This window comes from Amblyomma americanum, chromosome 1, assembly GCF_052857255.1.
Source record: "Amblyomma americanum isolate KBUSLIRL-KWMA chromosome 1, ASM5285725v1, whole genome shotgun sequence".
Lineage (NCBI taxonomy): Eukaryota > Metazoa > Arthropoda > Arachnida > Ixodida > Ixodidae > Amblyomma > Amblyomma americanum.
In genome coordinates this window covers 319,067,816-319,126,628 of record NC_135497.1, presented here as the reverse complement: position 1 = coordinate 319,126,628, position 58,813 = coordinate 319,067,816, and the positions used below count along the sequence as shown (strand labels likewise).

Sequence of the window (58,813 nt, the reverse complement as noted above, 5' to 3'; positions counted from 1 at the left end):
CAGTCGTCCAATCTTTTCTTCACAGTTAAACGATAGTCTGAATCAAAGAACTGGCAAATATCCCAACGGGCGCATTCTTCTTTTTGGTGATTTTAATTACCCATCAATCGACTGGTTGAAGCTAACATCAACAGGCAACACCGAAATGACGAACTTTGCTGACGCTTGTTTGAATTTCAATCTCCCCCAGTCAGTAACTGAACCCACACGCGTCACACATGAATCCTCCAACATCCTGAACCTTATTCTAACTAATCATCCAGAAAGTTTATCATCGCTTACTTACCTCCGTGAAATTAGTGACCACAAGGTTTTACACGCTACTTTCACTGTCATCCCGTAATCGCGCCAAACATTCCATGAAACAATTCGTCTTTATGACAGAGGGAATTACGAATTAATAATCATTTGATGGCGTTCTTTTCCAACTTTGATACGGGTTTCGATGATCGATCACTTGAGAAAAACTGGCTTACTTTCGAAACTAAAATTGCCGAACTCACCACGAAGTTCATTCCCACCATCACACTTCGTGCCAGTCAAAACAAACCATGCTTTTCAAAGCTCTTGAAAACACTCGAAAACAAAAAGAAGAGACTTTTCCGTGCAGCAAAACACAACCCGAGCGCATGCGCCTGGAACAAACATTAAGCAGCCGAATCCACATACCTGCAACCTGTCCGTAATGCCAAACGCGATTTTTTTAAAAATTGACCTGCCCAAGATTCTAACAAATAATCCGAGGAAGTTCTGGAAAGTTCTAAATCCTCAACAGGCTCCGGTCATCACATTAGCTAACCCACGTGGCGAGATGACCAGTGGCATGGAATGTGCAAAAAGTTTTAACACCGCTTTCTCATCCGTCTTCACAGAGGAAACTGATATGCCACTTTCTACCGCAACTGCCAACGCGAGTTTGCATATGCCTTCACTCATGTTTTCTGTGCATGGCATTATATGTATTACTGAAAATATCAAGATGTCATCTTCTGTGGGTGCTGACGAAATCACCCCCAAGTTCCTCAAAAATACTCGCCATGCTTCCGCAGCGTATCTATCCAAACTTTTTGCACAATCACTTTCCACAGGTAGCATACCCAGCGATTAGAAGGTGGGGAAGGTTGTTCCGGTCTTCAAATCAGGTAACAAAGAATCGCCCCTTAACTACCGCCCCATCTCTTTAACAAGTGTGCCATGTAAAATCATGGAACATGTCATTTATTCCCACATAATGAATTTTCTTGACTCTATTAATTTTTTTCATCCTGCCCAACATGGCTTCCGTAAGAACATATCCTGCGATACACAATCGGCTATTTTCATCCATGACTTGCACGTGAACCTTGACTGTAACCTACAAACTGAAGCAATATTCCTGGACTTCGCGAAAGCTTTTGACAAAGTACCTCACAAACGTTTGCTACTAAAATTTTCATGGTTAAACCTTCATCCTAACATATTACAGTGGATAAGCGAATTCCTGGCTAACCGCACCCAGTATGTTTACGTTAATTACCAAGCCTCTATTCACTTCCCGTAACATCAGGTGTCCCGCAAGGATCAGTCCTTGGCCCGCTATTATTTTTAATATACATTAATGACCTACCAACGCATGTCTCTTGTAACGTCCGTATTTTTGCCGATGACTGTGTCATCTATCGCACAATCAATAACGATTCTGATTTGTTCGCCCTCCAGAATGACTTAATCAGCATACAGGACTGGTGTAACCGATGGCTCATGGAACTAAACCCCAATAAATGTAAACTCGTGTCATTTAACCGAAAACGTAATCCTCTCCTCTTCTCGTATAAAATCTCGCATGTCACGGTAGAATTAACTCAGACTTGTATATACCTCGGCGTGACATGGTCCAATGATCTAACCTGGAATGCGCATGTGACAAAAGTCTTATCATCCGCTAACAGAAGTCTTGGATTCTTAAAACGACATCTACGCCGTGCGCCACAAAACGTAAAATTGCCTACAAATCACTTGTCCGTTCTGAATTAGAATACTCCTCTGGTATTTGGAGCCCTAACCAAAATTATCTGACAAATTCCCTAGAATCAGTACAGAGTCAAGCCACAAGATTCAGATCTTCGTTCTATTCATGTAATGTTAGTATATCGTCATTAAAAGCAGAGGCAGGCTTAACATCTGTAGCTTGTAGACGTCGTATCACAAGTATGTGCTTGCTTCATAAATTTTATTACAGCTCACTTCGTCATCCGCCCTACATCAATCCGCCGGCATTAATTTCCCCCCGCATTGTTCATCCCCTTCAAGTAGCTCGGCCTAGTACGCGCGCTGCTACATTTGCATCGTCATTCTTTCCACGTTCAGCCACGGACTGGAACAGCCTTCCACACGACATCGCCGCAATCACCTGTCCATCAACATTTATGAATTGTTTAGAGACTTTTTTTAACAGCGAATAATTTATGTACCTTACGTGTTTTCTTTGTTTATTAAATCTGTTTTATACATGTAACCCACCCATTATGTAACACCCCCCCATCCCGGGGGCCTTTAAGGTAATAAAGTGAAGTGAAGTGAAGTGAAGACACTCTGCCCCATCGAAGTACTCGCTTAACTTCCAAGTGACACCAATCAGACAACATTGCTTCTTCGGCATTAGGCCATTCGCAATACAAGGCCCTATCTATCTGGCATCTGGCGTCAGTGTAAAGGAGAAAATGGAAACTGGTTTGCAAATATATAATTGGAAAACATCAGCTGTGCAGGGAAATTTCTAAACTTCCCTTAAAGGGGCTGTGAAGGGGTCTCCAATAAAGTTGCGGCATGCCTGGGATATTGAAGCACGCCACTTCACGAATAGTGTCCAGCAAGGATTTTTTAAATGCGCTTTGTAGAAGCTGAGTTATCTGTAGTTAAAATTTGAATCTCAGTGTCTTCGTGCCTTCCCTCTCCTCTCGTAACTTTTTGCTCGCTGGAAGGTAGGCGCTCCTTCGCCGACCCCCCACAGGGAGCGGAGCTTCCCGACCCGTCGGAGATAAACGGCTTTTTGGCCGCGGCCATGGTAGCTGTCTGACGCCTGAAAGAATTTAACCAATGACCACCTCTTCACACAGATGCGGGGGATGGAGGAGGATGCGAGCATGAAAAAGTCGCCAGGAAGGGTTCGCTAACTTTGACGCTTGATTGTGGGTCGTCTGCTGCGTGCAGAAGAGTATTATTTGGCTCTAGGTTTCATGGCAACACAGTGCACTGATTAAGTGACTTAATGTACTCTCCTCGGAAGGCGTTTCAGAGCCCCTTTAATTCTGGACTGCTCGGCTTCATTCGAACTCTAGCGGAGCAAGCGCTCCTCTTCACAATGAGATAGTGTTGGCCTCAATTAAAGACGGTATTCTCCTATATATATATATATATATATATATATATTATATATATATATATATATATATATATATATATATATATATATATATATATATATATATATACCAAAAGTGATTTCTGGCAGCTGATTTGGTCAATATAATATAAAATCACCAAAAATGGAAGAAACATAACAAGATTTAATTCACGACGTTTCGGCTGGAGGACCAGCCTTTTTCGAGTCGAAACGTCGTGAATTAAATCCTGTTATGTTTCTTCAATTTTTGGTGATTTTTTATATATATATATACATATATATATATATATATATATATATATATATATATATATATATATATATATATATATATATATATATATATATATATATATATATATATCCCATACATTATCAGGAAATCGATATAGCGCCCAGCCAGTTCCGCTAAGCCTAGCGGCCTAAACCTTCTGTTCTGCAGCCACTCGCTCATTCTCTTTCTTTCTTACGTCGCGGACGACTTCAACGCGCGTTTTTCAACGTTCAGAACTATGCTCCACCAGGTGGCAGGCAAGAGAACTAGATAAGTAGGTCCCGAATTTAAGGTACTGGTTTTGAAGAAAGTTGTTTGGCTTTATCACTGCCCACCTAAACCGTTCATAACCTAAAAAGCTTGGCTCAGACGCAGCTTTCAGTATTCTGTCAGCCAAGGAGAGAAGGCATTACTGCTGTCGTTATTATAGATGGTTGTTTGGAGGAGGAGGAGGAAACAACTTTATTTAGTCGCCTGCAGAATGACACCATGACTAAACGGCGCGGCGACGAACGGCCCTGACGTCTTCTCAGCGGGTGGTCTCTACTCAACTCCAGCGCATGTTACTCCCGCGGTCGGTCGCCCCGAGGGAGAAACGTTCCATCGGTTTCGCTCGGCCTTTGTCTTTTAAGAGCAACCGAGACCTGAAAAACATTCGGTGGCTGCAAAAAGAAAATGTTGCTCGTATACCCGCGTGATGATGCGTGCAACAGCTGCAAGAATGAATTTTCACTAATTGCCAAGAAAAAGTTTTCTATTCCATCGAGCCTACATTTTCTCTCTCTCTCGGAACTTCACCCTATTCTGTGGCTCCTTCCTCTTTCGTCTTCCAAAAAATTGGGGAAATGCGTTTTTCTCAAAGATGGCGTTTCGCTTGATGTAAAAGGTAGTCGCCCTTCCGCCGCCGCCCCCCCCCCCCCCCCCAACCTCCCTATCCTTTTATCCACCCCTGCTTCTTCAATTACTGCTTCTTGATATAGTTCTTCCTATACTCCCAGGCGGTACTGAACAACATTAATAACCTAATCTTTTACGTACAGATCAATATGCAGCAGACACTTTTGTAGAATTTGATCGCGTTTATTTCTGTCGGAGTGAGCTTAGGTATGGATTGTTGTCTAGGTGAGCGCTGCGGATATGACGCAGAATTCTCTGTGCAAGTGCTGCCGCGAGGTGTCGGAACAAAATGCTGTCGTGAAATTTGACCTTAAAGGATTTAACGCGAAATGCAGTCATATTAAGCGGAAGATCTAGGGCTCAACCCATATATATCCTTTTCCCATAACGCAAGAAGTCTATTTACTTTATTGACTACTGTTCATAGAATGACGTGGTTTACTGAAAGACCTAAGCAAATCACTGCATGATGGATCACAATTAGCTGTATTTATTTCATGTCATGTGGATGCTAATTTGGAATCTGTAAAACGTAATAGAAGGCGTCTCTGTCAATACTGGACTGGTTATCCAACCGTTTGCCCATTTTCCACGCATTTGGTACGAAACTTGACACTGGACAGCAACACGCTGCAAACAAGACTTTTCTGGTCTTATGCAATGTGCTATAAAGAATGCTATAGAGGAAGTGCTCTTGAAGTTGATTTCGTGAGGGGGTTTGCAGCCTGTGCAAACAGTTTTTAGGGAACAGCGACACGTTGAACACATCTAGCATCACACGTGAATAGCACTTTCAATTGGGGAAGTAGTTCGTATGCGCGGTAAATTTTAATTTCCACCACCCTCACATCAAGACTGAATCTCTCCATCATCGAGCTTGCTTTCGAATAGAGGAAACAAGGCCGAGAGGGCTGACCGCATGAGGTTACAGGTCAGCAGCGCAATAGAAGCCACCTTTAATCGCTATTTAACATAGTTATACCTCTTGGTCCCCGAAAACTATCATATTCATTGTTGGTAGCCACCAAAAAAAAACGGCCTCAGACCAGCCGCTGAAGCACCATGGAATAGGCGTTTTACTTTGTCGTATGCCGCCCGAGACGGAAGCCACAAATTCATTTTCGATTTAGCGAACGCACACTCATGACAGCCACAACACCCTGACACAGTGAGTATGTAAGGAGAAAGCCAGCATCGGTCCAGTCCAACGTGTGGGTTCCTTTATTAATGAAGCGTGATGCGTTAAGAGCTGTTCCACCGTGTTTGTTTTGAAGCGAAAGCGCCGCTGCGCTAGGTAAAGCCGCTATTCGGCGTAGCTGAATTTCACCTCTTTTGACCTTGAACGGAGGAGAAACCACCTCACAGCTATTACGTCAGCCAGCCGACGCCAACGAAACAGAGCGCTCGCCTCATTTTCAATAGGCAGTCGGCGTTCATTGTTTTATGGTTTGTGGTTTATTGAGGTTCAACGTCCCAAAGCGACTCAGGCTATGAGGGACGCCGTAGTGAAGGGCTCTGGAAATTCTACCACCTGGGGTTCTTTAACGTTCACTGACATTGCACACTCCACGGGCCTCTGAAATTTCGCCTACAACGAAATTCGACCGCCGCGGCCGGGATCGAACCCGCGTTATTCGAGTCAGCAGCCGAGCACCATAACCACTGAGCCACCGCGGCGGCTCGGCGTTCATTGTGTTCATTGGCGTTGGCGTTTGTAAGGGCCAGTGCGGGTGGCGCCATCAGGGGACACACAGGGACGGCTGACAACACTGGAGGGAGAGGGAATGCGTGGTTGGCTATGGCGGGAATGTGCGTGAGTAGTGCGCGGGCAGCGCGGGAGTGATCCGAGTGGCGTGGTCGAAGTGGGCTCAAGTGTGAGCTCGGTGCGCGTTGCATACGGTGCGCGAACTGCGGATGACTATTGGGGACTCCGGCACGAGGGACACGGTGAACGTGTGTAATAAGTCATCCCTTGACAAGTGGGGGCTCGTCCGACGGAACCAACATGAAGACCAATGCCGGAACGTCCGCATCTGATGAACACTCCGTCACAGCCACGGTCCCGACGACCCTGGTGCAGCAACTCCTGGCCACTACGACGAAAGGTACGCTGCTCGAGCGCGAGCAACTGGCAGCGCAAGTGCGCGAGATTCTGCTCACGACATCGATCGACACCAGCAGTACGACAGCGGAGCAGGCCAATGAAGCTAGGCCTAGCGCGTCGCGGGCTTCGACGATGAGGGAGGCACCAGGGCCGTTACCGAAATTCATCGGATATGAAGACAGTCAACCCCCGCAAACATTCTTGGATCGATTCGTCGAGTACTGCGATTTGGGAGGCATCCCGAACGATCGTCGCCTTCAACTTATTCCTGCGGCGTTGGAAGGCTCTGCGAAACAGTGGTGGCGGTTCATCGGTGGCCACTCAGATTGGGCTTCCTTCGCCGAGGACTTCAAGGGCGAGTTCGCGGCCGACGACTACAGGGAGAAATTGAGGGCAGAGCAGGCCGAGCGCACTCAGCACTCTGCCGAGAATCTTAAACAGTTCATACACGTCATAGCAGAGTACTATGACCGTATTGGAGAGCCTGTCACCGACGCGGAAAAAGTTGATCGGGTGAGGCGGCAAATGCATCCGACCTTTCAGGACCTGACGAATAACATGGAATTCGCGAACCTGCGCGACATGGCAAAGGCAGCGGGCCTCATTATGCAGCGTGCGTGGCACCGCCTGCGTTACGTGCCACCGCCACTGCGAAGCACGCAGGCCGCGTCCGACCTCGCCTTTGTTGACGCCGGCGCTCCACATCGTCACTGCCCTGTCGCGGCGGCCTCAGCCGATGCTTCGTCACGACATGACTGGTCGCTTCGGCCTGCGGCGGTGCTCGCGTCCCGACACGAGGTCCGTCCTTCGGGCTCGACGCTGCGAGTTGAGGCCCCTTTGTGGGCGCTGCCGGATCCCCGTGCACAGTACCAATCGCCGGCTTCAACGAACGAAAGCGGCCGCTCCGCACCGGGCATCGCATGGCCCGTGCCTCCACCTGACGCTGTTGTCTGCCACCGGTGCGGTGGTAGAGGTCATCGAGCGCGCGCATGCCTCGAGCGCGCGTTAGCCCGACGAACGCGCGCGCCTTCGAGGCGGCGAAACGAAGTGTCGCCAGCACCAGAGAAGAAAGACGGACTCTCCGGCTTGCAGAGGGATGGTCGGGGACAAAACTCTCTGTACGTTGCCGCATCCGATGGCAGGGTAGCAGCCGGAAACAGCGCTTCCTCTTGTTGGAGAAGCTTTGCCACGACATAGTTCTGGGAGGAGACTTCCTTGCCACAGCGGGCTTTTCTGTACATATAGGCCTCGGTGGATGGATCCCCAGCCATTGGTGAGGTTCAGCAAGGCACCCTCTCGCCAGCACACAGCGGCTGCTGGCCTGCTCAAGACAGCTCCACACAAGTTGCACAGCAGCATCCTGTCATGGAAGACTGGGATGAGGACCTAGCTACCTCCTTGCAGCAGCTGTTTGCTCTGGAAGAGCATGGCCCACCTGAGGCCAACTGCAGCCAAGCGACGTCTGACAGCAGGGCCTCTCCAGACAGCGATCGACTGGAAGCCATCCTCAGTCAATATAAACATGTTTTCCAAAAATACCCCGGCTGCACATCTCTCATTACGCATAGAATAGATACAGGCGATCACTGTCCAGTCCGTTGCAAACTGCGCCCAGTAAACGCAAAAAAGCGGGAAGTAATGGACCAATGTATACAATAACTGCTGCAGCAAGACTTTATCGAACCATGCACCAGCTCATGGGCCAGTGCTCCAGTCCTGGTGCAGAAAAAGAATGGTGGGTACCGCCTAGCAGTTGACTACAGACCATTAAATGCCAGGACAAATGTACCAAGGTACCCAATGCCTCGTACCGACTGGGTCCTTGCACAGTTGGGTCGCGCCAAATTGTTCTCGAGTCTGGACCTTGCACAAGGTTTTTTCCAAGTGCCTGTAGCACCGGAGGACGTTCAAAAGACTGCGTTCATATGCCACAAGGGCATGTTTCAGTTTAAGAGGATGCCGTTTGGAGTGGCTGGAGGGCCAGCAACGTTTTAGTCTTTAATGGACAAACTGCTAGAGGGAATAAAACATACCTACTGCATGGCTTTCTTGGATGGTATCCTTATCTACTCCGACACGTTGGCAGAACATCTGGACCACATTGCAGAGGTGTTGCGTAGGATTGACAGGGCCGGCCTCTCAGTCAACCCGGCAAAGGTTTCCTTCTGCAAACAGACTCTCAAGTTCCTCGGGCACATAATTACTCCTGGCGAGTGCAGACCGGACCCAGACAAGGTGCAAGCTGTCTCCCAGTTTCCCCCACCCCGTACTGTCAAACAACTCCAAATGTTCTTGGGCCTATAGTCGGGTACAACTTTAGAAGACAGGAGAGGCCCCGCCCAGATGACCGAAGCGCAGCAGCCAATTGCCTCCGCGACTAAAGAAATAGTCCCTCTCAAAAAATTGTGACTGCTTCTAAAACGCGTATTTCTCTGTATAAATAAGATTTGTGTATCTTGATGAGTGGTTTAGTAAAACTATCATGATGCAAATGCTTCAGCACATGCCGGATCGCGAGAGAAAAATAACTCCGTGCCTTCTACAACGCTGTGCGTCGTCTGCTACGGAATGAGATCGACGGCACCGGGCGTGTAATTACAAAACAGTCTGGCTCAATAGCATAGGGTTCATATGTACTTTTTGTGTTTTTTCACAAGCTTATTTTTTAATGTGTGAGGGTTATTTTTCAATTGCTACTTGTTTCTTTTTTTTTGCGGTTGCAAACCTACAATCTCGTGAGTTCACGCACGTTCGCGCACGGCATTCCGTACCTCTTTTCCGCCATGGAGCCCAGCGAGGTGACATCGGAACGCGAGCCTTTGTTGCCGAACGAGCCTTGTGTCGCATCGATGATCACACCACCAAGGAGCCTTGGCAAGACCAAGAGCGGCCGCATCCTGAACAGCGATTCACGCAACATGATCTTCCACTGCTACACGTTTTGGCGTAACAGGGAGCCTGAACGCAGCGTAGAAGAGACGAGCAAGTTTGTCGCTGACATCCTCGGTGTCAGCGAAAGGACTGTGTTCAGGGTGAGGAAGGAAGTTAAAGCTTCGCATTTTTCGGGTGGCAAACTGACGACGCCGTCCCGAAAGCGCCCACGCAATGCGGAGAAGAGAAGACGCAGTGCGAAGTTTGACAGCTTCACGTTGTGCGCACTGAGGTCATGTGTGCACGATTTCTTTCGCCGCAACGAAATACCGACGGTCGAGAAGATCACTAACGAGTTCTCGGAACGAATGGAACTCCCATCACTAAGGCGGTGGACTGTGCGTCGCCTGCTTGCCGAGATCGGCTTCAAGCACGAAACGAGAAGCCGCAACTCGCTGCTTATCGACCGGGATGACATCACCGATTGGCGGAATCGCTACCTCCGTGACGTGGAGCGCTACCGAGCGGAAGGCCGAAAGATCTTCTACCTGGACGAGACATGGGTGACGGCGGGACAAACTCGGTCGATTGTGTGGACAGACACCGTGGTGCAGAAGCGCGGACGCCTGTTCGCTCGAGCAAATGGCCAACGACGGGTCTAAAACAACCTTCTGGGAAAGGTCAGCGCCTGATCGTCACGCACATCAGCAGGGAGGATGGCTTCGTCGACGGCTGCTTGGATGTATTCCGAGGCCAAAAGACAGGCGACTACCACGAGGAAATGGACGGCAATCGCTTTGAGGGGTGGTTTAATGGCGGTCTGCACATGTTGCCAGCTGGTAGCGTCATTGGTTTAGACAATGCACCTTACCATAGCCGGCGAGAAGAGAAATTGCCAACGACGGCCTGGAAGAAGGAGAAGATACAGGAGTGGCTCACAAGCAAGAAGATCACCTACGCTGAAAGGATGATAAAGAAGCAGCTGCTTGAGCAGGTGGCATCTGGAAAGTCACGCTTTCTGAGCTACATCGCAGACAATGCAGCTGTAAGCGCCGGTTGCATTGTACTGAGGCTCCCGCCGTACCACTGCGAATTTAATCCCATTGAGCTTGTTTGGGCCAAGGTCCAAAATGGCATCGCTGCAGACAACAGACTTCAAGCTGTCCGCGGTCGACGCCATCTTGAGGGAGAAAATCAAGCACGTAGCGGCGGAAGACTGGGCGAAGAGCATTCAGCACGTGATGGACTTGGAGGCAAAGTTCAGACTTGACACGTCTGGGAGTGAGCACATTCAACCCATCATCATCCAGCTGGGTGAAGATGACACTGAAGAAAGCGACTCCGACTGCGAGCTGTCTGGCATTGAGCCACTCGACGAAGCATAAGGCTTCATTTAACGAAAGAACATCCTTTATTAGGGCTACCAAAATTTTTCTCGTTGGTTCGCAACAGACGACCATCCATTCCGTGACCTCTGAAATAAATAAGCAGTTCCATTTATGGCGTATTCCTTATAATAGAAGCTCAATTCTGATAAGCAACGTCCAGCCCACATTGTGCTCGATTTAAGAAGTGGCATAGAAACATGTTTAAATGCTGGTATATCTGAATTGAAACACAACTGTTAACTCTGATTATCTTTGGCGGGCTCAAAATTCTCATTCAGGCAGCCACCATCTAGTTTGACGGGCCCCATGTTGAAATAACAGTATTCAAGGCACGCTTTATAGCTCTGTTAGCAGTCTGCACTGGAAATTCGCAGTCATGTCATAGCCAGTGCTGCTGCGATACCAGTAGTCAACACGAAACTGACAGCCACTGTTAGCAGCTTGCACGCCAAAGCACATTCATGTGGTTGCATTGTTTATTTTGGTTATCTGGCTCACACAAGTAATGAGAATAAGAGAATAAATATAAAGCATAATCAGCTTATTGAGGCCCAAAATGCTCATTCAGGCAGCCATCGTCAAGTTTGTCGGGCTCCATGTTGAAATAACAGTAGTCAGAGCACGCTTTATGGCTCTGTTAGCAGTATGCACTGAAAAGCGCAGCCTTGTCATAGCCAATTTTTAATTTATTTATCTGACTGTGGCATTAACGCGAATGCAAGCACAATTATTAACGTGAATAACTTTGCTAGCACTTTTTTGTCATATTTACGTACCGTAAAAATGCTCAGCAAGGTTGAACGTGTTTTAGTGAGTCACTTTGTTCATTACAAGCCGTAGGCAAAATGACGGTCAGATTCAGACAGTGATATTGGTGACGTAATAAATGGTGAAAGCTGAAAAAGCTCTCACAGCACTGCTTTGTTGCACTCCATTCACTAGAAAACTGCATTTGTAATGATGAAAGCGTCAAGACAGGAAATGATAATCCACTGCACAATATTATGTGTACCCCCCCATGTGACGGGCAGCGAAACCATCTATTTATTAAGACTGAATGCAACAACATCGCAAGATGCTGTTGCACAATATGGCACCCTTTCATGTGCACTCCTGGCGAGCTGCCGTATGCACTGATGCATAAACACATTAACAGGGGTAAGAGACGAAGTTATTGCGCAAGCCACGTGATGCTTTTAACATTTTGTATCGGTCAATGTTTCTGTCGTCGCAGCTGATAGAAGTTTCTTTAGTGCAAGTTGGTTAATCACGTTGCGACAACAGCACAAGAAGCAAGGTCAGAATAGTAGGAGAAAACACAGCAAGATGGCAGAATGAGGAGGCAAGGTAGACAAGAATGTAAGAATTTAATGACATCGAAGAGGCCAGCCCTGCTATTCACAGGACTTGGTGCTTTGAATGAGACGAGTTAATGAGATTGTAAAGGAAGAGGTGGATGCAGCATGCTTACAAGAACAAACACAAAAATAAAAGGACACAAATAGGAATAATAAACACATACACGCACAGAAGCACTCACATATTCACACACATGCACACAAACGCGAGCGCGAAAACTAAGATATAAAATGCAAAAAATGGGAAAATAACAAATATAAACAAACACGCAAGAAAACATGCACACACATTTAATGCAGACGCGAGTAGAGGTATTAGGAGTCAGTTCACAAGCAGATGTGCCTACTTTGTCGTACTTTTATTTGATGTACATAATGGCTCTGTTGCCTTCACTGTCTTGGAATTGTTTTAGTAGCAACATATCATAACAATCGAAAAGCAGCGCAAAGCTGTGTTGTGGGAAAAAAGTCGAGCGCTGGCAGCACAACTGATGTGCGAATGTGTCACAGCAGGCATTCTAGAGCTGGCGCGTGCAGTGAGTGAAGAATTCTAAGCCATACAGAGACGCGAATTCATGCCAAGCTCCCTTGTAAAGGCACCAGTGTATCGGTCATAATTTTATATTAGTACTGAGGCTGACATTAAGGAAACAAACACTGCTCCCACACGCCTGGCCGTTAATAATCCAATGACATTCGCTCAAGCAGCGCGTGTTAGTCACTGATTGTTAGCACTGGTGGAAAGTGACAATCGACGGTGCTACACAACACTCGAACGACGCCCTGCTAGACGCTCGGCTATCTTATCATACTGCTGCCAACGATCGATCGTTTGCGCGCTGAGCTGGCAGCAACAAATCTTTGCGTTGGAGGTTGCTTCCGCAAATCTTTTCGGTTGAGGAATTCGTAGGTTGGTTTCATCCGCGCACGCTTTTCTCATTTATCCTGAGAATGGTTTTGCTCCATCACTTCGCCACGTCCGACGTGAAACGCAGGGGCACAGTACACTAACACACCCGCCGCTCACAGTAGGTACCAGAATTTGGCAAATTCTCCTCGTCGTATCTTCGCTTAGGAGCAAAAAAAAAACACCATAGAACAAACACGCACGATGTTTGTTTGCAGCGGTGTGCCGCTGCGGGATCCTGTTTCCAGACGAAGCGCAGCGCAGCGCAGCGCAGTCACCGATGTTCGCTGTAACCTTTTTTCGTCGCCTCACGGCTCAGAACAAACGCACGCGGCACATGTTGTGCATCGTAAGCTTGCAATAATATTTCCGACATGACAGACGCCCACAAACAATTCGAATTCACTCTGACGAAGGGAGACGCACACAGCTGACGCGACTCGGCCCAGTTCGAAGCGAGGGCGGCCATGTTAGGCATGTTCTCTGTCGGCGGGGTCACCGGCCGTCCGGCTCATGACGTCACCTGAAGTGCGCGCCTATTGGCGGAGGCTCGAGTGCATCCGCCTTTGAGGGGCAAATGCCGCTGCCTTCTTAAGTTGTACGCGACTATAGTTGGCTACTACAGGAATTTTATACCCTCATTCTCCGACAAGGCAAAACCTCTAACACTGCTGTTGAAGAAAGGTACAGACTGGTTGTGGGGGGCTGAGCAGCGATTAGCATTTGAGCTGCTGAAGACTACACTGGCAGGCGAGGTGGCCGTCACCCTACCGGATCTGAACAGACCATTCGTCATTGAGACGGATGCTAGCGGCACAGGCATTGCGGCGGTTCTACTTCAGGAGGTGGATGGCTTGCTTCGGCCAGTCTCGTTTATTAGCAGAACCCTAACCGCAGCAGAGAAAAACTACACAGTGCAAGAATAGGAATGTTTGGCAGTCATGTGGGCGGTGGAAAAATTCAGGCCATACATTGAGCTACGTCTTTAGAGGTTCATTGTGATCACGCATCGCTGACATGGATGCTCAACACTGAACACACGTCGGGTCGGGTGCGACGTTGGGTTTTGCGGTTGCAAGGGCAGAGGTGCACGGTTAGGCATCGCCGAGGCCGAGCTAACATCCAAGCCGATGCTCTGAGCAGATTTCCAACTGGTCATCCAGAACCAATGCCTTCAAGCTTGGCAGAAGAATGGTTTTCGATAGAACTCGAGGAACCACAGCTCACCATTCGATTCGCTGATGTTGTCTCGGCTGACCTTGTTGGCACCTCACCCCTAACAGACTGTGCAAAACTGAAGCACGAGCAACAGAAAGACCCGTTGCTGCAGCAGCTGCTGCAATACCGTGAGGCGGCGATCCTACCAGACGACCCCAAGAGGGCAAAAATGGTCTCCGACTTGGCCAAGGACAGCCATATAGCACCTGATGGGGTTCTGCTTTGGACACGCGGAGGCAAAGCGGTGCCGTGGCTCCCTCTCCATCTACGGAAATTGGTGCTTAAACTGGAGCACGACCATCCACTCAGTGGACATGCCGGCTTCTTCAAAACCTTAAGGCGCGTCGAGAGCCGCTTCACTTGGTTGGGGGTGCGCTCTGACACGTCTCGCTATGTACGAGGGTGTCAGCAGTGCCAGGTCTTCAAGCCCCGTCGCCAGAAGCCAAAGGGACTTATGGACAGCACTTGGGCGTCCTCACCCCTGCAGCACCTCAGTGTGGATCTGATAGGTCCATTGCCCAGAACTCCACGGCAACACAAGTATATCCTTGTAGTTCTGGACACATTCACTAAGTTTATCGAGCTTTTTCCACTGCGGGTACCAACTTCAAAAGCCATCGTTGAAAGGATGATGGAAGTTTTCTGCCGGCACGGTGCACCTCTTTCCATCTCCAGCGATAACGGTAAACCATTCGTCAGCAAGATATGGAAGGGAGTGCTGCAACATTGGGGAATACAAGAGCGGCACACAGTCCCCTACAGACTTGCTGGACAGCCTGTAGAACGTCACAATGCTACATTCAAGCAGACCATTGTCAACTACTGCTCCTCCCACTGCAATTGGGACAAGCGACTCCCTGAGGTGGCCTTCGCAATGCGGAGATCAGAGAGTGTGGTCACAGGGTTTACGCCCGCATTCTTGTGCTATGGTCGGGAACGTCGTACACCTTGGGCAGATAGGCAGCAGATTAGTGCTGAAATTTCTGCATCGGCACCCCATGCACTCGCTGCAGAGCTAAACCTTTACCTGCAGGATGCATTGGCCATGGCCAGGGAACCTCAAGAATCAGCGAAGGCCGAACAGGCCAGGCATTACAACAAGCATCGTCAACCAACCACCTACAAAGTTGGCGACCTCGTGCTTCGCGACAAGCACACTCTAAGTAATGCAAGTACAGGCTTCACTGCTAAAACTGGCCCCTCGCCGCTCAGGGCCCTACCTAATCACTGCCCGTGTGGGTCAGAACAACTTTAAACTCAAAGACCCTGCCTCAAGAAAGTATATGGGTGTGGCCAACGCAGACCAGCTAATGCCATACCATCCACCGTGGAGGCCTGCTTGCACGAATTAAGGGGGGGGAGGATGTAAGGGCCAGTGCGGGTGGCGCCATCAGGGGACACACAGGGACGGCTGACAACACTGGAGGGAGAGGGGATGCGTTGTTGGCTATGGCGGGAATGTGCGCGAGTAGTGCGCGGGCAGCGCGGGAGTGATCCGAGTGGCGTGGTCGAAGTGGGCTCAAGTGTGAGCTCGGTGCGCGTTGCATACGGTGCACGAACTGCGGATGACTATTGGGGACTCCGGCACGAGGGACTCTGTGAGCGTGTGTAATAAATCATCCCTTGACAAGTTGACAACGTTCTAGACTCCGATGATTTTGAGGAAAGGAAGGGCGCATAACTGGCTCCCTGGGTCAGTGGAGACCTCAATCACGCTTTGAGATACGTGGTGGTGGTGAGAGAGAGAGAGAGAGTTGTGGGCTGCATGCATTAGCGTTGTCAACGTTGTGGCAAACACGCGGCAATGCAGCAATCGGTCGCAGCGTTCATTTGGTAACCAACTTCTCGTGATCAACCATTAATTTAACTGCCACCGGCTAGGGTGGCAGAGTGGGCGCGCAGCCCATCCAGTTTGCGGAACGCACTCGACCTTACAGACGCAAAGCCGCGTCTAGTTGCCCGATACACCACAGCTTTCGCTCTCTAACCAGGTTCAGCAGTAGCTAAGCCGCAGCTAATTTTTTCGCGTGAGGCCAGCTTCCGCGTAATCTTTGGTAGAAAAAAATTAACGAATAGGGGGGGGGGGGGGACTTACGTGTGCTTGATGTACATACAGGCTAATGCAGTCAACTATTCATGTGCAACACCACCTCGCACACGTTTTGCGAGCCGCAAAGCTAAGCCACGAAGTCGCACACGACCTTTTGGCGCCTTGCATTGTGCCCAGTGGGCGCCAGATCCGCGTATTCCGTCCGTTTCTAGCTCTTCACTCGGCTGCTCTGGCGTCGGCTGTAAGCCTAGCCCACCTAGCTCTCCTGTTGGCAGCTTTCACGAAAATGCCACGCTGCGGCTGCGCCGCGACTAGTCCAAGAGATATCGTAGTGCTGTATCGTGTCGTTGGCTGGGGCTTTGGGTTGCAGTTTTTTTTTGCATTTTCGGTGTTTATGTTCAAGCATAGCATACGAATATTGTACTGAACGTCGCAGCAAAAAAGGTGATGAAAGGATGGGGGGGGGGGGGGCAAGGGGTGTTCCATGTGGATTGTTGGGTGACGGGTGAAGTACAAAAGGTGGTTCATTCATAAATGGTGCTCCAAATATATCGAGAAGAGGTATCAGCTTGGTTTGAGATTTATTCTTGCTCTGCTGGCTCTTTGTGTATAAAGTTTATTACTTATACGGATTATCTTTTAACCTTTAAAGATATTTATTTTATAAACCGTCAGAGACACGTTGGTGTTGCCTGTGCAGCTGGACCCTACAGCATGGAATACGTCATGTACGTGAAAGAAGTGAATAATTAGAAGATTAACAAATCATCTGCTTTCATTCCTAACTTTAGGGGGCAAGATTACATTTCGAAACTGACCTCCGGCCACATCGAAGGTGAGCTCTGTTGTCAAATTTGCTTGGCTGGCAATGTGGATCGAAAAATCCAACGTAAATTTACTCATTTGAAGCCTCGGTGAGTTGGCTTTCCCACATTAACAATTCATAAAATGGCGTCACTTGAATTTCTTATGCATTAAATACAGACAAAATTTGTGTATTTAAAATGTAGTCGAAGTTAAGTGGATTTTCGCACCTTTCAGAACAGCGGCAGTTGGTGCTTCGGGACCAGCTGAAAGCAAAAGCCTTAAGAGTCTTAGACTAAGGGCTACTCCCTTCACAGGGGATCTTCTTTTCAACTAACAAGCATTGTTCACCAACACCACCACAACCGTGACGATACCATGTGCAGCGATGCCATTTAGTAAATATACAATGCAGGAAAGCGAATCCAACAAGCTTTCAAACGCGTTTTTTGACGTTCATAATTCTAATCGCTTTGCCGATTAAAGCTAATATAAAACTGAGCTCATCTTCGATATCAAAGGCCTTCAATTTCTAAATATAACCTTTCCTCGTAAAGCAAAAAATATGATGTTGAGTAGTCAACTGTAGTGAATTAGTCGTTTCATTATTGAGCACTATCACGTACACAGTGCCAACCTAGCTGTACAGTACATCCGCACAAACCGCACCAATGCATCTCCCGCCGTTTTTAAGTAAAAATCTATAAACGGAAAGAAAAATCCGGGTCTTGTAGTTCCATTGCAACTGAAATGACTTCTCGCCGACTGAGTCTTTGTGACTCAATTTGTAGACGCGAAATTCCTGCTTGAAAGCCGAATTCTCGAGCACAAATAAGAATTAATTTCTCCTGTTTACTAATGTATGGTATTCTGTTCTTTATTTCGTACTGAAATTTATTGTACTCTGTTGTACTCTATCGCGTCTTGATGCTCTCTACTATAATAATAATTGGCTTTTGGGGAAAGGAAATGCCGCAGTATCTGTCTCATATATCGTTGGACACCTGAACCGCGCCGTAAGGGAAGGGATAAAGTAGGGAGTGAAAGATGAAAGGAGGAAAGAGGTGCCGTAGTGGAGGGCTCCGGAATAATTTCGACCACCTGGGTATCTTTAACGTGCACTGACATCGCACAGCACACGGTCGCCTTAGCGTTTTGCCTCCATAAAAACGCAGCCGCCGCGGTCGGGTTCGAACCCGGGAACTCCGGATCAGTAGCCGAGCGCCCTAACCACTGAGCCACCGCGGCGGGTGATGCTCTCTACTATGCTTACCGTATTACGAGAAGCCTGGGCTCGCAGAATACCATTTGCGAAGGCGTCTCTACGCGATTTCCAGAACATTCAGCGTTGCGCAATTCTTACTTTCCCGATAAGCACAGCGCAGTCCGCACTTTGGAGCTCAACACTGAGCGTCGCTCCACTGGTCTTATCCGGGTTATTCCTGCATGCGCGACTTGTCAGGGTGATCTGCGCGCTCTCACCTTCCTGTTTATGGTGCTCTGCGAAACGGCGCAGTCTCCTTTTTATGAGCTTGGGTCACCGCTCTCACGTACGCGCATCGCATTCTGTCCCGTCCTACACCCGCGTCGACACGAGAGCTGGCCAGCTCAGACGGCACAATGCATGCGTAAGAGTGTAGTGCCTATGATGTATAACGACAGCACTTTGGCTGTTGTATGTAATCCGGTGTGGTTATGTAGGGTAATCCGACAGTGATGCAAAAGTAAAAATTCAATAACTGAAAAAGACGAGACAGCAGCGCGATGCGGTTCTCGCAGCATTACGCAGATACGTGGGATTTTATAATACAGACAAATTTTGTTGCCACATCTCTCGTCGACTGGTGGCGCTGTAGGGCATTGTGCCCGGCTGGAAAGAGCGAAATCCGAAGGGAAACGCTGTATGATAATTCAAGAGGCAGTGCCTTTCTATTTGAAGCTTGGTCACGTTGCCGAAACGGGAAATTGTTTAAGAATACAGTTTTTCTGCATATCGTAAGACTACATATAATAATCGATATATCTGCAGATGCCTCTTGGTGACGCTTGTAGTTTTCTGTTTTTTGTCAAAAACGCACCCCATTCGTTTTCTATGGCAGCCTGAACTTCTTGGAGCTAGCGCAGGAGAAACTTTAAAAACGAGATTCCGTGACGCATCGGACGATTAGACCGTCACCATCAATATGTTCCTAACAGTGTCGTAAAATATTTCACAATTGGCTGTCAATTCTTGACAAAATTGCGCCCCATTGGTTTTCTATGTCAGTCTTTTAACTATTCGGTGTGAGCGCAAGACAAAATTTAAACGGAAGATTTTTCTACGGACCAAATTATTAGACCATTCCCTACGGTGAAAGCGACAGACTATCAGTATGTTTGGGCTCCGTACAGAAGAACATTCATGCCAAATATGCAGGTTTTCTTGTCAATTAATGTGAACACAGAAGACGCAGTGTCAAATTTTATTCGCCATGTCCGACCACCCTAACTCCCTTTCTGAATGAAGTAAGGGAAAGAGAAAGCAGGCAGACAAGCTCTGGCAATGTTGTAAGCGCTCATTCTGACCAAAGTGTCTATTCCGATCGCAGTGCTCTCGTATATACTATATCGAGCGCCATGTCTTGCCCCGCCGCGGTGGCTCAGTGGTTAGGGCACTCGACTACTGATCCGAAGTTCCCGGGTTCGAACCCGACCGCGGCGGCTGCGTTTATATGGAGGAAAAACGCTAAGGCGCCCGTGTGCTGTGCGATGTCAGTGCACGTTAAAGATCCCCAGGTGGTCGAAATTATTCCGGAGCCCTCCACTATGGACCTATTTACTCCTCTCTTCTTTCACTCTCTCCTTTATCCCTTCCCTTACGGCGCGGTTCAGGTGTCCAACGATATATGAGACACATACTGCGCCATTTCCCTTCCACCAAAAACCAACCAATTATAATAGCGCCATGTCTGCATTGATAAGGCTCTTTGTAGCCCAATGGTCGATACTATGCCCATTAGTCAGTATTTATGTTAATAGCGTGAGTAACTTGCCACTAAAGCTAAAAATGCATCGCTAACCTAATGCAGCTTTTAGTGATCCAAGTCTAGCGTATAACAACCCCGCCAGAGATTTACAAAATGGTACTGGGTCTCCCCGTCACCACCACGAACGATAAGTTGGCAGCTCAAGGGACCCACAACACCTTCGCCAAGCTGTCAGACGCGGCGGCGGGCAGAGGTGACAGAGCTCTTCGCTCTCGATCGGCAAAGATCGCTGCTGCGGGAGGTCAGATGCAGGAGCAAGGTGAGCCCCATTCCCGAGCCACATGAACCTCGAACTCCACGAAGGTCGGCGCAAGGCTCGCGTCGACTGTCAGCGGCGACAATTCAAGGGCGAACCGCACGTAAGGTACGTTGATATGGGGCCAACCCCGAAGGGGGTCTCTTTGCGGTAGCCACGGAGAACGGCAAAGACAATTTCTTGACTCTCGCGGCCTCCATAAGGACAGAGAGCCCAGCTGCGCTGAAACCATAGCCGCTGCGCTATTAATCAAGCACCACGATAGGGTGTACAGGGAAGTTTACGTCGTTAGGGACTCGCAACAGGCCTGCCAGAACTACCAACGGGCCAACAGCGCTGCTGGCGGCCCTAATCCTGGTCCCGAAGCTGGAAGAATAACATCGATCGCGTGGACGCCGGGCCAGGCGGGACTGGAGGGACGAAAGGACGAACGCCTTAGCTCGAGCGTTAACCATCCGAGCGGGGAAGGACCAATCGTCCGATAAATCTTACCCTTCATCTTCGTACCCCTTTCATCCAATAACGGCGAACGCATCTAGGTCCAGCGGCATAACCGCTGGATTTATTATCTCCCTTGCAAAAACCTGAGCACTGAAGACGCAGTAGCTCTCAGGCTTATTTAAACAAACACGTCCCTAATCTGCACAGATAGAGCAAATGTACCCACTATCGTATCATGGCGTCTGCTCCTGTAGCGCCGACACACGTCCCACACTCTTACACGTCTCGCGGTGGTGGGGGTGCAAACCCCAACACTTAAAGACGTCTAGCACGTCCTTTGGGCGGTGGGATGTACAGCTGTCCGGCGACATCCTTGCGGGACAAGAATCGCTTGGCCAGCAAGTTCGTCGAGCAGCCATAACCAGTACAGCCCTGGAATAAATAAGCCACCCACTCGACCTCAAGATCAATAATCTCGTTGATTTAATAAATGCTTCCCCTCCTCCTCTAGAGTATGTCCGATTCGCTTCCGAGCAAAAAAAAAAAAAAACACCCTGCAGACTTTCGAAAATAATTCCGTCCTCACGGCCCGCATACAGTACGTAATTAACCGAAAGCCCCCAGTATTTCTACACTGCCGTAACTGCTTATCAAGGAGAGGCACCGTATTTGCCAAAAGTAACCAAGCAACGCGGTTTTTTTCTTAGCCGCGTAGCGGGCCACTCATGGCACTGCTTAAGCTGTAAGTCTGTGTGATGTGACGAGAAAACTTCTGCTCACCTTTCGAGACCTTTCGAATTTCAGATGTGCCGTAGGAATTCCACTACAAGGCCGAGAAACAAAACCTCTAGCCTTGTTACTTTTGGCAAATACGGTACATGGCCACCGCAAAATGTGGGGAGATAAAACGCATAGGCCTAATTTTTCAGGACACACTGGCGTTGAAGTTGAACACCAAGGAAGTGGCAGGAATGTATCTTTGCGTAATTTCACTGGTTAGGATTTTCGTGCTATATTTCTGCGCGAAAAACGGCTTAGCAATGTTTGGGAGAAGCGTCCTATAACGGGACACTGATTACAAACAGAGGTCGTCCTGTGCCGATAGAGTATTGCGTTCTAATCATGAATAGACCACTTTCGTTTAAAACATGGCGTTTATAAAGCAGAGGAAGGAAAAAATAAAGAAAACAAAGAAATACACGTGTCGCCTTACCCGCGCAATTTGGCAAGGAATATGCGTGCGTCCACACCGATACTTCGCGGATCTCAGAGGCTACGTTACACCGCCATTCATTTCCAAACGGTAGCAACCCATCCTTTTCGGTAATGACGTCACAAGTTTGAATCGAGTGGCGGGAAGGCTCCTTAATCCCTTTTTTTGGTTGATAAATGCGTCTTCCGCTCCCGTACAAAAGGTCCAAACAGCAAAAAAAGCCGAATAATTAATTTTTGATCAGAACAACGATTCGAAGGAGTTGACCTCATTCTCTCTTTAAGGCACGGAATAACAATTTTTTCCCTGTCCTGTAAGTTAAATGTATTACGTTAAATAGTTCATTAAAATTTTCGCTACTGTTGCGTAAATCACTGAGTACGAAGCCGATGATCCCTCGTCACAATGAACGAATTTAATATATTCGGATATCCCACCCGTTCTTGTTTCACATTTCCATGAAAAACAGTAAATTTTTCAAGTATAATTTGATAATGTACAAATTCAACCTCATCTTCGTTTGCTTGAAAAAATATGTCGTTTCCTTATCTTTCTTCTCCTCTTTTTTTTTTTGAAGAAATATAGGACTGCTTATCTGCTCACGAGAACGCAGCCTTAAGCCAATTTTCAGAACTCAACAAAACTGAACGCCATTTTTAACTGCACTGATGTTTTTTTTTTACAAACTGCAAAATAGTAGCAATAGAATTAGGATGAAAGGGGTGAAAAAAACGTTAACGGTCATAGAGTACAAAAGTTGACTTGCAAGGCATCATTATTTCCTGCCATACTAACTTAGATCATATGGTTTTTAGCATACTTTTAGAGTGTGTGTTTAATTTTTGTGCTACTGATTTCGAACAATTGTACCTTGTTTGCAATGATAGAGCACTTGTGGTTTGCCGTCTCCATGAACTGTATTTCTCAAGTTTTCATTCGAAATCGTATTCATTTATGCTTTTCCGTGAACTTTATTGAGCTGTCAGCTAAACTGGGAAGTTGTGATTTTCTGCGCTTTGCTCAGGAGCGCTCGAGCCGAGCTCTGATACAGAAGCTTCACGAAATAAATCGGTTTTATGTATCATAAGGAATCAAGTATTTATAATTGTTAAATTACGGCCCTTGTAAGGATCGGCAGTAAGAGAATGTAGCATATGTAGAGTACCACATGCATATGCATAGCATGCATAGCGAAGTCATGAATGAGAAAGAATAAGAAGAATGCGGAGGAAAAATAAGTGCGAAGGTGGCAGTTCCGTTTTTATGACTGGGACGTTAGTCACGATAAATGTCTGTAAACTTCGAAAACCTCACTTATAAAAAACCGCAGACCCAGCCAGGTACAATATGGATTACTGGGTGTTGTGAGTGAAATAATCATCCGGAATTGCTGCTGAATTTCCGGTCGGTTTTAGGACGTCACAGAGACGACGTACTACTGCGGGTGATGCATTCCCGTGATGTTTCCCCACTAGGGCCTCTACACCCACATGGCGCCTCCTGCACACACACGACGCGTACCACACCTGGGCAACACCCACGACCGCGAGCTATGTGCGCAGCGACGCCCGCCTCGTGCCTGCCTCGAAGCGCTGCACGGGGCATCAAAACGCGCTCCTCGCTCTTGGTCAGCCCCTCAGTCGGACTTGCTGGGCAGATAAGAGGAGGCAAAACAGCTTGTTACGATAAGGCATGGAAGGGGGCGAGGGGAAGCCTTCACGAGAGAGGTGCGCTTGATAAACAATCCTCGGCACGGCCGAAATATGCTGCCTTCCGTGGGGCATTCATTGTTTGGGTCGACGAGCGAGCATTGCGAGTGGGATTCCCGGTACGCGTCGCTCTTCCGGAGGATAGTGACCTCTCGCTTTTCCACGAGTTGCATGGTGCGTAGAAAGAGACTCGCTACGCGCTACAGTGAAGTGGTTGATTATTTGGTGAGTAAGCACTGTTTTATGTTTCTGGTCACCATCTGAAAGAGATTTGCCTTTCGCAAGGAGAACTATCGGCCGAGGAGATTGCTTTCCGGCGTCAGACGAAAGCACTCTCCCGGGTTCGGCTACCGAACCATTTAACCGCGTGCTCCATGATGTTCTATTTTCACCGTTACGTCGGGAAAGAGACATCTTAGCAATAAGTGAAGACCTGTTCCCACGTCACTGGATTTTTGCTTTAGACTATCACTTTTCTTTCAGCGCGAGCTAGGTACGTTCTAGCAAGTGGCCACCTCTTCTTCGCCCTTGCAAGTTTGTGAAGTGAACTGGGTTTGCTTGATCTAGTTTTTATGTCAAACAATTCACTGATATGCATATATAGTATACGACATTTGCAGCTGCTGCTCGCACGCAGTTAAACAGTGATGGCCACTAATCAACATTTAATGATATGACGTACGATGCAGGCTGCTATAACCAAGTGTTTTGTTTTAGCGTTTTTTTAGGACGTGTACCTCCTTCCGCTATATTTTCTTCACATCTGAGCAAAGTTCCGTTTGTCAGCTATAATAACGACGTACTCGCAAGTCTGGTTATATACCTGAAAGCAGACAAAAAGTTGGTAGCCGCCGATCCAGCAGCTCCTTCTCTATGACTTTCCTCCATACTCTGTGCCTTCAAAAGCGTCCAATGCCTTGTTGTAACTTATATATATATATATATATATATATATACACACTAAAATTTTAGTGGACAACAATCTTCGGAAAGAGGATGGACAAAAGGTGGTTTAGAAAGAACAGCCAAGTCAGAAGGCTGCTTATAGCTCCTACAAATAAAAAATACAGGTGACTATGCCACCCAGTCTACATACCTGAAGCGTTTTACGGCGATCACCGTTAGCGGAAGGAAAACGCAGCGGATGCGCGAGTGCTTGCGTGACTACATCCTGAACCCCGGAAGCGCAGATGAGTATAGCGGAAAAAGAGCAAAACTGGATATCTGGAAAGGAAAGGCGCGGTGACTGTTTCACTCTCGGTGCAAGCAACCCAAAAACCACCCGCCACGTGAAGAGGGGATGAATGAGGTAGTGAAAGATGGAAGACAGACGGTAGGTGGCGTAATAGAGGGCTCAGGATTCATTTCGATCACCTGTGGTGCCCAACGTGCACTGGCATCGCACAGAAACGCGGACACCTTTCGCATTTCGCCTCCATCGAAACGCGGTAGCCATGCCCGGAATTGGATCCCTCATCCTCGTGCTCAGCACTCTAACGCCGTCCGTAGAAAACTTTACCACGACGGTAGCAAGGTTGGACTGCACTCGCATAACCGTGACACAAAAGCAGCCAACAACAATCAATAGCATGTTTTTTTGGACTTTGTGTTTGCAATCGGTCTTTTTAATGTCGACTATAAATTTAAAGCCACACTTTAGTTTTCGTCCTATTATAAGTGTTGTGCGGTTATAAATTTCGAGTAGCGCTAGATAGATAATGTTCACTGCCTGTGTCACTGTGTTTAGTCTTTGTGAAGCAGATCGTACAGCAGACCGTAAAGCAGACCTTACAGCGCCTTGGCTGTCGTCGCTGGTGCTTACAAAATACGGCAAGGACCACTGATTATTTAATAACGCCCCATAGGACGGACGTGATTATAATTCAAGTGGGGACTGAGGAGAATATTCAAAGGGCTTAATTTGACGTTGAGAATTTTTAACTTTGCCCCAAATTACTAATCGAGCTTAAAGCGTAATGGATTATCCTTGCGTACGTCGTAACATGGAGGGGTGTCGTGCAGTGTCCCACTTTTTCAAATTCTTTTAATTTTTGCTGGAGAGGCGAAATGCTATGCGTGCATTTTCTTTTCCGCCGACGTTCGTAAATATTGTTATGCACGTATCAGAGAATTCCCTTAACGACAGTGAAGGAAACAGATAGCCATGTCGCAGTTTCCCTTCAGGACAATGAAGGGAAACTGCGACATGGCAATCAGTCGCTCTGCAGTCTTCTGCCTTTGTTCCCTTCACATACCGCGCTCAGCTTTCCTGGATATTAGTGCACACTAGGGTGCCTGGATGCCCGCTCGCCTCCGCTTCTTCTTCTTCTTCTTCTTCTTGTGGCTATGTGGGGGGAATGTGCTCGGTTTCTGCCACCCATATCGCGGGGGCACAGCTTGGAGCGGGGATGGGGAAAGGGGATGTGGGGAGGGGGAGCTCCGCTTTCAGGGTGGGGACACCCTTTGTACTACCCCGCGCCGCCGTTTCCCCCTCGCAGCGGCATGTTGGGTCTCCCGCGTGAGTAGCGTGCAGTGCGCTATTCGTCTGGCATGGTTTCTGTGCGTTCGCGTGGCGACTGTAATAATGCTACTGATCTGGAAACAGACAGTACATACTTGTTTCACTTGTGGCACTAGTGTTTTTGCAGTTTTGAGCGTATTTTATGTATGATGAACTCACTCCGACTACGTGATAATCGAAAAGTTATGACGGACTTCTGTGTTCCCCAGTCAGCGGCTGCACTTTAAAAGGACAGAAGTTATTTGGTTTTCCTTGACAGTTATTATATGGACTATATTAGGGTCACCGAATTCCAGAATTATGCTATTTTTGTTGTATTAAACGTAAAGACTGTTCACAAGGCCCCAAGTTACTCTAGTATACAAGCAGCGCAGAGCATGCATGTCCTGCCAAATATAATATTTTTGCGCAGTCAACATTCACTTTCCAACATTTTCTGAAGTGTCTTTGTCTTGTTGCTGCACCGTACGTGAAAAATTCCACGTAATAATGTTAAATTTCTCTTCCAAGTAATCTGTCACCTCACTGCTCTGGAGTGAAAAGCAGAGGGTACGTCTGAAACCAAATGGTCATATTTTCTGAACTGCTTCCCTTAGTGGCTTGTGCCGCAACAAAATATTTCAGTTTTTTTGCGTTTCCTTTTGAATGGCGTTGACTACACGTAGACTGATGATGCGATGCGACGACGTTTTTCTAATTCGTAGTGAGTAAGTTGCCTTATTAGAGCACAAATTTAACGTAACAGTTTATTTTTCCCTTTAAAACACAAAGAAATATCATTAAAGCGACTAATCCACAGAGAGACCTCTCAAATTCAGCCCCTGATAACTACTTATTTTCAACCCCATTGTCTCTGCCAGGGCAAACTAAGAAAGAGGAGCTGGAGCAACTCAGGAATAATAATAATAATAATAATAATAATAATAATAATTGCTTTTTGGGAAAAGGAAATGGCGCAGTATCTGTCTCATATATCTTTGGACACCTGAACCGCGCCGTAAGGGAAGGGACAAAGGAAAAATTCAAAATTGGTTTGTGAGAAAAGGAAATGGCGCCGTAATTGTCTCGCATGTCTCGATGGACACCCGAACCGCGCGGTAGATGAAAGAAGGAAGGTGGGAGTAAGAGAGGAAAGGAAGAAAGAGGTGCCGTAGTGGAGGGCTCCGGAATAATTTCGACCGCCTGGGGATCTTTAACGTGCCCTGACATCGCACAGCACACGGGCGCGTTTGCGTTTCGCCTCCATCGAAACGCGGCCACCGCGGTCAGGATCGAACACATTACTCGCTTCTGCGGAACCATCTGCTCCAGTTGCTAAGAGACGCTTGCTTGCAGTCTCACTCGATAGTCGTCGGGCAAGGCAATAGAACTCTCATTAAGGAATGAGTCTGGGCTAGTTGTAAAACCACGTTCGAGGTAAAGCACGCCGGAAGACGCTGGCTAGTGATCACGACTGATAATCTTCCATTCCTGCTGGTGCTGTCATCGAAAGATGAAAAAAAAAATATGCTATAGGATACGGTTGCCTAGAAACACGCGTGACGAATTTTACTGACGTGGCTGCGTGAAGGAAATAAAAAGAGCTTTTTTTTCCCCAGTTGCGGTTTCTTTAAATGCGATATGAAAAGGAAGGAAAATAAACCACTACCGGGGGAAAAAGCCGCCTTTCGTTCGCGTCACGCAGCCGCGGCTTCTTTGCTTCCTGACGCACAGAAGATAGGTTTGGTGCCAGGATATTCGTAGTGAGCTGGCGCAAAGAAGTAGAGAGAGGAGAGGGGTAATAATGCCTTCCTGTCATTAATATCAAGAAAATAATAAACTGAACAAAACGCTGCGACGAGAGCTTCACATACTGGCTTACCCACAAGAGCGCCTAAATTATACGGCTGCCTTATTGGGAAACGCCTTTGGGATCAGGCTGTGAAGAAGTCGCTGGGCAAATTTTGATGTAGCTGAGCAGGCTTTGAAACTCGCCTTTCAGCTTTCTTGGCCTACGTTCTTGGCTTTCTTGGCCTTGGCACAGTGCAAGCGCTTGTGGTCTGGTGGACAAAATATGCGACCTGTGACAGCGGGGCGCAGAACGTGCGATGTGTACCGAGGCGGCTGTAATCGGGAGAAGAAAGGCCGCGACGCGTAACGACGACGACGTGCTTCTAGTCGGAAGAAGAAAAGCGACATAGAACGCACAAAACTTGCAAAACCGAGGTGAAAACGGGCCACACACCTTTGCTTGAAGTCAGCTCCTAGTGTGTGTGATGCAGCAGTCAGAGACCAAGTTATGAGGGACTGTTGTGATCCCGGGTGTTCTGCCTGCACTATTAAAGTGCACCGGCTTTGCTCGTGACTGCACGTGCCGAAAAAAATACCAATCGCAGGTCAAACCAGACGGCCTGACCAACAGTTAACCCCAAATTATGAGAGGTAAGGCGTGCGAAAACGCTTGTTTCCCAGAACAATTTCTGCTGGGGACGGATGTATAATGCACAACTTATCTTTTCATCCTCATAATTATTTAAATTAGCAGGCATAGAACGCACCTTTTCGCATTGATTTCATGGCTCGAAATCCTGATTGTTGGAAAAGTAGCCGAAATGTAGAGTATCCGGGTCGAGAGATTGCAATGGAATATGCTACGCAAGTTGTAAGAATGCTATTACGAAGGAACACAACGGAAAAAGAACGGGACAGAAGAGAACCATCACACAAAAGGCACCGACTGTCCATTAGGCGCCGACTTTCTCAGCAGATTAGCTGCGAAAGATGGTATACTCTAGAGTAACTAAGTCTGATTCACTGTTTAAACAAACTCTGCTACCACTCTGTCTTGGTAGAATGCCAAATTTCCTGGAATCCACGCGGCAGCTGCAGTTTTTCCTTCGAAACTGCGCGCCGCCGCTTGCGCTCTATGCAGCTGAATGGGAGAGTGGGACCCAACATGCCTCCGCCGAGAGCGGTGTTTTCACCCTAGTGCACACTATCAACCAGTGACATCTTTTCGCCGCCATAGCGACCACCATGTAGCTGAATGGGGATAATATTTACGTCATAAGGTTTCCAAAACTAGAACGTTCAGGGAGGCTGTGCGCTAACATGGTGATCATCATGGCTTACCACCCTCCTTGGTTCAAAATCTGACCTATGAAATTGTTGCTTTGCTTCCACCAACTCCTTCCAATTAACGGCCATATAAAGCCAGTGGAATGTACCGGACATTCATTTATTTGTATTTATTTCGTATACCCTCAGGGCAAGATGCATTATAGAGGGGAGTGGTTACATAAGGTTGCAAAAACAACGTACAACGCAGAAAAGTAATTGGTAGTACAGAAATGATGGCTCCTAGATATGCAGTATTATCTAATGGGTTCTTGATGTGGTGGGTAATAAAATATAATACAGTGCATAGAGTGCTGCAATACAGTATAAGAAAAAAAATAGATGCTCCTATTTATACAATACTATCTAATGCAGTCTTGAAGTGTTGGTTATAAACAATTGTAGGGATTGATGCGATTTATTCGAAACGAAATTCGCGAGGTGATTTTATCTAGTGGCTCTAGTGATTTTGAGTGAGCAGCGCCACGCAGAACGTGCGGCAGCTGTGCATATTAGGAAAGCTTTCCACATTTCCTGGGCCCGGGTACGCCTCGGCGCTGAAAACGAATTCAGGCAAGTTACGGAATAAATGGAATGTGGACGGCCACTCTGTCGGCAGGTGTCATAGAAAAAAAAACCGACACCGTGAAACAGGAAGTTACATATCTACAATGGTAAGCGAATCGACATTACATGGTTTCAAAACCGAAATCAGTGCGTTTTGAATTATTTGGCTGTGACGCCGGCACGATGATCTGTTATGCCCAGCTCAACTATCCACATACTCTATGTCGTGAAGCGTATGAAAACTGACTTGATGAAATGTTTAGGCGAATAGCAGTAGCCAGTGAGCCTAACGTGTCGAAAGCATTTCTGTCAGACATATTAATTACAAAGGGAGCTTCAAGACTGTAGTGCTTCTAGTCCCATATAACTGGAAATTCGTTTCGTTAAAGCTCATATTTAGATATATCACTCGTGGCATTACGCGACGCTGAGAACACATTTTGCGTCGAATAATACGAGAAACTTCCCTGGCACCTTCACGCATATAACAGCTGTGAGTAGTGTAATTCATAAATTGTGCCGCCTGATAACACCGCATTTCACAGCACGACTCCTGAAGTGCCTCAGGCGTCATATTTCTTCTTCATACTTTTTAAATAAGTCCGGTTGTCTCGCATGATATGAGCAGCATTCAGCGAAGTCTGAAAGAAGCTGCAATGCAGTATTCACATCAAAGCTGCTACAGCAAAATATAGAAGCCGAACAACAAGCAAACAATAACGACGGAAGAATGACGGAGCGAGTGCTCTTGTCCCGGTTTTTTCTATTCTTCGTGATTACGCTCCTACATTTTGCCCAAGTTCTAAGAGGCAGCAATCATTAGAATAAGACAATATAAATGGTATTAAACTGTATAGTAACGTTACAAGTTAGGTTGAAGCATTATGTTGATGTTGAAAATTAGAGCATGACGTTTATGTTAAATTCAATGGTTTATTTTACCCTTCAAACTAAACATAGTGTAAAGGTAAATTACTAATGAAAATATCAGCTTCAAATCAGTTACGCAATATAGCCCAACTATATTTCAAGCGCTCTGTCTCATACCTTTTGCTACAGTTTCTGCAGTACGAATGCGAACATTATTTTGTCGCCACGCCTCACGTATGTGCCTGCCTTGAGTTACATGCAAAGCGTCATAAATTTCACAACAAAATTTGCTTCTTAATCAATCTGTATTTTGAAAAGACTGGGTCAGTTCGAAGGTAACCTGTATTAATTGTGTTGCACTGTAGCGCATTTATGTTCCCTTCGTTGCCTCTGGCACCTTGGAAAATATTTTTGAAGTCGCGTGCTCGCGCAATTGAAGGGTCTGGACCTGCAAGGTTTCTTTTCCTTTTTAACGAAATTCGCGTTCAGTTGAACGTCGTTGCAGCGAAATCGAAGAGCTGGGCTCCGCGATTTCTGTAGTATGGCCGTTGCTTCGTTACAACCGTACGTCACCTTGTCCGCACCTCTTGCATGTCAGCGCACTTCCTGTCGATGTGGAGACAGAGGACAGCGTAGCCAAAATTTAGTCGGCCGCCGATCTGTATTGAGGGAGCCTTCAAGACGCGAAACCGAGCACCCCCTGGTTGTGAAACTGTCGGTGCGTTGATATTCGTAAGGCACACCACACTGCCAAGCGGTCAACTCGATTGGAAAACGGCGGAACTGTCGAGGCGCAGCGGGTCGTGAGCACCATGTTGCGTGATGTTGTTCAGCTGACCACGCGTCTTAGTTTCGGTGCAGTGTGTAGCGCCATCGCCAAAGCTTTTTTGTGTCCAAGCCATGGTTTTAGAATAGGCTAGAATAGCAGTGTTGAAAACGTTCCGTTCAGGCCCAGCTGTTTGGCGGGGTGCTCGACAGTGCGGCTTATGCGCAGTAATTACAGTTTGTTGCATTTAATGGATACAGGAGTGTTGAGCACTGTTACAAATTGAAATACACAAAATGGTCAGTGGGGTTTATTATGTTTCGTTATGTCCCTTGCTAGGAAAATTTTACTCCGTAAAAACGACATATCGATATATGGGTTTCTATGGGAGCTTCCATGGTGAATATATATTCATTAGTTCTGTCCATCATTTTATTATAATGCTTTATGTCGACTAATAGCTGTGCTGATGTGGAATCAAATTACAAAAAAGGCAACTTTCACACCTATTTTCAACCCTTTATTAAAAACAATGTATAGACATTTGATCGAAATGAAAAACTTGTTTATAGCGATTCGGTGATGCCTAGGAGTATGTCCAACCAAAAAGACCGACAGTAGGCGATACTTTATGACTAATCGATCAGGAACGCAAGTGCATACTTTTAAAAATGCTCTAAAGGAGTCAGTTCAACAAAACTGTTTTTCAATAAACATTTCTAAAGGGGACCTCCAGCTATGAAGCCCCCGCAAAAGCATGGAAACGTTCCAGTACATAATGCATCTTTGCCAGCCTGCTCCTGGCGATGATAGTAGAAGTTTCTATCTTGAGATTTCAGCAAATTACCAAACCATGACACCTGATAACACCCGTTAGACTCGGTCTTCAGCGTGTATGTATGTGTTCTTTTTGTCCTGTGTCTGCTCTATGAATTCAAATCACCAAATCCAAGTATATTGCCTCATCAGCTGTACAATCCTTTCGGTGTAGGGGAACTTTAATTCTTCTATTCTCAGTTGACACTAGAAGCACCTCTCAGAGAACTCGGCTAAATAGAAAGATCGTTTCACGCTAACGTTTAAACACTTTTTAACCACGGCTGAGTGCGCTGCTTAGGAAATAACACAGTTGATGTATCGAGATCAATAAGAGAGAGATAATTTCTATGGGACATAGGGGACTTCTGCAAACCTTTTTTTTTATCAATAATTGGAAGACAAACACGTATCTTTTTTCCAAATTAAAAAAAGCTTTACATACTCAAGCCATGGAGCTATGGATTCAAAATCTTTTCTGAGCAGACCAATTCTTCGAGCTTGGCAACCATCTATGAACTGGAGCTAGGAAGTCAGAGAAAAAAACGCCTCAACCGATGTGAGTGTGAGTTGCTCAATACTCAGCGTTCATTCCCTTAAAGAACATCGTGGCAAATTTGTGGCATGAAAACCGCAAAAGCTTGGAAGCCAGCTCCAAATGCGCGAAGTAGCGGCCGAGAAACAGAAGGAAAATGCCAGCATTTTTTTTTTGCAAATTAGAGTTTGTAACTGTGTACCATGTGCACTTCCGTTACGACTTCATAAAGGGCTCCCTTGCTCATGATGCCTCGCACGGACGCCTTGAATGATAGCTCAGTGAATTTAAAGTGGATAATGCACTAAGTCCTGAAAAGGGGATTCCTCTGTGTTCTCGCTCAACATGACGAGAAGGCTGTAAAAGGAAATGTAGCACAAGATCGAAATGCAGGAATAGATCGGCTTGAAACAGTGTGTACTAAGGTATACTTTTCCAGTGGGCAGAAGATTATGCTGCGTCCCAAAATAGAGACCCGAATTCCTACAATCAAAAACAAATAAACAAAAACTCCGAAAGTAATTGGCTGCTTTATTGCGAAAGATGTGCTTCTTTTCTTAGAAGAAAGTAGATGATTGAAGAGCGCGGGGAGGCTTCATTACAGAATGTCATATAAAATGGGATTACAGTAAATCAGTTTTTAACAGCGAGAAACAGCAGCACATGCTGCGTCAGCACTCTTACAGTTGCTGAAGTGATAACGCTTTGGGGATGAGAGCGCAGATTGGTCGATGGGAGCAAAACTTCCGACAACTATATGACCATGAAATAGGTGTGCGATAATAAGTATTAATTGGGCTTTTAAAACCGAAATAATAGTTATATACTTCATGAGAACAATGCAGAAGCGCTGCCGAATCGAATGCAAATAGTGTTGCTGTAAACCGAATCATATACGAACCGAAAAGTTATAGAACACAAACGCAAACGAACCAGAGGTTTTCAGCATTGATGCACTAATGCGAATATTCGTACAAAACGAATCATCCCGCGAAACAGTGTAGTGCTATGGCGGCGCTGCTATACGGCGCTTTAATTTATGGAGCTATAGCAATAGCTGTCAATTTAGGCGCATAGGGAAATTATATTTCCTTCCTGATGATGCCAGCGAATAACCGAGCGCCACATCGCAGTCGATGACAAGGCCAAGAGCTACATATGAGCCACGACCTCTGATATAGGGCATCAAGACAATTTCGTGAACCTATCTGCGGCTTGATGGATCGCTATGTAGGAGCATTATGAACGCCGCTATTTGAATCGACAGCGTCACAGTGCCGAACGGTACATCCCGCGCAGATAGATAGTGATAGCTCACGGGGCAGTCTCGCAGTGGGCGTTCTGCCGTCAGAAGAAAAAACAGAAACTACGGAGTGCCTTATTCGGAATTAATTTTAATTATTCAATGAGAATTCAAAACTTGAGAACATATTCGATTCATTTCGAATAGCTTTAAACACGCACTGACATGAACGTGAAAAGTGTTTCGATCGACGAATCCGACCATTATTAGATTCTAATCTCTGTTCGAAACTTGCGAACATTTACACAGCCCACCCATTAAATTTTGAATTCGGACAGTGTTGAGGCAGATACAATAAGTATGGGTGTCTGCGAGTAGTCGTGCGGAACATTATTTTGCGTGGTGGTAGTGGCAGGTGTGCTCCAAAAGGACGTGCCGAGCCACCGACCTAACAGACGCACATACGGGCTATCAAGAGAGCATCCCATTCATTCCCATTGCAACAAAAATCCCTGCAAGCAAGAATTTGATTTTCGCGCCATCTCATGGCCATTGGTAATACTAGCAATGTGCTTGTGTACGCCCGCCTGCAAAAGATGGCAGCACAGCCTTAGCTCATTTTCACAGCAGCGGGTGAACGGTCGCAGCGGCAGCCCTATTACTGATCCTGAGGAAATATTCACCTCTGTTTCGACATTTTTAGAGTCGACAGGCATGCCAGATATGAGCCGCCATGTTGCTCTTTTGATTAGCTCTCGAAGGCGTGTAAAGTTAGAGAACTAGCGCTCTGTAATTTCATGACTGTTCTGAACAGCCCTGGGCTGTTCACGTGGCGGCGAAAGGTTGCATGACAGTTTGTAAACCTTCCTATATTACATGAATCAACTTTACGGACGAAACAGGTCAACATGAAACGTATCTCTGCATCTTCTCTGTATTCTATTCAACAGTTTCCGTTGCCGTTTTTGTTTCATGAAAAATTCTCCACTGCCTCCAATAACGAGAAGGAGGGGATCATGTGCCTGTTTCCCTTGGTGTACTGAATAACACTTAGTTCCTTGCAGCGGGCTCTGTTTGTTCGCCAACTCAGGCGCAGCAGCCTTCAGACACTGTTTCGCCCCTAGAGTCACCATCCCTAACGGCCACTTCTCTTGGACAATTCTCATTTGCGCTACTGTGGGTCATAAAAGTGAATTTCTGCTGTTGACAAGGGGAATGACACCTGCAGCTGAGCGAGCCCACTAAACGAATCCAGACGAATGTAATAATGAGCGAACAGTGCTAGATAAGCGAAAACCCATTCGCCCACCCGCTAGGCACAAGAGCGCTAATAATAAACAGTTTGTCAGAAAAAAAAAAAAAACGCCGGAGCGGCCAAATTGTGCTCCGTGAGGTGCGCCGAAGAAAGCTGCTGTGGTGAACGAAACAACGCCGGCACCGGATGGACTGCAGACGCAGCTGATAGCGTATCTCCATTGCTGTAGAATGACACGCCTGAAAGACCTGCGCTTCGCGAGATGTGAAAAGGGTCCCTAGAGTAGTTGAATTTGCTAGCTTGAGATGCACCAGGTAAGTTCGGCCGCGATTTCATGTCTCGGTCTCCGTGCTGCACTAGTTTAAGGAAAGCACAGAGTACCTGCTATACGTAGTCGTGCCAGCTGTGACAACATTCTTTCTCTTGTTTTTTTTAAAATCCTCTTCCAGTGCCTAAAGTTAGGGGAGTCGGAAAGAGGCAACCATATTTTATTGTTCGTCAGCGGTGGCCGGACCACTTCTCTATGGTTCTGAAACTTTCACCGCGATTTTTGGTCAGAATAATAACATTTTTTTTTAACCCGACGGTGCTGAAAATAAAAGGTCGACAGCACTACACAACGGCTGGAAGAAATAGGGAAACCCGTGGCCTCACACCACTGATCTCTAAGGCTACCCATTAACAATGGGAAACACAGTGCAATGTCTCCCCCTGGCAACCTGCACGAAGTAAACAAAGCGTCGAGCTTCCCCAAATCCAAAATGGATGTAAGCCGTCTAGAATTTTTTCTTTCTCTTTCCCGCCTCCCGGAGAAGCTGGGCATGTTTGTTGTTTGCAGTATTTTTTACTTATCTTCATTCTCTATGTATGCAGTTCTTTGTACACTATAACTACGCCCCTTTGTCTAAAACGACGTCTAAAACAGGCTACTACCAGCTGCTTTCTCTCTCTCGCTCTTTATTTCCCTATCCACCTGTGATCGAATCACTGGCCCTTACAACTAATGGCCCTTCGATTGAACCAGACTTTAAGCCCTCGCCCCGCCATATACTTCTGTTAAAGTTTGCCGGTCAAAGCCACCCTTTCTGCCCCGCTCAAGTTTAAAAGATCTTTGCCGAAAAGTCAATAAGACGATGTCGCCATACAAACGGTCTGACTAAGCCGAAAAATACGACAGGTCCGGTCCCAAAACAGAACAGAATTTTTTGTCATCCTGTCGTTACGACAGATTTTTCTTGCAGTATTGCGAAGTAGCCTGCTTTTGGGACAAAACTTACTCTGTCGTTAGGACAGGAGACTGCTCAATACTGCAGAAAATCTTCTTTTACTACACAAATGTCTGTTGTCTGGTTCCAAAATACTGCAGGAAAATCTGTCGTGACCACCGAAAATGCCCTGTTGTGTGTTTCAATAGGAAATTAAGCACATGGCCCCGGACCGCGCGCCGCTTGCGACCCGCAGGGCTTTCTTTATTCTTTGACACTGCGACCGTTATTGTGCGACCCTGAAAATTCCAGCTGTTGTCCCAGAAGCGCTGTGGCAATGACAGCTAGGCGTCATTTCCAACCCTATCATATCCCTTTATCGCTGTTCATGACTTTACAGCCACCACTTGCTCACCGTATCTTAATTACGGGTACATCAGTGAGCAAACGAACTATCGTGAAATCGAGGGGCATCGGTCCCTTTCTATTTCACTTTATTATACTTTTTATTTTATTTTATTTCATTTACACATACCTTACAGGCCTCCGGAGAGGCATTGTATAAGGGGGTCAAACACAGAGGTTTTCGGAAAATAGGTTTAAAAAAAAGCATAGTAAAAGTGTATCAAAACAGACAAAAACAAGTGAGTTCAGGTAATAACATATCTCAACTCACAAAAGTGATAAAGGTACAAATTAGTCATGCGTCATGAAACAAAAATAGGGGAAATGCGCAAAGAGTTATACAAAAGCAAAAGAAAACATTTCAGGCATACATGAAGAAAGCTGTTCTATATGGCCACGGTTTTGGCGCATGCAAACAAGAGGCTTAATCATAAAATTATTGAAGCGCTCCGAATGGCGTCAGGATGGAAGCTTGGTGATTGGGTCGGTGTCCTTTCGCTAGATTTCAGCCAAAAGGAGACTGACTTGTTGCTTGAGGATATGAATTCACTCGATGTACACGCGTGCAGTAAAAATAGTTTCTAATGTGCCCGTTTGGGGAACGTTTCTTCTGAGCTCATATGCTTGTGTGCCTATTTCCCCGGTATTTTCCGCCCAGCAGGGGGATCTACAGTGTGTGTGCGTGCGTGCGTGCGTGCGTGTGTGTGTGTGCGTGTGCGTGTGCGTGTGTGTGTGTGCGTGTGCGTGTGCGTGTGTGTGTGTGTGTGTGTGTGTGTGTGTGTGTGTGTGTGTGTGTGTGTGTGTGTGTGTGTGTGTGTGTGTGTGTGTGTGTGTGTGTGTGTGTGTGTGTGTGTGTGTGTGTGTGTGTGTGTGTGCGTGCGTGCGTGCGTGCGTGCGTGCGTGCGTGCGTGCGTGTTATCATAATGAACGTATACCAACTAGCTCAGTTTTCTGCCCTGTTGCACCCATTATCACGTGTTCTTTTTCTGCAGCAGACGGATAAAACTTTAAGCAGAATGCGAATTAATTGCACCTGGATACCTCCGGTTTCCGTGTCCGTCTCCTTTTTCGTAATTCAAAGTGTCAAAACAATAAAATAACTTACAGGAGAGCGTCTTCTGGGGTGTCATCGCCGCTGCCCGTGAGGTGCGAAAGCTGTGAAAAGAGGTGTCAGCAGGAAGTGAATTTCCCATCCCGTATTGTGCGCATTGTGCCGGCTCTTAAGTCACTGAATCTTAAGCTCCTGGAATCCAAGTTTACGCGAATGGAGCAACATGCGCGCGTCGCATCCATTTCCACATCAGCCGAACGCGATGGGGCAGGGCTTAAACAAGTTCGCATCTAAGCTACCGTTATCTAGAGCCGCACGTAATCGCATTCATAAGTTAATGCCGGCTGTTGCGCCGCCCAGAAGAGCAGGTATAAGTTGGACCTTGCTATAACGAAATCAAAGGGGCTTCGCGATTTTTATGTTTAGACACTGTTTTGTTGTAACGTTACGCCACCTTAGGTACAACTTTTGCATGTCAGTGGGTATACTGAGGACGTATAATGCGTGTAATGTGGACGTAAAAACCGGCCCATAGAGTGCCGCTGATATGAGTGGCGCTTTCTTCAAAACGAGCACGGAGCGCCCGCCCCGTGTACGAATATACGCACATTTTTGACCCCGATGTTCGAAAATAAATGACCTGTGTTGCCTTTAGTCAGACACAGATGAAAAGTTCAGGTTTATGTAAAAGATTTTTTGCGACGAAAAAGCCTTGCAAGCTGTAAAGAAGAATTTCATTGCCATTAGAAAAGGTGATGTGAAAGTAAAGACGAGGTTTACTACGTTCTGTAAAGACTTGAAGCTGCCGACAATGGCCTATGATACCGCCGAAAGTAAACGGAACTCTCTTTTAGTGTTGTTCTCAGCAAATGCCCACAAACCTGACATCCCCCTGCGAACTATTGTGAGCGAGTATGGTTCCTGGCAGCATAATGTTGGCCATTTATTTCTTTGAAAGGAAGCTTAACCTACTTAAATTGGACGACCCCTTCCAGGCAACTAACTCCTTGGATGCTTCTGAATTCTTAGACACACATCAAAAATTAAGATGCGCTTTTTCGCTCTACATAGAATATTTGTTTTACTCTGTGCCGCATGCTAGGCTGCTGGCAACAGTACAGTCATGCATTAAAGTTACAGGAGAAATGGCCTTCCAGAATGCCGTCGGTATGTCAGTGGAAAACTTTTTGAAGGCATTGGAGCAGTATATCAGGGTCATTTTTATCGTTTTTAGCCAGGAACCTCACCTGAAGAGAAAAGGTATATGTATTGGGTCGTGTGTCACCCCTATTTTATGCGAACTTTTTTAGCAGCTTTGGACAGTGAACTCGGCCAGATGTTTTTAGAAGGAGCTGTTTTTAAATTTTTAAATATTTGCATGATTTTCTGATCTTTAAATACTGATTTTGACCGTTCTTTTAAAGGTAATGTTTCTATGATTTTAAGTGTTTTTAACCTCAAAGGTCGTGGCCTAGCGTTTACACATGAGATCCCAATTAATAAACACTACAGTTTTTAGACTTAAAACTAGCATTCCGGGAGGACCATTTATGCTAGGGGTACTTGCCTTCGAACCAGTAAGGAACTCTTGCTTTTCAACTCGGCGCACTCAAAAATTGTGAAATGGGCTATCGCCTCTTTATGCCTTAAATCTTTGGTGTGAAAGTCCTGTCCGAAACAGACATGAGATAGACACAGGACGAGCGCTCCTGTGTCCTGTGTTCCTCTCATGTCCTTGTTTCTCTCCCGCTAATACCCCCTACAAATCATTCTTTATAATATAAAAGCTTCAATGGTGTTATAGTTCTCCCGGTGAAACTTCGGTTTGCGCTTAAGTTTCGCACGAGTGGCATTCAGAGCCGGTCTTTGTCAAGAATTACTCTGACCAGATGCTTTCTCCGGTGATGCTAGAGAAGAAACAAAACAAAAAACAGGATTTCCCAATGAATTAACCTGACTCACCAAGACTAGAGTGAACTAGTTGCAGTACACTATACCAAGTATGCATGCATGCAGCAAGACAGACGAAGCTGCGCCGTCTATCAACACAGGGCCAAACCACGCTTTGAGGGCGCGGTGGCAGAGCTTGGCTTGGATTGGAGAAAGAACAAGAGGGGAAAAAGTTTTGTCTCCTAACCGACAGATGGCGGAGCTGCTTCGCTGCTAATAAACGCGTGAACTACGGCCGCCCGTTCTGAAGGCAGAAGCGACGTCATTACCATTGTGAAATATTTTTGTCTGTGCCAGCAGTGTCTCCTTTCGCTTATTTCGGCCCGAAACAGAAACAGTCGCTACAGTCCGTTCGCATGGTGCCGCATAATAGTGAAGGCGGAATGTATCGACCGCGGTATCGCTGACAGTACGAATATCATGAATCCTGCAGGCTGAAACACTAGAATCTTCGGTTTACGGTTTATGGGTGTTTAACGTCGCAAAAGTGACTCAGGCTATGAGACACGCCGTAGTGAAGGCCTCCGGAAATTTCGACCACCTGGGGTTCTTTAACGTTCACTGACATGCTACAGTACACGGGCCTATAGAATTTCGTCTCCATCGAAATTCGGCCGCCGCGGCCGGGATCGAAACCGCGTCTTTCGGGCCAGCAGCCGAGTGCCATAACCACTCAACCACCGCGGCGGCTGCTGGAATCTTCAGTTTTCGAATTGGGGTGGACGTTACATATCTCTCATTTTAGGAGTCCTAAACTTCTCGCAGCATGTTCGACTCCTGCGCTGAATGAGTATGGCAGGTTGCATTGCACATGAATGTAACATGATGGTGATATCTCTCTTCATCTAAGCACAGGAAGGACAGTACGGGGTCTTGACATAAAATTCAAGCTGAAAGATACAGCCTGTCCGGAATCCACTTTCCAAATTCAGACAGCTTTGGCAAACCCAGTCTCCTTCACCTTTGGCGACGTTGGGGTCCGAATTATCCAACAGCTGTATGTCAGTGGCAGTCATTTTTTTGTTTTTTCTTCTCCGAATTCTTTTTTTTTTTTTTGGCTGAAGCGACGTCAAGGCAACCTCCATCCTGGATCTGCTAGCCTTGGCGCTGTACAAAGAGCTGTTGCACCTGTGCGCACGTCTCGAGAGTTATTGAATCTCTCGCGCAGTTTTAAATGTTCATGTCAGCGTAGAACATAGCAAGCCCGAAAATTAAATGCGTAATTTATTGAAGTTTCACGCACAGGTGCTGGCAACATATTACGGAGCACGCTTCGGTGTTCGAAGTTTTCCCACGCATTTAGTAGAGGGCATGCGGGGCTTTGTTGGGTTCATTCGCGAGTCTACCAGCTGCACGTGCTAGCATGTGTCTAAAGTTCTTCCTGGTTTTCGCTATGTAAGCATTGACAAGACTTTCATTGGCGAAGCGTGCTCCGTAATACTATGGCTAGGACTGAACTTGACGATCTCTTTGAATTGTGCGTTTTTACGTTTACTGCTACCTGGTGTTTTCAGCGCTTCTTCCTGTATAATCTCTGCGAAATACATGAATACACGTGTGCGCACGCACAGTGCGAAAAGAAAAGAATGCAAGAAGAAAAATGAGATGGAAGTTTTCAGTTCTCCCCTTTTTTCTCCCTACAACTTGGTCATATCTGTTGCAGCGCTTACCACGCTAGAAGTAAATCAACCAGCCCAGCTCCTCGCGTTCGCGTCAGCGTTGTTCCTCGCCCCACTCCTATCGAATTCTATTTTGTTGCACGATGCGCATCCGGACGTCGATACAGCGCCAGGAGCCCGGCCTTAGTTGCTGTATTCTTATACTGCGCTCAGCAAAAAAGAAACCTCTGCGCAGCATCGCAACTGCTGTGCAGGCAAGCAAGATGACGGTGAAATAAAAAAACTGCGTAGGCTTTCTATGCCAGGGTTAAGTAAAGCGACGGGGGGAGACGCCGGAGTTGCTGGAGTATTTGCAATTAAATAAGCGGTACGTGCCTATTGATCGCGTAAAGCAGTGCATTTCTGGTTCTGCTTTTCACATAAGGGTATTCAAAATAAAGCCGGCAAGTTTGGCTTCAGTCCATTGCAGACTTTCTTATTTCTGGCTGACTTTCTGGGCACGACGGGGTGCCTTCATTTCACGCCCACCAGATCTTAGGCGCACGAGATAAGTATAGCTTTCGTATTTCACTCAAACAGGACAATAGTTACGCGGATCAGTGCTCAAGGAAGCGGCGGTGAATCCACAGCGGTGTTTACCGGAGACGACGTGAAGGTTCCGTTACTATTTTCTATAGCACGTTCCCGGCGCTGGAACGACCGGTTAATGTTCGCGGAAAATCTGCACGCGCGGCGTTCCAAATTTAACCTCAGCCAAAACAGCGGCGAAAAACAGGAAATCCGCTTAGATACAACGCCCCTACAATTGAAGCGGCTTCTGAAAAATTATTTGGCTGCCGCGGCCAGCGGAGTGTTGTAGAAGCAGCTCTGTGCCACAGTCCAGTGTTTCTTTATTTTTAACACGGAAATATGTAAATACCAACAATAAAAAGAAAACAGAACATGCTAAGATGCTCTGGTTGTTTTGTTATTATTTTATGTCCCTATCTGCCTTCCTGTGATGCTGCTGGGTTTGATCGACGGTGCAGGTGGTGGTAAATTCGTTTCAGAAAACCTTATGGACAAGTATCTTTTAAGGATATGCGCTGTGCACCAAATGGCGCACCTTGCTTTAGGTTCTGCTTTCATTTACATTTTGCAGGAGGATTTGCCACAGTGATATCCTGCTAAACACTAGCCGCGCATATCTACTCAGGCAGTATACCATGTTCAGGCAGTGTACCAGGGAAGAGTTGAAGTAATTTTCAAAGATAGGCTTTTTGGGCAAAAAAAAAACGGATTTTGCGGCGTACTATTACCAGTGTTGTTGGACACCGGAAATCCCGCGAATTGTTTGAAGGATTAAACTGGTTACCTAATTTCGGATAATTAACTTTTTTAACTGTCGCAGCAGGTGATTGGTTGCAATTAGAAGTTTCTAGCCGGCCGTTAGTAATGGTCATAACAGTTTTATAGAATTTCTAAACCGCGATTATCCTCGGCGCTCTAGCTCAACAAAATCTGGACACATCGTGCCAAAATACATGCGCTTTCGAAAAGCGTGCAGGCAAAGCAACCTTTCCAGTGCACGCAACTAGTCAAAAAACCCAAATTTGGTCGGGCCACAGCGCTAAGGGCATTCGCGTTTTCTAAATTGCCGAAACTAATATGGCTTTTACTAGCGACCGGCTACAAGTCTGTGAGTGCAATTAGGAGCCTAACTGTTATAGTTATAAAGTCAGTTGTTAAAAAAAGTTAACCAATTTATTACTTAAAACGATTCACCTGTTTTCTGGCGTTCGCCAGCAGTGGTAACGGTATGCTGAAAAAGCCATATTTTTATCTCAAAAAAGCTAATTTCGAGAATTACTTGGTCTTCTCTGAAACACCTGGTAGAAAGAGGATGGGTTAGGAAGACGTGTATACCTTGGATTTAAGAAGATAAAGTTTGGCCGCGTGTACATATAAGCGACATTTGCAACAATGACCTTAGTTGTTGCAATATGAGGTACTAATTACCAAACCTGGATTGATTTTTAGCCTTGTATTTACTGAGTTTATGCGCCATGCGGAAATTGAACTGTTGAACGGCTAGTGTAATTTACATGCTATTTACTCAAGCCAAAAAGAGCATGATTTGGTCCAGTAAACAAAGCTGAATATAACGTGGCATCCTTCTCAGACACGTGGAGTACGTATTGTTCAGATTACATTTCTTAACAAAGTCAGTTGCTCCTCATGCGTCATTTTGGAGCAAAGCAGGCGCCGTTTCAATAGCTTGCGCCTTGTGTCAATGGAACAGGTAGATTTCTCCTGCTATTTAGACAAGTAATATTTTTGTGTAAAATAACAGGTCAGGTCCGATGTTTTAGCGCGGACACAGTGGGCTCCTAGTGAATGCGGACTGACCCGGCTGTTTGGGTTGCCGACTTTTTGCGGCACGACCTTTCTTGTACAGCGGCCAGCCAAACAGAAAGGCCTAATAACTTATGGTTCTTAACTTTGCTCAAACCCTGATTGGTGCTTTATTGATTGCGCAGTGATATTCGCGCCTCCGTTACGCACTGAACATACCTCCAAAACTACCGATCGCGGTGGCTTAGTGGCTGTGTGGTTCACTTGCTGAGTCCAAGGACATGCAAAAAGGCCTGTATCCTGTGTGATGTCGGCGCACGTTAACTCTTTCCTTAAAGAACCACGGGTGGTCAAAAATAACACTGATCCCTACACTACGGCGACTCTCATAGCTTTTGTATAGGAATTGGGCCGTTAAACAACTTATGTCATAACCATACCATACCATACCATACCATACCATACCATACCATACCATACCATATTTCCCCAGATGATGCAATGAATACCAAAGCCGTTTTCTCGCTCATGTTCGTGGCGTTACATAACTGATACCAACAATTTCTGAAACCTTGTTTCCCTTTCTTTCTTTCGCATCGTTCTTCAGAGCCGAGGATGAAGCCTCCAGTGTTCAGCGTTCCACGCCACAGCCGCGAGCCAAGTCTGTGGGGTCCTCTTGCCACCACGGTGATCGGCCTCGTGCTTGGTCTCTGCGGCACGGTGGCATTCGTGGCTGGCTTTGTATGGCTCCAGTACCAGCCCGTCTGGATGGCCGGAGTGCTCCTGTTTGCTCTCAGCCTGGTGGCCATTTGTTCGGGCATGCTTGCCTACAAGGCGCAGGTGGACCGCTTCAAACACGAGACACAGTGCCAGCATTACTCCACTCCATACGGGCGACTGCACGCCGAGGTAAGAGGCAGCGCGAGAATGGGCATCATCGCGGCCGCGAGCTCACCGAACGTGTTCCGCGCTTTTTTCCGCTCGCGGCTGGGGTCGTTAACAACAGCGACGAGGTCAAATGTCAAACTGGCCGCACGAAGGGTAGTACGAGCACCCTATTTTGGTCTTCGAGAAGTAAGCACGCAGAGTATTTAATGCTGACCAAATTATCCGCCAAAACATACTTTACCACATTTAGGGAAACGTTTCATAAAACAACTGCGCCTTAGGTGTAAATGAACTCGGCGAATAAAACGAGAGCAAAGGTAAATTGTTTCCTAGCCATTGTTGGTTTTATTAAAAAATCTTTCAATAATAACAAAGGATGGAGGGGGGAGAGATTCACGACTATAATCTGAAATGTAAAATCAATGGGGACACACCGCTTTTCTGACGTCTTAGGTTTTTTTTTAATGCTTCGTACCATGCGTATCCACGGATTTTACTTTTTCTTCACTAGGCTTCGTATAATGAAAGATTTGTGGCCGGACCTTACACCTACTCTAGATTACGTCAACAGTTCAGCCGCGATACTGCAATGCGTAGATAGAGCAAAAGACTGGCGTACCACACGTTCTTTGTTAGTACGACTCCGATCGAGCGAACAAAGGCGAATTATTGACGAAGCGCGCGGTTGCCGTTTCGTCATGCGCCGCGAAGCTTCCCACCGCGAAATTTGTTACCTGGAACGGGCTGCGAGCCATTGTGACACATGGTTTTCGTTTTACTTCGCATAGTATATTTACTCCACGATTGAAACTGTTCCAGCAGATTGCCCCACGGGTGACAGTGGAGAAATAGGAAGCGGCATACGCGCTTACAAATTACACATGCGCACAAGAAACAATCAAAAGCCCTGTCACGAGGGACTCTATCTATGGCGTTGTGCGCTCCTTAGACCTCTGTAATCGCGCGCAAAGAGACCAACAGAATAGAAGACAGAGTTACCATTTGTACTCTGTGCAGTGATTCGTCACAATTTTTAGATAATGCAGTTGAGATTTACTTTAATTCGAACCGGGAAACACGAACCTTCGCGTAAATAAATGTTAAAAAAACTATCTTTTTTTGCAAAAGAGCTTATAGTCGGCCACAGCTTCTCATTAGAAAAAGTCTGCGGGTAATTTTCACCCAAGGTCCTTAAATCTAGTCAGCATTACGAATAATTCCGGACAGCGCTTAGCGAGTGCCGCTTAGCCTAGCAGACTGTCCCGTTATGTTCTGCAACCACTCGGTCATTGTCTTTCTTTCGTCACGTATGACGTTAACGCGTTATTGCGGAACGTTCAATGCCATGCGACACGTGGTGGCGGCCAAGGACACACTAATATTTTGTCCCGAATTCATGGCAATGGTTCTTTCGAGCGACTGTTTGTTTTAAAGGTGTGGCTGTTTTACCTATGTGGTATTACGAGCATGTTCCACGCTTTTTGTCGTCTATTCGCCCAACATAAAGGTGTTTTAGTGTATCATATAAAATTATTTGATTTCGCATCTCGTCTAAGAGCCATTATCTCTTAAAAAGATAGTATGTGAAAGTTGTATCTTGCCAATATTCACCTCTGAGGCGGAAACTTGGGTGCTAACGAAAAGGCTCCAAATTCAGTTCAGGATCTGCGCAGCGAGCTGTAGAAAGAAAAGTGATCGGTGTAAAACTAACAGAGAGGAAGAGAGCTGAGCACGCCTGAGAGCACACGCGGATTATGGATATCGCTGTTGAAATCAAGAAGAAATGGGCATGGACAGCACTTGTAATGCAAACGAAAGATAACCGATGGGACATGGAGTGGTTTTCCAGAGAGGGCGCGAGCAGCAAAGGGCTGCAGAGAGTGAGGCGGGTGAGTAAGATTAGGGAGTTTGGGGTGAAATGAGGCCACAGACGGCACAGGACCGGGCAAATAGTTGATTCATGACAGAGGCCTTTGTCCTGCAGCAGTTAGACTGATAATGATCACAATGAGACAAGCTGCGAATATGGTCCATTTAAGAGTACAGTATCCGAAAGCTAGCCAAGTCCTTTGGTTGACTGAAGGCTTCACATGTAGCCTTCATAGATCGCGAGAAAGCATTTGATTCAGTCGAAGCATAAACAGCCGTGGAGAGTATCAGGGAGGAAGACACGATCTCCCTATTACTATCCATCGCGAGTTTACAGGGGTTTTCAGAGCTCTGAACAGGGGAGAATTGGGGTAAAAGGTAACTGAGAATACCTAAGTAACCTCCTGTTTGGTCATGACACTGCCATGCTAAGCAACTCAGGGAAAGGAAGTCCAGGTCATGATTGACGATATAAACAGGCAAAAGAGAACGGTGTTTCTAAAAATCACTATGAAGAAAATTAAACTAATGTACACAAGCCAAGAAAAGCTGCAACTGTATACAATAGGCGCCGATGCATTTGCAATGGCAAGCGAATACGTCAACTAAGGCAGGTAGCGACTGCAGAAACGTACCAAGACGGTAGAATAGGTAGGCGAAAACGAATGAGGTGAAGTGCAATTGGCAGGTACCTGCAAGTCATTAACAGGAACTTACCTGTATCTCTTAAGAGGAAAGTATATCAAAGGTGTATCTTGCCAGTACTTGCATATGGGGCACACACTTCATGGACTAACGAAAGACGTTGAAATTATTTTGAGGACAGCGCATGGAAAGAAAAATTCTTGGCTTGGTTCGGTATATGGGGTTTAACGTCCCAAAGCGACGCAAGCTATCAGGGACGCCGTAGTTTAGGGCTTGGGATAATTTCGATGACGTGGGGTTCCTTACGTGCACAGACATCGCACAATACACGAACCTCTAGCATTTCACCTCTATCGAAATGCGACCGCCACGGCCGGAATCGAATCCGCGTCTTTACGGTCAGCAGTCGAGCACCATAATCACTGAGCCACACTGTGGCAACGGAAAAGAATAGAACAAAAAAAAACAGAAAAATGATAAGTATAGCGTTAAGAGACAGGAAGAGAGCAAACGTTGGTCAGGGAACAACCACAAGTTAACAACATCCTAGTTTTAGTCAGAACGATAGGGGCATGAACATGGGCTGGCCATGTCATGCGGAAGGCTTAAAAAAGGTGGTAACTTCTGGTGACGGATTATGTTAAAAGATATGGCAAGCGCTGCAGGAGAGTACAGGGAATAAGGTGGGCAGATGACATTAAGACGTTTCCATGGAGAACATGTAGCGCAGCTGGCGCAGGATAGGACTAATTGGAGGGCCGCGGGAGAGGCCTTTGTCCTGCAGGGGGTGCAGTTAAGGTGATGATGGTGTTGATGACAGCAGCTTTGTGCCAAAAATAAAGAAAATCGTTTTAAACACAATTTTTGTGATAATTCCACTTAAAATTATTGTTACCGCCGTCCAATTGTGACCGGCAATAGTGCAAGTTTTTCAGCGCTTCCACTATTATCGGTAGCTTTGCCGGAAATCTTCAACAGGAAGTATGTTGAGAGGCTATCTTGAGACTATATACTCTTAAAAAGATGGTAGGAAAAGGGTAGTAAGTGCAGCAATTGATAACTCTTACAGCTTTTCACTGTATTTTTGCTAAATATTTCTACCCTCTTTAAGGAAGTTAGTAAAAGTCGCCGCTTCCTACCTTTTACTACCTATAGTTGCTAGTTAGTACATGATTAGTAACAGTTCCTTTAACCCTAAAATATTGTAGTAGAAGAAAATTGGCACAGACTTGCGTGAATAAAATGGTCGTGTAATTAAACATTTCGGCAGCATCGCGCGGTTAGGTAGACTAACCTGTTTCTACAATCGCCACTTCACAATTAACGCTGGTATCTTACTTCAACGGGTAAGCGCCACCAGCTCCTAAATGAGAGGCATATTTACGAACCAGTATATAAGACGCAGAAAACGCGTGCCGCGCTTGTTTGACTCTCTGCGATATGTGCTGAGGGAGCCTCCCCCTTCAAAGGAGTTCACGGGCCGAGGTATTGCTCGACGAGTGACACGACACAAGCACCGACAACACAGTTTATTGCGGTTTAACGGAACAAGATTAAAATGTTCTGCCGGCGGCTGGTCCGAACCGCCAGAACCACGAAGTGCGCGGGCTGCGCTCCCTCGCAGAACTTTCCCGTGCGCTGCTCGCTTGGCCTTTATCTAGCCAATGGCCAGATCGCACGCATGCTTTCCGCGCTGGCGGCGAAGAACTTGCCCGACATGCGCGGTGGTGCTGCACCCGGATGCACCCGCTCGCACGCGAAAAACGCAGAATGACGCGGGCTTGGCACGCGCAACCTGTTGCGTCGAGCGATGGGTTGCCAGGGCCCCACAGTGCTTTTATTGCATCCTAAACCTTTGTGTGTGTCCGGTATGGTTGTTTGATGTCGTCGCCTCGCATGATTTGTACACGGCATGTCCAATCGAAGTGTGTTATTTACGGTCAGCACGTTCTGGTTTATAGCTCTCAATGGTGTTGGGCACTGGTCGCATTTTTAGTTCTCCGGTGTGCGCACAAATTTAACAAGCCAAGCCATCACACAGTACTGAAACCAAACTACGCATGGGGAAATTGTTTCTATTCTTGTGTTTAGTGAGTACTAGTACCTTTTTGCTTGTGACTGTAGGACTCTTCACTAGCTTTTTAATGCAGTAACTTTCACTAGTCCTACTTTTAATATCTCCAGTTACTAAGAAGGGACAAGCAAATAAACATTTAAAGTTACTTCTTGAATTCACCGACCTTATTCTTAACGAGCGCATAACGTAGGCCGCTTTTTGAAAACAGCTCCCATTCAAACGCGGCGTCAGCTCAAGGCAATAAACAATATCGCATAGTACAGTATATGCTCTAGATGCAGATTTATTCTACTGATATTGTTTTCCCTGCCAGTGACTTGTTGAGAGCGAGTCAAGCGCAGCCAAACAATTCTACTGAAACATTCATGCAAGGATGATCTCACCCAACATGTACACCTTTTTGTTTCTCAAATAGAGGTCCTCGAAATAATATTTTGGGCCTAATTTTTCACAGTCTATTTCAAGTTCGTAGTGAACGCCTAATTCCAGAAATTTGACGAAGACTGAGCGTTGATTTAATCCTTAACCTACACACGTAAGTCTTCTTACGGAGATGGACTGAGATTGTGTTGCATTTACCATTGCCCAAAAATCAATTTATGGAGGCTTTCTGCCGTTTGTTAAATGCGGTGTGGGTAGAATGACTGCTAATGTGCTTTAAAATGTAAGATTTTGAAGTGCACTGTTGCTGATTCTTACGAAGAATGTTCTGCATACCTTTGGCCCAAGGCAGGCCACATTTTTCAGAAGGTTAAGCGTTCCAACGCTATTACTAAACGCACACCTCAACAGCGAGGCACGCCAACAGCGGCTGAAAAGGGTATTAACATATATTTGCCACCCCAGCGTAAGTGTTGTCGCCGCAGCTTTTGCCGGTAAAAGGTCCTAGGTGGCACGGCAAATGTATTCGCGTGGCCTCGTATGGCACTTCGGGTTTAACATCCAGAAGCCGCACGCGGTCTACAAGGGAGACCATTGTGCGCGTCTCCAGTTTAGTGTCCCCCTTGGCATTTTTAACGTGCATCGACATTACACAACCCACGGGATGCTTTGTGCATTTCCCCCAGAAATGATGTTTTATTATCGTCACTTTTAGCATTACTTATGCTCATATCTGAGACTTCCCATGTCTGACTACAAAGCAGAGTGTCAGACATTTTGAAACTGCTTGCCCATCCAATTAATTTGCGCTTCTCCCAGATATGGGAAATGATAAATTAATATACTATTTCCTGCCCCAATTTCCAATCGACCCCCCCCCCCCCTTGATCGCCCCTGCCATCTTAAATTATTAAGCTGATCTTCCTATACCAATTTCACGCACTTAGGAAGGACCTAAGATAAGGTGACTGCATCGTAACAGGTGCTCAATTTTTTTTTGCGTTTCTTGCTCATAAGATGTAATGTCAACTTTCTAAACAGTTTTCAACATACTTTTTCGGATAACATAATGCGGCCTTAACGAAGGTTTTTAAAGTCGATAATTAAAGAAAAACGGAACTAACGTATCAACATTGTTACACGCTCGCAGTGCGCGTTTTCTAGTTAAGAGTCGTCCATAGCGAAACTGCCGTGCTAAACACTACTGCAGGTGCTACGTCGCCGGTTCAACAGATGGTTTAATAGTGTGAAGAGCCTCTGATATTTTTTTTACCTCGTCAATTGCACCCTCCATTCCGCGTGGTTCCATCTAAATTGGTAAGATGGTTTAAATTGAGCACACGTTTGCTTCCCTTTTGTTTGTCGTGCTGTCTTCTTCTAGAATATGGCGTGTACTGGTACAAACAGGTCAAGACCTGCAGTGTTCTGTTTCAATAAATTTCGCTTTTCCTCTCTGGCGGTACTGTGTGTGGTTCGTAAGGAATGAACTGAAATAGAGGAGGCTGCATTTCCTTGCACCTCCGACTCCATAGAGTAGCACAGCCTCTTGGTTTGATACCGTCTCGCTACTCTGAGCGCAGGACGAAGAAGCCTGCCCCTCCCAGCGACCTGGCGCGGAGAAGTCGGGCCGCCCAGGCCCGTCCAAGGCACCGCCTTCCACCATTACGCTCGAAGACTCGGCTGGCTGGAGTGGCAGAGCAGCGCAGCCCCAGCATTTGCACGCCTGCGGAGTGGCTGTTCACATCTAGGAGACGACGAGAGACAGCCGCATATGGTTCCCTGCTTGCGGCCAGGATGGTCGCAGCGCAACTCCGACTGCTACATGTGGGGCTCCTTGTATAATCTGTGGCATCTGAAGTGCTCGGATGCAAGGTGAAGGTGTTCCGATGATTATCTAAGATCCCTGCAGTAAGAGCACCATGCTACCCTTACCTAAACGCTGATTTATGTATCTACTCGGCCAATTAACAGGTCTGACAGGCGATATAGTGCCGCTTCATTTTCGTAGAAACACCACCTGCTTCCTTTAAATCGCACATGGTCTCTACGCCAATTTTTTCTGTACCACATTTGTGTAAAGTTTGCAAAGCGTGGTGACAGCATCCCTTCATCGACTGCCTTAATGTCTACGTCTCCGGCAGTGGCTTCTTGTTACTAATGCCATAATGATATTACATTAAAATCATTATTATGGATAACTTTCACGATGTTATGCTTAGAACGCAGGTGTCAAAGTTCTCGGATTAATGTTAACGTTAATCATAGTGACGATCACTGCCAGTTGTTTTTGAGTCTCGTCCCAATGTTGCCATCCACTGGGCTCTGTACAACACTGATGGTTGCTCTTGGTCCAGCCTTTGTTGCAGTAGTAAGTCCACTCAGGCATTACCGATAAGTTGTAGAATATAATTGGTGTTAGCGCTTAGCCTCATATGCAGTTTTTGCACAAGCTCATGCACTAGGTTCTCGAGAATCCTTAACACTTAAAACAAAATGTAGACAGGACAAACCTTTATTATTGCGTGTTTGTGTCCTCCTCTCCCACCTTCTCACTTTTCTGGTCTTCTACCCTCTTCCTATGTGCAGGGTGGCTAGCAGGAAGAAAGCTGCAGTTAACTTCCTAACCTTTCCCTTTCTCACTCTTTTAATTTTCTTTCCTTCTCCCTTTCCTCTCTGTAACCGCTTTATTATTCCCGCACAAATTACTGAAGCAAATAAAAATGATATTCTGCCGTTTCCTGAAGTGCTTTAGTGGTGGTCATTCTACTGAATTGCATTAAGTGAACTACTTCTCAGCGTCTAAAACGCGGCTACCTGGCTATGCTTGATCAGTTTTGGAAGGTTAGATCACCAGGATCAATTGATTAGCTCTTTTTATGATCAAAACTAAAACTTCGAGTAACCTTTGCACCTGCTGCCGAACGAATCCAAACTTGTAGCTTTGATAAAGTACAAACAACATATATTTTGCTTCAGTTTGAAATGGTTTGAAGCCCTTGCAAGAAGTGTGTATACAGGATTTAATTTCATATTATTCATTACGAAGTCGGAGCGAATTTTTTGAAGCCCTTGTTAGACTTCACGCTTGAACTGCCAGCGGTGTTCCAAAGCTCGTAATTCCAGTGCATTAGTACGCACCGAGGTATTACCGCAAATCAATACCGTTTCTTTACGCTGCGTGCCGGAATGCACGTTCGCATTTGCCAATGTTGGCTACAGAAAAGATTCTACTGAGTCGACTGCAGCACCAAAGATCCAAGTGCTCTCGCTGACATGTGCCATGTTTCTTTCTTTGTGTACATAGTTATGAAAGAAATAAAAGTGTATATATCTAAACAAAGCGTCCTGTGCATGCAATGACTGCAGGATGCATGTTCCTAGTCGATGAGTTTCACCCCGGCCACGTTCGAAGCATAAACGCGCTGCGAACCTGGAAATAAAAAAAAATAAAAAAAACCGTACCCAGTCGAAGTTTTGCACACTGTTTATGAATCATTTTGCAAAGTGCACCAGTGCTATTATATTGTACAGCGCTTACTGTCTTCGCTTCGTTTCTCACGTTTCTCGGAGTCGTCGCGGTGCCGTTGGCGCACCAAAGCACACGTGATCAACACTCGTACGCAGGCCGCGCCTCCCACCTCGCGCTAACTTCGTAGTTAGTGGATGGGGCAGAACCTCAACAAGACGCCCCGGCAAAATCCTCCTTCAACGTCGACATCAGGAAGCACAAGCAATTATTCGTGGATATCGAATCAGGAAAGCTTGCGTTCAAAAACAAATCGATGCACTCGAAAACGTCATGAAAGACGTATATGAGTCAGCAGTTCAACAGGTAGTGCGTTGTGAAGCTGTTACACCAATACGCACGTATTTGGCTGAGCGCAAAGCGGATAGAATCAAAACGCAAGAAACAGGAAGAGTAGAGAGCTAATAAACGCAGACGAATATGCGTTCTCGTCGCATAATAATTAACCATGAGCTCATCATCCCGATCTCAGCCACCATCACAAAGCTCGTAATGAATTCCATCATGAATACTCCATTCCTTTCACGAACCAGCGAGCGGGGATCATGTGCCGTATCATTGGAGTAAGTGTCCGCCTCTGCTTGTGTGCGTCGCTGTGTGATAACGCAGCAGCTCTATCTTAGCTGCCGCAGGAGTAGAGATCTGAGCGCTTGAAAAATAATTTAAGAAAAAACATTTTCGTTTCTTTTTCATGGCCCAGAAGATGGAAAGTACGCAAAATTTCCAAATGAAGTAAAGTGCACAGTACACATGGTGGCAAGGTCTTTCTAGCAACCCACCATCGACGTCAGTCGCATTTCGGGAACTCAGAATTACTCTATCGTCTCCGTCCTGTGAAAGGAGCTGGTCGCAGATCAGTAATTTGGATACGACTCTGCTCTACAGGCTTGCGGGAGAGCGCGTGCAATATCTTGAGTATGTGCATTAGAATTTGAACATAAACGGCGCACAAGCGAGCATTTTCCTACCAAGCAATGACGAGCCGCACTGATGCAATACTTTGCGTCGATTGTATTCAATGCAATATTTCACCATCTTCTCCTGAAAAATCATTTAAGCACCTTCCTTTTGGTTCAAAAATATAAATAATTTCTTATTCCCTAGCTACAAAATAAACTTGCTCAACTATGTGCGTTTTTGTTTTCCTAATGAAAATTCTGCATTTTTCTGAAGAAAAAACAACGGAAGAAAAACTTTTTTTCCCGACTGTTCAGCATTTCTTGAAATTTTACATCAGTACGCAGTAGACCCAACGTGTTCAAAGGCAAGACTTTGTATAGGCTGGTGTGATATAGAGTGTTCCTAAGGCAAGAGCAACGTTTAGGTATTATTAAAACCATCTTCCGCTCGAGCTCGGCTCTGCTGCTCGCGCGGGAAAAACCTTCCGCGTAAACAATTTCACCTGTTACACTAAGAATGAAACGGCGACTACCTGTTTAAGCACGATAGCAAATCACCTTGAAGAGAGAGAAACATTTTCTTTTCTTGTTTATTTCTTACAGGTATAAATTATTTATTACTGAAGCCTTATATATATATATATATATATATTATATATATATATATATATATATAATATATTACTATATATATATAATATATATATATATATTCTGCGCCACGTCTATGTTTTATTTTGATTATTTATATCAATCAAATCTAATATTTCTAAATGTGGCCACAAAGGGCAGAACATTGTGTACTCTAAAGCATCACTTGCCTTTGGGAGCAAGCGGACATGCGTTTTCACTGAAGCTTTTAAAATAATGAGTTGAATATGAAGCGCATTTAGACATATACTACGTGGTGGGACCATGCGCGATAAAGTTTGGAAAGGACGTTGTATACGTAAAAACAAACCTGTTGCGGCTGTATTCTCAAAGAATTCATCTATTTTTAGTTTGCATTTTCATGCTCTGTTGGAAGCGTGCGAGCTTAAACGGACCAAACACTCAGTTTTAAGCACCCAATTTTTTTTCAGCAAAACGGAAACCTTGCTGTATAGGGTGCCGGAATTCAGCAACGGTTTTGTTGGAAATGCTGTAGAAGATTTTTTCCCGAGAATATTTTTTAGAAGTGCAAGCGACCATTTTTATGTATACGGCCGATGGTGGAGAAGCATGATCAGCGACTACGATAGCTATTGCACGGCGACAAAAGTGCTGTTCCATGAACTAATATAAATATCCCCGCCAGTGGGTTTTGAGAAATTATTGGTATAGAGCAGCGTCGATCCTAGTTTCCAAACCCAAACTTCTTACGGCAGAGTGATGGACGCCTCGTTGACGAAAGTTTTAGTGGACCGTGATGCCGCTCACTATACAACCACCCAAGAAACGTAAAACACTGTCGGCGCCATCTAGTGACAAAAGCTAAAAGCACATGGTCGACGATGCAAAGGCATTGCTTTTGATCGAAGTGCGCGCTGGAGAGAGTGTAAACTGTCATAAAATATGCCGAACACTGTTGAAAGAAAATGCACTGTGCGCTAAACCTTTTATTCGCCGCACTATGAAGCAATGTTTCAAACACAAAAGTTCTCATTGACAATTCACGTACTTTTTTATAAAACAACCACAGTAATAAAATGTAGATACAGTTACAATGACTGGGCATGTTTTTTCCCGTGTTTTAATTTTTGGAACGTTGAAGTTTCCATAAACAGAATGCTAATGTCGTCTCAAACACCTTTTATGATGTGTGCAGTGCAAGCTTCCTGCCATGCCTAAAAACTCTACAGACGAAATTTTGGAGATAACTACTGTGCTTGAATTATTGCTTTCTTTAACCGTACTTAGCTGTATCGCAATCAGTGCTTCAGAAGCCGAGGTAGGTTGGAAAGCATTTCCGAAGCGATGGTTTATAAAGTACAGCTATGACACCGCACGCGCACGACAATCCCACGCAGGCTATAGTCCATGATTACGCGCACCCTCTGCACTTCGGGTGCCCTTCGTCGTAGTAAGATGGGATGGCCGTAGAGAGAAGATGGGAGGAGGTGGGAGGTGCCAACACTCTGCATGTATCCCGCCTCTGCCTTCGTGCAATCTTAGCCGGCATCGGATTGTACGTGCGGTCGTGAAGACACCCCAAACACTTCAAAACGAGTCTCAAACGCCTCACGTCGCTGGCAGGTAAGAACCCGAAGACATGCGGCGGTTGCGACACATGTAGCATGCGCCTGGGACGCTGCCCAATGATCGCCTTGCCCGATTACATCCGCACATCTGTGCCCACACGTTTGACAGGCAGAATAGAACAACGTTTACACCTGACGGCAAACATGCGGGAGACTCTATGAATATTGTCTGTGTTTGAATTTGGCTCCAGCCATATCCCAATGTTAGATAAATGGAACATTTTCATAAAACTGAATGACAGTGAAAGACACACCGTCTTTTGTTCTTTATTTTTCGTTCAGAAAATCACTAATGTTCTTTCATTACTTCTGTTCTGTTTTGTTCCTTTCAACATTTTTTTTTTCTCTGGGAAAGGGCTCCACAAACACCCAACAAATGATGTCCATTTACTAGCAGTATAATACAAATTCGTTAAATCAGTAGATAATAAATATTATGGTTGCGATGTTTTTCGCAAATATTACTCGATGCGAAAACAAAAATTAACGAAGAAGGGTGTATATTGAAAGAAAATAAGGAACTGAGTATCAGATGTTACAATTTTAAAACATTGGCATGTAAAAGGTTAAAAAAAAGATCAGCGATAATTTACCGAGTGTGGTCACGTAGTGGGATAGGCTGATAATAATAGGATTTCCCGCAACGGGACTTTTTTATGCGATTTGAATGGCAAATTAAATATGTAAATATGTTTCTTCAGTACTGCGCGTGGTCAATTCTTACATCAGGCACCATATTTCTTTTTCCACCATAATTTCATGACATGTTTTGGTCTGTGGTCAGTCCTTTTAATGGCAAAAGATTTCGGCAGCTGGCATGCGGTGCTGCAGACTGCCTGCTTCGGGAACATGAGAGCGCCACGTCAGCGGCCAATACGGGAGCGCTGCTAGACGCCCTATGTTCAAAGACGTGCTCTTGACCCGACCATTTTGAATTTCAAACGCTTTAATCTGCACCCCCCCCCCCCAAAAAAAAAATAAATGAAATGAACTACTGCTCGGAGTTACCACGAACAATTTACGTCATCTGTTGTTTTCCTTGATGGCCTTTAACTTTCTATAAAAAGATTTCGCGTTAGTCCAGCCGCCAGATCCGTCCATAATTCCTTAACTATATAAAAAAAATGAGATTTCTGTTCTAGGCAACAGCCGAATGAATGCTGTTTATTCTCTTCACGCAACCTGCACCGATATTTTTAGAGCGAAAGCTCTACCTCACAACCAAAGCTGGAAAAGCCGTTTCAAAGCTGAAGCCTGACCTTGAATTGACCTTGTGAGCCCAAATAAAAAGATAAAATAAAAATTGCCGCAACTAGGTTTTCAGTCCGTGGTGATGCGAACAGATCTTCTCTGCCCTCTGCACGAGCGAACGATGCTACCTGCGCAGCCGAGCACGCCTTGTGTTCAACTGCAAGACTCTCGCGCTGCGCATTGTGCGTCGTTGTCTTTATCAACTAATACTACTATCGAACTAATATCGTCGCCAGAAGTGCCGACGACCCAACAAAGCGAAACCACGTGCCAATCAGACTGAAGAAATTCTTCCGCAAGTCTTCTCGGTTTAACTAGGTTAAAGCCCTACCACTTTTTGATATCTTAATTGGCTCACATTAGCTAGTATCCCCTGTAAAACTTGTATAAGTCGTGAAGAAACCGACCAGAACGAGTATATTACAAATATGCGGCAAGTTTTCTGCGGACACGCACTGTGTCGCTATTAGCACATGCGATCTGCCATTGAGATTTGTCTTCAGAATTAGGCAGATTCTAAATACAAAGAATATGGTCTAAAAATTGAATAGGTGTCAAAATGATCCTTCGAGGGAGCTCGATGAAGCAGGAAGGGCCTCTGAACATCTGCTATCAAGGCAAACAGAAATTATCGTCTACGTAAGGATAACAAGGCCGAAAAGTTTAGAAGTAATTCCGTAGGCGTAAATGTTTTTGCATGAGTTTGATATAGAGAACCTGATTAAAGGGTTCTGAGAGAAATTCAGGTATACTGCATCCACCTTTTTATTATTTTTAACTGAAAGTGCAAAATCACGAGTAGCGGCAATGATATTTCAGGAACTCGACAAAACGAGCTAAAGCCACGTTGCACATTCCTTTAATTCTTGAAAAGGCAGGAGAATAGAAAGCCCCCGGAAACATGTG

The 58,813-nt window shown here is 45.9% G+C and overlaps 1 protein-coding gene across 1 annotated transcript; it reads left to right on the top strand.

Annotated features, from left to right (window-relative positions):
- Nucleotides 1-23,968: 23,968 nt before the first annotated feature.
- LOC144115396 (uncharacterized) lies at nt 23,969-53,324 on the top strand. The gene is made up of 3 exons (XM_077649770.1): nt 23,969-24,123; nt 44,739-45,040; nt 51,572-53,324. The coding sequence occupies exons 2-3, from the start codon at nt 44,747-44,749 to the stop codon at nt 51,737-51,739; spliced, it is 462 nt and encodes a 153-aa protein (XP_077505896.1). The 5' UTR covers nt 23,969-24,123; nt 44,739-44,746; the 3' UTR covers nt 51,740-53,324.
- The last annotated feature ends 5,489 nt before the right edge of the window (nt 53,325-58,813 follow it).

Excerpts from the sequence above, each read along its gene's own strand:
- LOC144115396 (XM_077649770.1), top strand. The coding sequence starts at position 44,747 with ATGAAGCCTCCAGTGTTCAGCGTTCCACGCCACAGCCGCGAGCCAAGT. Across the intron at positions 45,041-51,571 it reads ACGGGCGACTGCACGCCGAG|GACGAAGAAGCCTGCCCCTC; the intron begins GTAAGAGGCAGC and ends CTCTGAGCGCAG.